General features: G+C 29.3%; 5 protein-coding genes across 7 annotated transcripts; 1 reads left to right on the forward strand and 4 right to left on the reverse strand.

Moving 5' to 3' along the window:
* Positions 1-3,845: 3,845 nt before the first annotated feature.
* Positions 3,846-7,065, forward strand: LOC113873667 (UDP-glycosyltransferase 73D1-like). The gene has a single exon (XM_027511904.1). The coding sequence runs from the start codon at positions 5,487-5,489 to the stop codon at positions 6,945-6,947; it is 1,461 nt and encodes a 486-aa protein (XP_027367705.1). The 5' UTR covers positions 3,846-5,486; the 3' UTR covers positions 6,948-7,065.
* A 5,208-nt stretch (positions 7,066-12,273) lies between these two features.
* LOC113872165 lies at positions 12,274-21,520 on the reverse strand. 3 transcript variants are annotated; one of them, XR_003505846.1, is made up of 20 exons: positions 21,060-21,520; positions 19,921-19,998; positions 19,633-19,837; positions 18,889-18,997; positions 18,013-18,105; positions 17,574-17,672; positions 17,387-17,468; positions 17,252-17,311; positions 17,068-17,120; positions 16,761-16,927; positions 15,502-15,712; positions 15,313-15,370; positions 15,046-15,102; positions 14,703-14,948; positions 14,525-14,561; positions 13,728-13,792; positions 13,575-13,631; positions 13,395-13,488; positions 12,731-12,871; positions 12,274-12,545 (listed from the first exon to the last, which is right to left on the reverse strand). XR_003505846.1 is itself a non-coding variant. In XM_027509492.1 (19 exons), exons 1-19 carry the CDS (start codon positions 21,342-21,344, stop codon positions 12,441-12,443), a joined length of 2,265 nt encoding a protein of 754 aa, XP_027365293.1. In that variant the 5' UTR covers positions 21,345-21,520; the 3' UTR covers positions 12,322-12,440. The 3 variants fall into 3 exon arrangements, 1 of the variants encoding a protein (XP_027365293.1); XM_027509492.1 differs by lacking the exon at positions 14,525-14,561 and having other exon boundaries at positions 12,322-12,545; XR_003505845.1 differs by lacking the exons at positions 12,274-12,545; positions 12,731-12,871 and having other exon boundaries at positions 13,462-13,488; positions 13,728-14,561.
* A 14,981-nt stretch (positions 21,521-36,501) lies between these two features.
* Positions 36,502-41,581, reverse strand: LOC113870860 (nucleoprotein TPR-like). Its single transcript, XM_027507370.1, has 4 exons — positions 38,723-41,581; positions 38,524-38,646; positions 38,226-38,359; positions 36,502-36,874 (listed from the first exon to the last, which is right to left on the reverse strand). Exons 1-4 carry the CDS (start codon positions 41,579-41,581, stop codon positions 36,640-36,642), a joined length of 3,351 nt encoding a protein of 1,116 aa, XP_027363171.1. The 3' UTR covers positions 36,502-36,639.
* Positions 41,582-48,123: 6,542 nt separating this feature from the next.
* Positions 48,124-55,911, reverse strand: LOC113872166 (carotene epsilon-monooxygenase, chloroplastic). The gene is made up of 9 exons (XM_027509493.1): positions 55,304-55,911; positions 53,948-54,244; positions 53,658-53,855; positions 52,810-52,911; positions 52,486-52,626; positions 50,242-50,349; positions 49,229-49,311; positions 48,719-48,881; positions 48,124-48,438 (listed from the first exon to the last, which is right to left on the reverse strand). The coding sequence occupies exons 1-9, from the start codon at positions 55,772-55,774 to the stop codon at positions 48,403-48,405; spliced, it is 1,599 nt and encodes a 532-aa protein (XP_027365294.1). The 5' UTR covers positions 55,775-55,911; the 3' UTR covers positions 48,124-48,402.
* A 3,352-nt stretch (positions 55,912-59,263) lies between these two features.
* Positions 59,264-62,398, reverse strand: LOC113870862 (protein DMR6-LIKE OXYGENASE 1-like). Its single transcript, XM_027507373.1, has 4 exons — positions 62,108-62,398; positions 61,496-61,743; positions 60,087-60,423; positions 59,264-59,536 (listed from the first exon to the last, which is right to left on the reverse strand). The coding sequence occupies exons 1-4, from the start codon at positions 62,396-62,398 to the stop codon at positions 59,264-59,266; spliced, it is 1,149 nt and encodes a 382-aa protein (XP_027363174.1).
* Between the last annotated feature and the right edge of the window lie 849 nt (positions 62,399-63,247).

Here is a 63,247-nt window from a genome sequence, read left to right on the forward strand (position 1 = left end):
ACAAGGAGGTAATGGTCCAAGATCAGCCAAGGACCTTCAAATAGAGTAATCTTATAATCTTCTAAGTTTTCAAATTTTACTAAAAAGAATTCATTATTAAGATCAAGAATCTTTAGAGCTTCATTTTTATCCTAGATAGTATTAAGTTTCGAATTCAGGTAATTAAACTTTATAGTTTTTTCTAATAATTTGACTAGAAGAGTAGATTTTCAAGGGGAGTACCACATCTCATAGTCTTCCAAGGGGGATCTTTATTTCAAGACAAAAGTTAGGAGAGATTTTAGACATATCATTGCACTCATCATTGTCCGAGCCTATATTGAGGTCTTCAAAATTAATATCTCTATATGACTAAGACATAGACAAAGAAGTTTTAGATATCACCTTATTTGACTGAGATTCAGTAGTTCGACCTCTTTGCATGCTTGTATGTTGTTCCTCCAATAGCGATTTCAACCTTATCTTGACCTTTTTCAAGCTTTGAGAGGTCAAATCTAGCTCCTTCGTTAGTCTTTTCTCTCCATCTGACTACTCTATCCCTTCGTTGTCTGTGAGGAAAGTGGACAAAGTTGGAGTTGAAGATTCTCTCACAATACTGATCTTTTTTAGACTTCCTTTAATAGAAAAAATAGATGACGTCAAGATGTAGGAATGGAACCCTCACAGTGCTACCTCATTCCTTTTTGCAAAACCAAGAAAAAAGTTCTTGGGTCTATTTAGAAAACCCTTGCAGTGTTGGATGCCAAGATATAGTATTCATTAAAGTTTTTAATTTTATTATCATTTCTATTTAAAATCTTAATAAATTAAATCTATTAATTTAATTTGTATATTCTTCCACTCAAAACTTATTAATCCAAACATCAAAATTTTCTTTAAATTTTTTTTCTTCAAAGCCTAAATTTACATCCTACAAAATTATTTATTTTATTAAATTTACACTAATTTTTTAACCTTTAAAATCATTTTGGACCCTAAATCCTTAGATATATTTTATATACTTATAATAAGTCATTCTCTTTCTTTTCTTTTTTTTTCCTATTTCACTCCAACTTTAACCTTACCTCTTCTCCAACCCCACACCCTCCCCACTACACATCCCATCTTGTTCCTCATGCATCTTCTTTCTGCTCCTAACTTCATCTTTATCCTACCTTGCACTTTTACTCTGCACATCTTTATTTTTTGTTGTTATTGTGAGTGTGGTTATTAAAAAATTTATATATTTGATGCACATGTAGTTGAGAGAAGAGGTTGAGTTAGAGTTGAGAGTGTGAGGTGAATGACAAGAAAAGGGTGGAGTGGAGAAAGAGGAATGAGAGTTAGAGTTGAAGATGGAGTAGAGAAGGAGAGGGAAGGGAAGGGGAGGAGTGGGTAGCGAGGAAGGAGAAGGAGAAGAAGAGACTTATTTGTAAATATATAAAATTTATTTATGAACTTATTTATAAATATTAATTTTAAATAATAAAAAATTAAATGATGTGTCATATCACGCATCTCGTTTGCTACTCAGAATTAACAATAAAACTAAATTCTAACTTAACTTTTTAGGGATCAAATCTTAGCAAAAAAATTTTTATAAAAATTTATTACAAAATATCTAATATTTATAACAATTGAACAAAAACATAATTAAATCATAAAACATTAAAAAAAATGTAAATATAATCTAAACTTTATGAATAAAAGTTGAATTAAACTTAAATGTATTATTGCATACTTTTATATGCTTAAGAAAACAAGTGCTAACTAATTCTATATTTTTACTATATTAAAAATTTAGATTAAACGTATACTTTTAGTGAATGTTTGGTTTTGACTAATTTTAAGAAAAGAATGCTTTAATTTTTTGAAAGGAAATTGCAAAAATAAACAATTTTTTTTAAGAATATGTTAAACTAAACATGTACCGACTCATTTTATTACAACTAACATACAATTTTGTCCATTACATTTTTTTCAATTTTTTTTTTTTTTTTACGATTACAATCATGTTATTTCATTGGATTTCCTCTACCTAACCATATATATAATTGAAGAGGTGGGTAGGTACTCCAATGATCTATGGGAATGGAATTTGACTTGGAGAAGAAATCTGTTTGCATGGGAACATGAGCTATTGAATAATCCAACGAATGTGATCAATTCAGTACATATTAAAACATTTTAAACGTAGGCGAATGGATGTGGACTTATGATTTAGCTGGCATATAAATTTCAAAATCTTCATAAATTATGTTGCAAAATTGCGCTCCTGATAGTGACAATAATTTCTTCAGAAAATTCTGGTTTAGGAGTGCTCCTTTAGAGGTTCGTGTGCTTGGAGAACTCTCGTATAGATTGCAAACTTGAGAGAAAATCTCAAAAAGAAAGGAAATTTTGTACACAAATCAAGATTATCATTATCCTTTCTGCAGTAACAATGATCAGGAAGCCTCTAAAGGTGTTATTGTTATTTTGCTTATTTAGTATGGTCAAAATGCTACAATTGGTATGAGTGTTGCAAGGTGATGCCTTTTTTTTTATTGAAGAAGGCCCCCTTTTAGCAACTTGCTAGAATCGTCTATATATAGCTAGAAAGAAAAGCAAATGAACTTTGGGTGGTTCTGTAGCTAATTTGGTGTTTTGACTACGTACATAGAAATGAAATTATATTTATAAATTCTATACTAGATTTAAATAAAGTTGTAATTTTATTCAAGATTAGATCTAAAGCATCGAATTAAAGCTATATTCAATGGTTTCTATTACTCCGTTGTTATTACTGGTTCGATAATTTATTTGTGTATTACACATTAATAGAAAATTTTGATATAAGGATTGGATTACCCCTCGTCCTGCTATTACATTTTTTTATTTAAAATTATACATTTATGTACCTATCTAGAACTATAGTTTGAATGCGACATTAAATATCGAATAATTCGAAATAAAATAATTAAAATTATCATGGATGGCACACCAAAACTTGCTTTTAATAGTGCATAAATAAATAATAATAATTTTATATATGACAAACCGCTAATAATAAAAACATAGAGATCTATTATAGCAATATAAAACTTCAATACCAATAGTTCTATATATAATTGCTATGTTGGAGGAATACATGTTAGCCTAACAAAATGGTTTTAACTAGGACCTCTCTCTAATTCTTTTGTTCAAAATTTAAAAATATAAATAAATCCTCGTATGATGCGAATTATAATCTCTAACTGCCTACTTCATTCTAATTCTGGGTTAGTATTGCACAAGAAGACAAGCTTCCCTAACTCAAACACATGCATGCATGGAAACATGTGTTGCTCTCTTTGTTGACACTTTCAGCTACTTATGTCCTAATCATGCCAACATCTTTCAGCTACTCCGTAAAAAAATGGTAAACATTTTCCTCCTTCAATCTCCTTCTCTGTTGTTTTGCTTCTATATGATTTTATTTCTTTTGCATTGATCATTTAATTAATTTGCTGTTGTGTTCACAGAGGACTTCATGGCATGCTGTTAGGTTGACATCATCATATACAAAAGAAGCATTGCTTCAATCAACAAGAAGGGCCAATCGTTGAGACTATATATGGTGTGTGTAGGAAGCACGAAAAGGCTATAGAATTGGTGGTTGGCGATGATAGATTCGGTGGCCTCTGGTTACAAGAAGATCAACGTTTGTTTCTTTCTCATGAATTCAAATATGGCCGTTGGCATGCTTAAAGGGTCTGCTTGTTGATTCCTTTTTCTTTCTTTCTTTCTTTTCCTTATAAAGTGTCATCATTTGTTATAGGTTTTTTTTGTAAGCTAAAGCATATAATTAAAAGAAGTACAAAAGGTACTTTAACCAATTCACTAGATTCAAGGACATAGATATGTCCTACAATATCTCATAAAAAACCAACGACTGTTGTATACTATTACAGCCGACACAGTGAACTCCAGCATGAAATAGCAAAGCCAATATGTTAGATGCATACTTTGTTACATATCTTCATTCATTTGATTGTATAATTTTTAAAATCTTTGGTTTAGTGGTGGATGGTTGAATAATTGTTACTTTGAACCACGGGTTCTATTAACTTGGCTGATACATCAGGAAAGCTCAAAGAAAAAGAAGACATTCTAGGGATCGGTGAAGATTGGAATAGATCTCAATTCTTCTCTTTTAATTTTAAAAATAACAAAAGCAAGGAGAGCGATTAATAACAAATGTTATCTTTGTTTTTTATGTAGTTTGTTTTCACACACACAAATGCTATCTTTAGTTCTCTGCTTTAATAACAAATGTTATCTTTGCTTTAATAACATGGTGGTTAAAATTTTATAATTAATAAATGACATCCTATCACTTATAAAAGCCTAAATTTGACGTAGTGACACTGATATATACGTTTAAAAGCAATTTTTAGTGAATTGGATATCAAGTTACTTAGAAGTTTCTTAACTTTTATATCTTTGGCCTTTTTTATTGTTGAAAATATTAATATAGAGCCCATTTTTTTAATATGAAAAAAGAATAACTTTTAAAAGTTTATTATTGTTAGAATTTAGAAAAAAAAAATAGAATATTAAAGAAAATCAATTTTCTCATTATTTTGAGAAATTATTTCAAATATCTTATGATGACATAGACTAAGATTTTAATTAACTTTTCAAAATAAAATTATTCTTTTAAAAATCTTAAATGAACACATGATACATCTGACAAATAACTTCGCTTTGTGTACTGTTCGATATTATTATTATTATTATTATTATTATTAGGAGAAAAACTTCACTTTTTTGCTTGATATTTGATTACTTATTTTTACTCTTGTATACACAACCGATATCATAATTGCCTTGATGGATCATACAAATTGTTTGAAAGGTTAACAAAGTCAAGTCTTAATTGCCAATCCTAGCCATCGCTCTAAACATTTTATTACCCAATGTATGTTTAGCTTAATTTGTTTTTATCAGATTTTATTTTTATATATTAATATAAAATTCACGTTATAGACATTTTACATGACTCATTAATTATAATTTAACTAAGAAAATTGAGAAAAACTCCCAAACATATATACACCATACATTAAAAAAAAGCTCTAAATAAAAATAAAGTATTCATGAACGATATATGAATTTATTATTCATACATGACTGCTCCATATAGCATAGGACGTTGTCGACATAGTAGTTGCCAATGCATATAGGTGATATAGTAGGAATACAATATTGTTTATTCTCGTTTCTCACGCAACTCTTGACTGAATCCACGCGGAATTAATCCACTGCAAGTCAAGCAATATACAAGTGTTTTGGGTGTGAAAAGATTACCAAGTAAACAAAAATTATGTATGTTTTTATGGGAACGATTGCTGCATGCCCACATTTGAAACATTCAAAGTCAAGGTCATCGATTGAGACTTAACCAACCCAATCTGAGCCGTGTGATCCGTTTATTTACACCATAACCTAAGGGACCAAACTCACATAGCACTTCTCTTTGCAACATGGGCTTTCACTTTGTGTTGGTTCCATTGTTTGCTCAAGGCCACATGATCCCTATGATAGACATGGCAAAGATCTTGGGGCAGCAAGGGGTGATTGTGACTTTGGTTAGCACCCCTCAAAATGCTTCAAGGTTTGAGCAAACAATTTGTAGGGCTGTACAATCTGGCCTTCCAATTCACCTCTTGCAGATCCCATTTCCATGCCAACAAGTGGGTCTTCCATTAGGCTGTGAGAATCTTGACACTTTGCCATCAAGAAACCTTCTCAGAAAGTTCTACAATGCAATTGACATGCTTCAAGAACCATTGGAACAGTACCTCCAAAACCATGCTTCTCCACCAAGTTGCATTATATCTGATAAGTGCATCTCGTGGACTTCCATAACAGCCAAAAGGTTCAATATTCCAAGGCTTGTGTTCCATGGAATGTCTTGTTTCTCATTACTCAGCTCCTACAATATTAAACTCAACAATGCTCATCTTCGTGTCAACTCAGACTCGGAACCTTTTGTCATACCGGGTCTTCCTCAAAGGGTTGAGATAACAAGAGCACAGCTTCCAGGAGCATTTGTTTCTTTACCTGACTTGGATGATTTCAGGGACAAAATGCGTGAGGCTGAAATGTCGGCTTATGGGATTGTGGTAAATAGCTTTGAAGAATTGGAACATGGGTGTGCTAAGGAGTATGAGAAGGTCCTGAACAAGAGGGTTTGGTGCATAGGTCCGGTGTCTTTGTGTAACAAAGAGAGTTTGGACAAGTTTGAGAGAGGAAACAAACCTTCTATTGAAGAGAAACAGTGCTTGGAATGGCTCAACTTAATGGAACCAAGGTCAGTTATTTATGTGTGCCTTGGTAGCTTATGTAGGCTTGTTCCATCACAACTAATTGAACTTGGGTTGGGCTTAGAAGCATCAAATCGACCCTTTATTTGGGTGGTTAAAACTATAGGAGAAAATTTTTCAGAGCTAGAAAAGTGGTTAGAGGATGAAAATTTTGAGGAAAGGATCAAAGGAAGAGGTCTTTTGATCAAGGGATGGGCACCACAAATTCTAATACTCTCTCACCCAGCAATTGGAGGGTTCTTGACTCACTGTGGATGGAATTCAACAATAGAAGGTGTGTGCTTTGGCATGCCAATGATCACGTGGCCTTTATTTGCTGAACAATTTTTAAATGAAAAAATAATTGTTGAAGTCCTCAAGATTGGAGTAAGGATAGGTGTTGAGGTCCCGGTAAGGTTTGGTGATGAAAAGAAAGCTGGAATATCAGTGAAGAAAAATAGAATCATAGAAGCTATTGAGATGTGTATGGAAGGAGGTGAAGATGGGAACAAGAGAAGAACTAGAGCAACAGAACTTAGAAACATTGCTACAAGGGCTTTGGAGGAGAAAGGTTCGTCTCGCTACAACATTTCATCCTTAGTTCAAGATATAATGGAACAACATTCTACTAAAGGTTAGAATTATGAATATGATAGTTTTTCATTTTAGCCTAGGTTGTTGGTGAAGTAAATAGATTTTATGATAGCTAGTGATTATACTTCATGAAATATTTGGTTTCCGTGTTTCCTCACAGACGATTTCTAACCAAAAAAAAAAAAAAAAACCTTGTAATCAAGAAAAAGTAGAGTAGAAAAAGATTGCAAAAACTAGAATAATTAATTAAGCGTGGAAACGAAAATGATCTTCCTGTGTACTTAGTACCCTGTAAATTTTGATTCAATTTGCTGTAGGTACTGGGATACAATATGTACACAGTACAAAAGTGGCGTGTTTAACTTGAAAGCTTTTGTTTTGACAAATGATATTATTTCGAAAGTTATTTTACAATAAAAGCATAAAAAGACAAAATAACTATACACCTTTAACTTGTATTTTTTTAATTAATAGAAAAACAGTAATGAAGTTTTTATCTTTTTGAACTTTTGTATAAATTGTTGTAATTTTTTAATAAGAATATTATATATCTTTTTATATTTAATTTAGAGTGTATTTAGATATGTTTTATAAATATTTATTCAATAAATTATTTTTAAATTATGATTTATATATTATAAATTTAACCATAAAATATAGTAAAATTAGTTGAAAATAACATATTTAAAAACTTGTGCCAGAAAATTTGTAAAATTATCTAAAAAAAATTATTAGTCATAAGTAATTTTTATAAAGTGTTCATAAATTTTTTAAAATAATTCCTTAATAGCTTCGGAGTCCGAATGAAAAAGTTTGCCTTTTTTATGCGTGTGAGTAGATATAAAGGTTAAAACACATCATTATTTACACCAAAACAATTGAACAAAATGGAGCAGACTAAATTGGAATTAAACTAATTTATTATTTTATTTTTTAATTATTTTTATGAAAGAAAAAAAGATTGATTAATACATCTTATACTTTAAATTGAATGCAAAAAAAAGAGTATTAGATAAAATGAAATAGAATAAAATATATTCCATTAGGTGTTGCTCAAACAATTAAGAGAAAAATCAACATTATTTAATTTCATTTTTTTCCTTTGTCAATTCAAATAAATATAACTTAATTGAAATGGTCAAGCTAGTAATTTTTGAAAAAATAGTATTGAGGTGCAACTATTAAAATCATGAGCGAAGACCTATTTGATGAGTATTCATTTAAGTGATACAAAATAATCATTAAGCTATTTTCAATGTGAAAATCTTTAATGTTGAATTAAGTTTGTCAACGTGGAAGTCAAATTCTTACAAAGAAAAGTTTATTGGTCAAATTTCAGCATTAGAAGAATACCATTTTTTATGTGACAACGGAGAATTTAAACACTTTTTTTTATTATATTCTTATAGTTATTTAATTTTAACTAAATTTAATATAAATAATTAAGATACATAACTATAATTTAATAATAAATAAAAGTTTATATTTATATAAATTTATTATTATATAAGAATTATAGGTGTAATTTATATAAGTATAATTTTATCTATTTTTATATGTTTAGGAGAATTATACTTAAATTCATTCTTACATCATTTAATAATTTTTTAAAATAATTTAATAAAAATTAATCATTAAATTAAAAGTTCTAATTATATAAATTGTGTTTATAGAATTTTAAATTATTCAAAAATTTATTGATACCTTATTTTAATTTATTAAAATTAACGTAATACATATTTTTAAAACATACAAAAATAAGGATTATTTAATTTTCACAAAATTTAAAATAAATGATTTAAGTAACGTCTAATACAATTCAACAGTATGATCAATACAAATTACTTTCTATAAAAAAAATTATTAACTTGTATAAAAATAAATTTAAAGTTCCATTAGTATAATTTAATCCTTTCTTGTAAGTGACAATAGATATTTTAAAGTAACAATAAAATTTTCTATTGTTGTTATTCTTGTAATAACCAACTTTTTTTTTATCTATATTAATCAAGTATTTTTACAGGAGAAGGCTTCCTTTTGGTGAGAACATTTAGTTGTGAGAGTGATCAAAATAATAAATACAAAGTATTAGATCTTTAAATAGTCAATAATATAAAAAAGTATACAATTTTCTTAAATAACCATTTAACTATTAATTAACGTCTAATATAAATTTGTTTAGTCACAATTATAGTTTTTAAAATCTTCAAATAAGAGTTGTTTCTTATTAAATATAATATATGAGAATGAGAGAAATAAATTTTAACTATTAAATTTTATCGCGAATAGTTAGGATTAAAACATAAAACTTTATTAAAAAGAAATATATTTTTATTTTTTATAATTTTAATATAATAAATATATTTTTTATAATAATAAAATTAAAAAATATATTTATTATACTTTTATAATATCAATACAATAAATGCATAAATTTTTATAAGAAATTTGCATATACAAGCCCTTGTTAACAAAATCCTATGTTTATATATCATATTGAAATGAACACAACACTTCTCATTGTTGTTGCTATTTCATCGATTACTGCCAATAAGTCCCATCCAATATTGTTCGCTATCAAACTAAACATTTCTCACCATTCGTGTAGCTGTGAATTTGGTCCTACGCACACAAGTTTAACTCACATAATTTATCATATAATTTTTTTACGCTTGATAGGTAGTAGGCTTATTTTGATTCTAAGCTTTAATATATATATAAAAAAAATGTGAAGTAGAGATGAATCACTTTACCTTTTATAATAATAGAGTAATTAATAAATATTATGTTATTTTTAATAAAAGAATACATATATTTATTTATTATTTTATTACTTATTTTATTTAAAATTAATTAAAAATTATATTTGAAATGTAAAAATACATTTTAAAATATCAAAAAATTTATTAATTTAAAATTAATTAAAATTAAAATTTATAAATATTCATTAATTTTTGTTAAGTTCATAAATTACTTTTCTATGTTCATAAATTTTATAATATTAAGTATTATATACTTATTATTTTTATGACGATAGTATTGTATTTATTTTTTAACACATTAAATTTTATTAAAAAAATTATTTTAAATATTATGATAATAAATAATTTAACAAATTTAACAAATTTAACTAATATTATCTTTTATTATTAATTTTATATATTTATTATGAATTTAAAAAATATTTATTAAATATGTAATGTCTTTAAAATAATTTTATAAAAATAAATAAATAAATAAAATAATATAAAAATATTAAAATATCAAAGATTTTATAGTTAATACTTGAATAAAATTATAAAATAATATGTTAAAAAATTATTTATAAAATTATATGAATGAAAAATGTTAGTATAATTTAATAATTATCAATATTACAAATAAAAATTAAATAAACATATAACTTATTTTAATAATAAATTATTATATTTTATTTAATATTCTGTAATAACAATAATTTATTTCAAAAAATATTTAATATTATAAAAAAAATTTATCTATTTTTAAGTAATTTTATTTATTTATAGTAAAAAATATATTATATAAAATAAATATTTTCAATAAATTATAATAATTTTTAAAAATAGTTTATCTATAAATTACTTTTAGCTCACTTGACTATATAAACTTTTTACACGATCAACTTTTTAGTCTTATGAATTTTTAGCACTAAACTACATGAATTAAGACTAAATTAATTAAAGTTAGCTTATTTGACACCCATGATTTAGCTTACTTCACGTTAAGGTCAAGGTAAATCATCATTAAATGAAATCTATCTTTTAAACAAGTTAAATTAAAAAAATATTAAACATGTATTTTAATAAATAAAAAAAGCCATATGTCAGATTATTTTAAAAGTCTTTAAATTTAATAAATTCAATTATTATTATTATTATTATTATTAAAAAAGTATATATCAAATAAACAAACCTAATTCAAACCTCTAAATTTTTTAAAAAAAATGTCAAGTAAAATTATAATGCCTGATATAATTCATCTCATTTCTACCCGGATTTATGGTATAGTGTCAGAAGTTAAAGCCTGGTTGTATAAACTTTTTAATGGAGGTTATGCACTTCTCTTAATAATCTTTTACAGACATTAATTTTATTAATTTAATTATTAAATAATGTAATAAAATTTATGTATATTAAATTTTACTGAATATTCATTGGACATCTAATTCTATAATTATTTTTTATATTTTAAAAGTATATTTTCATTGAAATAAAGTTATTTAATTAATGTATCATTATTTAATTAAGTATCAAATACATTTTAAAATTTATAAAATTTTGTAAGTTTGATTTCTATATTAAAAATTAGATTAATAAAATTTTATATTTATAAAAAATTATTAAACGGAATAAGTTAATCAAGACTTACTTTTTAAAGTACGGGATTAAAGTAAGGGAATCCCTTCCTGTATAAGTGTGAATTTTTGCAACTTTATAAAATGTTTGAAGTGTAATATTAATAATTTTTTTAAAATATATTTTTATCATTAATTAAAAATTATTAAATTCATGAATTGATATAGATTTTTTTTTGTTTAATCCATTTCATTTATAATTTTAAAGAATTATAATTAATATAATAAAAATTGTTATTAATATGCACATAGGAAAAATATTCATTTACTTTGCGGGCAAGTCTTTATAAAATTATTTCACATAATAATTTTTTATAAATATTGAATTAATATTACTATTGAATTAATTTTCATTAAATAATCAATTCAATAAAATCTTATATAATTTAAAAATCCCACCTGATATCAAATTTAACAAAATAAGATTTTACATAATTTATAATAAGCAAATTTTATCAATTCAATCATTAAATTAAATCTTTTACAAAATAAATTGAGTTTAGAAAATTTCACAAAATAAAAAATTTAATACTTCATCACCACAATTCGCTTTAACACGTTATTTAAAAATTATATAAACAGTTAGTATTTGATTATATATCTAAGAATGTCTAAATTGTTATATAGTAATATTATATTCATATCTAATATGATGAGACAAAATAATATATGATAATATTATGTAAACAATATGATATTACAGTTAAAAAAATTATTAAATACGAATATATTATTATTTGTATAAATGTTTTGCCACTGTTTATGTAAAACAATAATGATATTATCTTATTATTTATTTAAAATTAATTTACTATTAATAGTCATTGGCACAGACTATATGAATGATTTTATTTTATTTTACTATTAGCTACACGAATTTAAAAATTAAACCAGATAACAGCATCTCATTCATGTACAACAGCATCTACTATACCGCAAAGCACATGCCAAAGATCAAGAACTAGGGTATGCTTAACAAGGGGCCAAAATCTTTGAATAAGAAAATGACATTATAAATGTTAAACAATGTTATGTATAGGATCAGGAATGGCTTTAACAAGGTCGATACATGTACAGAAGAAGTTGAATAAAAAGATAGAAGGAAATGAGAAAGCTAGGGTTTTCCCCTTTCATGATCGACTTTCTTGTTATATATAGACTTCTCATGATTGAGGGGTGATAACCCGACATTGAGGCACCGTTTTATGAAGCATAATTGTCCCTTTAAATGCCATAATATGATGGCAGTTCATTCTAAAGTTGGTAAGCTGCAACATAAACTATGATCATTTTGAGTTGGGGCATGAGTCTTGTGACAAATAATGCAGCTAAGTAAATTATCAAGCACAGAAATCTAGTAGCAGATCAAGTGTAAAACTTAAGAATGCAAGAATGAGGTGGCAAAATGTTAACCTATCCCTAACTTGTAAGTAGTTGGGCAAAATATATATACCTGGTCGGGTTTCATCTTGCTAAACCCAAATTTATTTGTCCATATAGATTCTGCTTCTTCAGCAGCCGGTAGCACAAGGTTTTTCACATTCAAGAAAGCCAGCAGCCTCTCAATGCACGAGAAAAGTGTTTGGAAGTAGCCCTGTTACGGTAAAACATATAAATATAAATAGTACACTACCAAGACAAAGGCGCAAAAGTGATCATTAACATAACAATAACCAAGGATTATCTAGTTATCCCACTCTATTCAAATCATCGTTACAGATCAATATATCAAAATTCCACACAGAAACAACAATGAGTAAAGATTATGACGCAAGTGTGATAGAAACCGGTGGTTACATAAAAGTGCAGCGCTGTACATCACAGAACCAAAACTATCATTGATAAACACATCAAAAAGGAACTTGTGGGATTTAGCTCACTTAGTGAAGCATTCATTGGAGATTTAGCTAATCGAACATTCTCAGCACTAGTACCTATAGCTTATTAGATATGTTGTACAGGTCACTTGCAACTTCCCCAACCTTAACGTGGCCACTTAAGATCCCAACAAAACAAAAACAAGGCAACTAGTATTTTAAAAGAACATGACATTGCGGGATGTGAGACATAATGGTAGCTCAAGAAATGCCAATCAAGTTAGTAGCACAGTCTCGCACCTGTCCACGGTTCTTATATCTCGTTGCAACTAAAGGGAGTTCTGCAATTTCACTACCGAAAATTCGAAGCATACCCGCAGATACCACAGATGAACTTCAATGTCAAGGAAACAAAATGTGAACAGTACTGTAAGAATGATATGAAACAATAGAAGTTAAATAGAGAAAGCCACTCCTTACTTGACAATCAATAATGCACAATACATTCCTCCAAAATCCTGAGTCTGCAAATTCCTTCTGTAAATGAATAATATGTTAGTTTAGACAAAAAGGAGAAAGAAATTGAAGAGAAAAATGAAAAGCAAACAAATGTTCTAACAGGATTTTTTTTACCCATAAACCATGGCAGGAATAAGGTCACGTCCAGTAACTGCATCAACTATAGGATTAAAGCATTCCTGAAACATGCAACAGATCTCTAAAGACCAAAAAGCCCAATACTTGTATCGAATTTTTTTCTTTTAATAATCTTATGAACTAAAAGGGTTTTCCCGAACAAAAATAGAAAGGCATCATTACCTACAGCAGAGATAGACATTGTAAGTTTGTAACACATCATTACATGCGCAACATACACAAAACAAATGCCCTGAACCCTAAGCAATACTTATATAAAATGTAGACACAAATATACACATACTGATGTATGAGAAAGAGGAGTAAATGTAGACCTATAGATCTTACAATAATGGTCAAAATCAAAGGTCACATATGACTATTTAAAAAAGTCATATGACTTTTATAATTTAATTTTAGCTATTCATGTATAATTAATGGTCTATGTTTACTCACTCTCTCATGTAATAATCCTCTCGCTAATGGATTAGTTTACACTGGTATAAACCAAAGCCACTTTTATATTAAGTTATTGAATGGTGCAAGAGTGGTAAATACACTGGCATAAACCAATCCAACAGAAACTGTGAGGGAATAAATTCCCACAAATCATAAATGCATGAACATGTTTTTATGCTGAAGGCAAAACATTTCAATACTTTCCTAAAAATGGATTCATAAATAAGCTTTCCAGTGACTGTTAAATCACATGCTGAAGGCATGCGATGAAAAAGAATCAATTTAGTGAAAAAAAAAATAGCACCATTAATAATAAAAATGCAAAGCTACTCTACCATTTGTTGGGGAACAAACAGGGATTATCTCCTTCATCTAACCAAAGAAAAGGAAGAAGAAGAAAATTACAAGAATAATGATAATGAAGGAGTTCTTAAGGATAGAATAAATGATGATGACAGAGAAAAAGAAGATCATGATAATGATGAAGCAATTATAAGGGCAGACAGAACTTACATGAAACATTGACACAGCCTCCAAAAGCAATGGCCTGGTTTCAGGAGAAGCAATTTTTCCATTAAGAAGTTTCCATCTTACATCAAACTCATTAGGCGGTTCTACACATCTTTCCACTTGCTTCTTCTTTATAACATCCAAAAGAGATTCAGGGAGTCTCTCAGCCACCCTAACCAGGAGATTCTCCAAAGTAGAATGTATTCTTGTGCAATCATTGCAACAAAGCCAATCCCCTTCTGGCAACTCCTGTCATTGGTTCCAGACATATGTTCAATGGACAAAAGTGAAGTCAGTGTCCAAACTAATGTATCCACATATGAAGACATAGCAACACTGTATGTACCTTTAAATATGCCATCTTATGATCGCTCAAACAGCCAACATGATATTCCTTTTCACACTACAACAAAGAAGGAGGGTAGAAATGGGTTTCAGGAAAAACAACATGAAGTTAGTTCAGTATAATCAAATCGATCTCTTGAGTTAGATACTTGCATCATCAATAACAAAGGACAAATTATTGTTGATCATACCCTTCTTCAAACAAGAGAACTTGACGTTACTGGAGTTTTCTATGTGTTTCAAAATAATATTAGTTTAGAATGCATACCTGATCACAGATTATAATTGTGCGTGGGCCAAAGCCTGATCTGCTGAAGTCAGAAGCCCTACATGCATAATTTTTTTAAATAATATATAAAGATGAAAATCTAGAGTCTATAACATCAATCTGTGATTAAACTTGAATAGAGGTAAAAGCATGGTGACTGTTGCTAATTTTATATAAACTAATTATCACCTGCATAAAATGCATCCACCCATCTCAGCTTCAATGTCTTTTACTATGCGAATGCATCTCTTGGCAATCTGCTCAATAGGATCAACTCCTTCAACCCTTCCAGCAGCCACAGCATCAGCATTGTATAACATAGACCCTTCTCCAAGGTACATGTGTTGACAAATTTGACAGTACCAGTCACCACGTGGAATACTTGATACAGATGCACATTCTGTACATTTCCAAACATTGGAACACATAAATTCACTTAGAAGATGACTATGTTGTAATTTGTCATACAAAGATAATATTCTTCATAAAGAACTGCTGTTTCCAATCAAGTAAATCATGAAACAAATTTTTTGGAAAAGCATACAAACTTCATGTAGTTCTATAATTGAAGATTAATAATTGGCTTATATATATATATATATATATATATATATATATATATATAGTATCTATGTTTATGCAAGTTTTTGGTTTTAATCCCTATATTTTTTTCAGGTCCCTATAGTTTCAGGAACTTTTGGATTTAGTCCCTCTTATTGATGACCCCACAAAAAATTGACACTATATTCTTAGTCACATCATCATTCAATAGATACTAAGGACCAAAAGTACTAAATTTAGAAAAATCAAGAACCAAAATTATAAAAAAAAGTTTGGAAGGACAAGAAACCAAAAACTTGTGAACATATAAGGACTTAAAACATATTTAATCCTTAATAAATTAATACCTTTGGAAAGCAATGTATAATCAGCCAGCCTGAAAGCATGGTCGAAGTACAAATTCTATTGGATAAATAATTCCATCCATCAATTATATTAGACAAATGAAATTTATGCTAACTTCTAAGCATTTCGAAAACATATCTTGCAGCATGTAACAATTCATAAGGCATTTAACAAAGGATTAGGTTAAAGAATATTAAAGTAAGCCAATAATATATAAACAAGCATTTTCCTCTAGCTACTTTCAAGTAACTTAATTTTTTAAATTATATGTGATAATAACCCACTAAAATTCAAGGGTGTATACTTGTGCATTTTATAGACAAGCTCAACTGTAGAGCTGTAAAGGAGCTTTTTCTTATGTTTGCATCCCAGGGAATAGAATTGTATAGAAACTCTTGCATCTCTTATATCTTGACTTCAATACAGATAATATAGTACTTCTTATCAGAGTTAGAGGATTAAAATATTAGGGGGAAAAATGATTCCACATGCAGTAGAAACTAGATGATTTGTCCATCAACTTTTTGGCTATTTAAATCTACCTTTATGAAATGCCCTTTGACATCCATCACAGAGCAACAGGTTACCACCATCCCAACAAACAATGCATACATCATCATTACATTTTGCAGTGCATTTGCGATCTTTTGAGAGAAATATTGCTAACTCTAGGAGAGACACCCCATTTGACGTGTAGATGTATGCATACCTGCCAAATACGTTCAACTGCCATGAAAATTTATGGGTACAAACAAGCAATTCAAAAAGCATCTGAATATTCATCCCACACAACCTTGACCCACATCTCCCTTTCCCCCTCCCAAGCAACATGACAAGAAGAAAACTCACGGTTTCCTGCGAGAAGCCCACCCTGCATGGACCTCAAACTGTGAGGGGCTGATCTGCACAACATTTAACAATTGAAAATTGAAAGCATTATCCATACAACTTAGAAATTCCTGAGGTGTTGCAGCATCGACATTTAAAATGACCCACAGCATTTAACAAACAAGACAAAAGTAAGAAAAAATACCTCAGTGTTGCAACATCGACAAACAATTCCAAATTGCGTTTTGATACCCTCAAGCAATTTCTGTCAAACATAATTTACAGTTAACAGAGTAACAGACATACAATAACTTGTACATGAAATTCACACACAAACAACCTGCCCTCGTGCATAATAAGCTACTTCAGCTCCATTAGGCAATCCATCTTCTTCAAAAATTAATTTATTCAATCTTTGATGCCTTGAGAAGAATATATGGGTAGAACAAATAATTAATTTCATCACCAAAGAGTGATTAAAAAATTACAGCCAGAAATATACACACAAGGGGCAGAAAGGAACTAACTTTTTGGTGATCCTCCACTGACTTTTGTTTTGGGGAGATAAACACTTCGAATTTGAAGCGATTGGAGCAGTCTTCAATTTTACTGACAGTTTTGATGACCTGGTAATAATAACTGATTACAAAAAAATGGGAGGAAAAAATACTTGGTTGTGAATAATTTTATGTACAATTATGTTGTCTTAACTACATCAAGAATACTAAAAATAAATCCAGGTACAGACTTTGTCTCCATCCTACACAAGCTTTCTTGCGGAATAAAATAGGCATAAAAGCACTCTGGATGCTAACCAATTTTGATGATTTTATAACAGGTCAAGAGCATTAAAGTTAACAAAATTTATACACAGCACAGTTTATTAGTCAGTGCAAAATTGTTAAGCAAAAACTTATACAAATTTGCATCATACACAGTACAGATGAATTAGACAGAGACACTAACTTTGTTCTTGTCTTCCAGTGTCTTTTAGTTTGTGAAGAGATACACAGTTCAGAAGTACAACATGCTCTGGAGAATAGCGCTGGCCGAGGGAACCTGGAACATTGTAATACAATGATGAAAGAAAAAGCCAGAGGGCAAAGGGTTCAAAATTTCTTCACTGCATCATCCATATGATTTCAACATTTTGAACCGATTTCATTTTCATCTTAAACTAGAAAAAAGATATTTCTAGTCAGATTTTGTTTTGTTCGCTTAATTTATCTTATTACGTCACCTTTGTTTTACAGTGAAATTTTATAACCTTGGTGGTTCAACCATACACACTGGTAGTAAAGCCAGCGACAATTTTTAAATATAATTATTTTCTTCATTATTTATCTTACAAAATTTTGAAATTTTTTATCCAAATTTTCATAGTTCACTAGTTCCTTTCTTCCTTTTCCTATCTATCTTCATACTCTTCTGATGATCTTAATTTATTTTTAAAATTGAAGATATTAAAAAATATGTTAAAGGTAAAGGAAATTAAAACACCAATATAAGTATTAAACTACTTCAAATTATTAATTATATTCTTTCTAATTAAATTGCTTGTAACATAGTTAATTGCAAATAAAATTTAAGTAGTTTTAATTTCATTTTTTTTTTATATTAACAATCATTTTTGCATTGTCTATTACGATATTAAGAATGAAATTTAAGAATTTCTTATTTATAAAATTATGCGAATGATTTCATGGTTCAAAACATTAAAAAAATAATATGAGAATTAATAATTTATATTGTTTTAAGTCGCTCTAATAATTTTGTGTAAGGCTCCAAAGTTTTTAGTCACAACCCTGAATAAACCCCCCAAAGGGCAGAAGAAATGAATACCTGACTCTTTTGCCAACTACATGAAGACAACTGTCTTCGGATTTCTTTGATTCCATGCAAGAACGGCATATAAGCCCAACTCTTTCCACACTGGAAGAAGGGAAACATCCTATGCGAATAATAATAATAGTAATAGTAATAATAATACAAATAAGCTTCCAAAGGCAATCAACCAAAAAAATAACAAAATAAACACTAATCTTAAGTTTATATTTTGGTTTTAACAAAAAAATTATGATTAGCGTGCCAAGTCAAAAACAAGAACATCATGACTCTTTGACATGACCAAGAGCACGTACCATATCAAAAGTTTAAGTTATAGTAAAGAGGCAACCCTTCACATATAATACCCTGCATCAGCCACAAGTCCTTGTTTATTTAAGCCAGTGGGCATGGGCCACTAGTTTGGACTCGATCAATAAACCCAACATGCACTCCTCTCGACCTATGGGCATATCACTCTCTATCCTATTCTAACATTTATTCAACCAATCAGATATGATAAGACTATCTTATGGACTTATTTTATTCACCTCTCTAATGTAAATTTTATTCAATAGGAAAAACTGAATTCAAAATGTTTAACATAACATATCTAATTTGTTCTCTTTATTTGCATAAAAATTAAACTAAGATAAAGGCTCATATTCTTATCCTATCATGTTCTTATTTAATTATCATATTCTACCATTTCTTCTATCATATCAACCAAACAATCCTAAATAATAAAAGCAAAGATCTTACCTCTGCAACTTCTGCAAGTAAAATATTTTTCCTCAGGCGGAGAACAAACAAAATTTTGAATGGTCGCCTCCAAAGTATGGAGGGGAGCTGCCCTGCAAGCTCCCAATAGTTCAAGCAGGCTCTTCCCATTTTCAAAGCAAATATACTCCGCTGCCCTCTTATATGTGTTGCAAGCATGAATCTCGAATTGAGAAGGTGGAATAACCTACATGGGCAAAAGGAACAATGAAAAACAAATGAAAGAGCAATCTAAACCAAAGAAACCACTGAGTACCCACAATAACTCACTCTGAGTCCATCGCACAGATGGCATGAGCACAATATCCCCCCATCTCTAATTACACCCCGCAATCCCGAAGTTGAAGCCTACAATCACAAAGCACCAATATTAATTACAAAACTGTGGGAGCAGTACATTTCTCCACAAAAACACTTCAAAATTGACAACTAGTCACCACCGGCAAAAAGAATACGGATAATAATTAGGAATAATGTTACATTCAGTCAAGCCTGTTTATAAAAGGTTATAATAAGAGTTTAATAGTCGCAATTCACAGTGTTTTCTTCTATTCTATTTATAAAAAAACATCTATCAATATTTTTCTCCTAATTATAAGAAATAAAAATATATTTTCAACTGAATTAATTACTATTTTTTATACTTTTAATTATAAGATTGATATTAACAACATATTCACTTATTAGCTATATAAATAGATACATTAAAACCAATTTAATCACTTAATATTATGAATATTTTTTTAATAGAGTATAAATTTATAAAGTATAAGTGTTCACACTAAATTTGAACATTTACCTCACTTATTAACTTTTTATAAAACGTAATTTTGACCAATCCAACCATTAATTTAAATATTCTTATCAAATAAGTTAATTTTATAAAATTTTATACAAAAACAAAATTAATTAGTACCTTATTGCATTATTTTATTTTATCAAATATTATATTTTTAAATATAAATAAATATTAAATTTTGGATAACATATGCTTGAATTCATCAAACTTTATTTTATAAAAAGTTATTAATAGATATAAAAAAAATGTAACTTATAAAATATAACTAGTTTTAGTGAATTAAGAATTTATTTCTTAGTGGGATTATTTAAATGTGATAGTATCTCACCAAAGAAAGTTTGGCCCTATTATTATAATTAATTAAGCTGTAAGTACTTAAAATATGATTGGATTAGCCAAATGACCGTTTATTGAAAATATTCACTTTTATTAACGCATTTTCCAACAGGTTGGGCAATTTCTCACTCAACAAGTACAGTCATTAACGAAGTACATTTTCCAAAACAAAATTAAGATATGGTTTGGACACGTAGCACAATCTATTATATTAGAAAAAAAATAAAAATAAAAAATAAAATTGCAGTGTAGATGAGAAAAAATGAAAACGAACCTTCTTGCAACCGACGTAGACAACTGGAACCCCATCAAGCAAACCTGTATGGAAGAGTTCTTTGACGGTCATTGGCTTCTTGTTGACCAAGATGATCTTCTTCGACGTCTTCAATTCCAATTTGCTATCCGCATTTGCAACGGCATCGTTTTCATGAACTTGGCTTTCACACTTGGTTTTGAGCCTCTTTCTTCTAGTGTAGACGATGTAACCGTTCACTCTCTGCGGCTGCGTTTTGCTGCCGTCGTTTTGGGAATCCGGCAAGACGTTGGTGGTGGAGTCCATGGGAATTGGGGTGGAATTGAAGGGAAGGGTTAGGGTTAGGGTTTTGGGGAGAATTACAGAGATGATTCTGATTGAGAAGGGGAATGGGGAACGGAGGGAGTGGAGGTGGATGGAGACGAGGGGTCCACCAGTTTGACTCACTGAGTTGCTTCTAAGGGGGAGGAGGTGCGGATCATTTGTGGGGAGGAGGTGGGATTTTAAATTTTCCTCTTTTTACATTAATTTATTAATAAGTAATAACAATTCATTTTTTCTATTTTATAATTATTTATAAAATTAAATATGATTTCACTTTTTTTTATTTTAGTAAACATGGGAGATTGAGGCTTAAAACTAACACAAAACTAGTTATTTACTTCTCTAACTTCATTTTAAAATTTTAATTTATTTTAAAACTTTTTATTTAAATTATTTTTCAACGTTTACTCATTTCAAGTTATTTATTTTATTATAATAATATTAAAAATTTAATATTCAGATATTTTAGTAATTATCAAAATTGATTAAAAAAAGATTTATAGTATTACTACGGACATAAGAAAAATTGAGAAATTTTTAATTAAAATGAAAGATTATATGAAGATTAATTGTTATTGTTATTAAACTCTAATTTTTTTTAAAATGTTTCTTTTTTTATTTTAATGGTTATTGAAGTTAATCAAATAATTTTTTTTTAAATGTTAAAATTTGATTAACATATTCATTTTACAGTTTCTTTTATCAAAATGAGAAGTTAAAACAAATTGTTCTTGTATGATTTTACTTCAATCATAGAATTTATATATTTTGACAATAATTATCAAACTTTTAAAGGCTTGTGCTTGTCATCAATGTATTAATTTAGTCTTAAAATTTCATTGTATTTTATTGATTATATAAATTAAGATGATTTAATTTAAAAAATATTTTTTGGATATATATTTAATTACTATAGTTAATATTTATTTATAAATTAGTTTTTATATTTTAAATGTATATTTTATTTTTTATTCATATGAACAGGTAATATTAAAAAAAATTAAAATGTAATAAAATACTTATAAAATAATTAAAACATAAATGTATTTAAAATATAAAAACTAATTTAAAAATAAATATTATTTGTAAAAACTAAATATATATATTTTAATTAATTATAATTTAAAAAATATATAAAACACTAAATTTAGTTGAAAAAAGACATGTATTACAGTTCAATATTATTATTACAACACATTTAATTGTTAATTAATAAATAATTTTTATTCTATTTTATATGTTTACCTTTTATCATTATTTTATATGAAGCATAAAAGTATTGACTTTTAATATTTTCATTATATATAATTTTTGGCTATTATATTTAATATATTTTTTATATAACATATTAATTTCCATAAAATATTTGAAAAAAATTATGAATAGAAATACTATATTTAGAATATAAAATTAGACTCATATTTAAAATTTTTAAAAAATTAATTTTATTATATAAGAAAATTCTTAAATTTTTTATCATGATATATATAAACAATTTTTGCTGTATTAATTTAAAATCTCATTTATTAATCTTTCTAATTTTTTTTCTATCAATTATGTTTTTTTTATTTATAAAAAATATCTAAATACATCTAGTCATTTTTTAAAAAAATATGATAAAATAACTTTTACCACATGTGACCTTTTTTAGTATCTGGTTAACTCTATTTTTAGTACTTTTTTTATTGATATATATATTTTTTTAAATCAATAAAAGTTTTATCTATTAATATGTATGACATTTGAGTATAAATAATGATCTTTTGTTTAAATATGTAACTTTAGTCTCTTAAATTTTCCTAATTTTTTTATATTTTATTTAAAAATTTCTCTAAATAAGTCTACCAAAATTTTTAATTTTTTTATTTAAATATATATTTAATCTCTTTAGTTAATTATTGCTTACAATTTAATTTTTATATTTTAAAAAATTATATTTTTTATACAAATATTTTGTTACCTTTTGCTCCATATTATTGTAACACTACTAATAACACAAAGTAAAACATAATAAAACATTAATATGAAAATTAAAATATGAATTTTTAATTGTACAAAATTTTTATGAAATGATTATTAATTATATATATATATACTAGTATGGACCATGTGCAATGCACGGAATAATTTATAATATTAAATTTTAAATTTTTTATTATTAAAAAATTATAAAATAAATTTTAATTATTCAATAATTTAATTTACATATATTTATCATATAAATATATAACAGATTAAATATACATTAGTGATTATATTTTATTTATCATTATTAATATAAATATAATTACTTTTTCACTCTTTATTAAAAAAATTAATTTAATAATATAAATTAATTATTTTTACCATTAAAATAAAATACATTTTAATCATATTATTTTAGAATAGTAAAAATAAAATTAAGATTATTATAATTATTTAAGTAAACGTTATTATTTTGTCATAAAATAAAAAAAATTATTTAATAATAATGTATGATATATAATATAATAATGTATATTTTTTTGATTATTTTTACTTAAAGTATATATTTATATAGTAAAATTTTTTACATAAAAATATAACAGATCAAATATACATGGATTGTTATATGATATTTATTATTATTAATATAAATATAATTATTTTCTTACTATTTAATAAAGAAATTAATTTTAAAAAAATTATATTAATATCACTAATATTTAAAAGATGACATTATTATCATTAATTTTATTGTATTATAAAATTACTATAATTATTAAAATAAGTGTTTTTATTTTATCATAAAACAAAAAGAATATTTGTTAATAATATATAATATATAATATAATAATAAATATTATGTCAATAATTTTGACTTAAAATATATATTTATACAACATATATTTGTCATATAAACATATAACAAATCAAATATACATTAGTGATTATTTATTATTTATTATTATTTATATAATATAATTAATTTTTCATTCTTTGACAAAGAAATTAATTTAATAATATAAATATATCAACTAATTTTTATTGTTTAAATAAAGTACATTTTGATCTTGTTATTTTACAATAATATAAATAAAATAAATTTTGATATTAGACATGTTTGTAGTAAGTGGATTTTCGTTAGCTTTTATTTTTATAATTGACAATTAGTCAATATAGAAATTATTTTCATTATTAAAGTAAACTTTATTGTTTTCTTATTTTTTATGTGAAAGTTAATTAAATAAGGTAAATATATTTACTAATTCTAACTATTTTAATAAATATAAGTTGGATAATACATAAATAACTTCAATATATGATTCTTTAATAAATATATTCTTGTTAATTTATGTGAAAAAATTATATTTTATCTAGTAATTATTTTCACATAATAACAATAAAATATATAAGAAATATAGTAAACAAAATTTAAATAACATTAAGTAATATTTAAATATCTTATATTTTGTCAAAAACTTCTTTAAATATTACATTTAATGTAAATCGGGTTAGCTTCTCATCTTCATCTAAAATCAATATTTTAAATCTATCTTTCTTTCTCACTCTTGAGATAGCAACGTATAATTGATCATGAGAAAACACTTGCCTTGATAAGTAAAGACCAATATTAGAAAATTTTTGTCATTGACTATAATTATATTTCTTTTCAATTGATTAACAATCAGTCTAGTTCCGTTGCATAATCCATTTGCTTGATTTATATTTAACTAATAAAAGAATTAACTTGAGAAAAAAAAATAAACTAAATTTAAAAATAAAATTAAAGGATCAGTTTACTAACTTTGTTTATAAATATTAAGGTTTTTTTTTAAATCATAATATAATAATATATTGAAGTGAAGAATTATAATTACAGAAAAAAAATTAAGCACATTGAAATCAATGTACATCCTCAAAGTAAGAAAACTTTGACTGATCATCAACAACTTAATTTTTAAAATTTTTAAAAAAATTAATATAAAAAATAAACAAAACTTCTTGTATAAATTAAAAACAATTTATACTTTTTTTAAAAAAAATATTATTTAACTTTTCTAAAATTTTAAAAATAAGTTAAAAAAATATTTATTATTTAGGTCATGCTTTTAAGTTTGTGAATAGATTTTATTAAGATTGAAAATAATATAAAAAGTAAATAAATTTTTTTATATAAGTTAAAAATAATTTATTTTTTTAAGTCTTAAAAAAAATAAATGAGAGTATTTTTTAAAATAAAAAAGTATAAATAAATATAACATATAAAATAAACTTTATTTATTTTTTATATTATTTTTTTTACAAGCACTTATCCACAAGTTTATTCAAGCTTTATCTTATACTAATTTTTTTATATATAAAAATTTCTCTAAAAATTCACTTAAATAATAACTTGATAATTTACTCAAGGATAAAAACATGACAATGGAAATGTATTACAAGGTTATTCATAAGATGAAAACACAATTAAATTATTAGCATCTCATACTAAATAGAATTTTCTTTTTATTTGATTTGTATTACATGCACACTTATTTATATGCTACTAATTTAAAACAAAAATTATAAAATGAATTGAAAGTCATAAAAATCATAAAACCAAATTTCCTTTCACATTGTTACTTTTAAGATTATGATTCGATCTAATTTTCTCCTTTAATAGATGATAAGTTTATAACTTATTCAAAATGTATTGAAATTTTTTCTTATTTTAGCATAAATTGAATAGTTCAATCAAGTATAATTTTATACTTTCACTTAAGCAGAAATTATTTGCTTAAGCAAAAGTGTAAAATACACTTACGGGACCATCTAATTACATGAGAGAATCTTAATCCATTCAAAATCCATAAGTACAATTGACAAAATTTAAAAAAAAAGAAAGATTACAGTAACAGGTTCGCTTAATATCTTTTTATATAAAAGTTATAACTATAGAGATATTCACTTAACTTACTCTCCATTATTTTAAAAAATGGCATATAATTTTTTTCCTTAGATTTATATTCTCAGAGTTAATTAAATTAATATTTACACTTCATGTTTCACTGTGAGATTCTTCTTTTTTTTTACCAAGTTTTATCTACTTGATTAATGTTTCTTAAGCATTTTTGTAACACCTTAATTTAATTTTTAAATAAATAAATTTCATAAAGATGAGAATAATAAAAAAATTCTTTTAAATAATCTCCAATGCATAGTTCAACAAAGTATTTTAAAATAAGGATGGATTACAATTTGAATCAAATAATCGCTATATAACTTAATTAACACATTTCCGTTTCAAATAAATATTTTAAGTCCTATAGCAGTATCATCTATCCCTTCATTGAGTCTGATGCTGGTCGTCTTTGTCACCTGAAAAATAAATGTAAGAATAAGTACTTTACATTATCACACACAAGCACAAAGACTCACCTCACATATTTCATCCATTTACTAACATAATTCTAGAACATGCAGCATACAACACGATATAATACTTTCAACATTTTATTCTAATTCACATACAGGTGCGCTCACTGCACCATCATACAATTTACACACATGTGCACTCACTGCACGTAACCACGCTCACTGTGGCACTGTGATCATAGATTTTGGATGCCCTCAACCTTAGGGATGTACTCAGTTTACACCATGGATGGTAGCTGGATAACCCTCGCCTCACGGACACAGTGTGTGCGATTACAACCCCCTTAACAAAGGTATTAGTTAGAGGAGTCAGGAGGAAAGTGTGTGGCCTGTGGTGCACCCACGCTCACTGTTGGTGTCACCACCACTCTCTTTTTTCCAAGATATTTCTACTGCCCCATTTTCCACACTTCAGTATATCGTTGAACCATTCATAACTTTTCATATATTCAGACATAGTCACAATCACAATCACAATCGACATGTCATTTCCACACATATTCAGCCATTTCACATTGTTCATCATCACCAAATAGCATGCAATCACATTCAATCACCCACATTTTCAATCACACTCTAATGCACAATTTTACACACGTCACGTATGTCACAATCAATCAAATTACATTCAAACATCCAATTTTCATTACACACCATAGCCAACACCCACCACACTACATTCTACACAACCTTTCCAGCATAATCTCACTACAATCAAATCAATTCTATTAATACACACATATTTTCAACCATTCACATTACAACACATGGCAAAATAACGGATTCAAACATAATGAAATAAGATAGAGTTCTCCCTTACCTCAAATCGAAGACCTACAACACAAATCAACAATGAAAGCGCCCCCAACACCCATTTCATCCTAAATACATGAAAAAATTCTATGAGAACTCAAAGAGAACAGAGAAGAGGGATGAAAACCGAAACCTTAGTCATTGAAACTCACCTCCAAAAGCCCCAAACGTGACTTTCACCTTCAATCTAGCTCTCAAAAGACTTTAGAGGCAATTTAATCGATGAGAATGACTTAGGAATCAAGATAATAGAGAGAGCTCGAAGGGAGAAGTGGAAAAAATGATTTTTCCAAACCCTCAAATACCCTTTTGATCGTGACATTTTCGCTGCAGCGATATCCTCTTTCACTATAACAAAAATTTCAGAGAAAATTGTACTCTGATTTATGTAGAATTCGCTACAGCGAGACTACACCTAGAAAGTGCACCCCTCTCTGTCGCTCTTTCGATACAGCGGGAGCGCAACAGTTTCACGTCCTTCTCTCAGGACTTTCTTGCTACAGCGAGAACACCCCTACAACACATACTTAGCCTATATATTCAAACAATTTCAGCCCAAACACAATTCAAACATGTTCAATCTCCATCCAAAATCAATATTTCCATCCATACTTTCACACACATAGTCATACACTTTCACGTTATCGCATATATTCAAACCATGCATCCAAACATCACACACACACACACACACACACATATATATATATATATATATATATATATATATATTAATAATCAAACAATTATTACAAAATTTGAGGTGTTACACTTTTTACTTATCAAGTTTCTACAAAATTCTAATTGAGTACCCATCATTTTTTTGTATATTTTTAAAAATGTTAATTTTCTAACTTATACGCATGACTTTTTATTCAAAATAAAAATCTCATACTTTTTTCAGTGCTACTAACTAATTTCTGTTGATTGAAAGTTGAAACGTATTTTCAGAATGAAACGTAGTAGTGATTGGTGCTAAATGTTTTCGTCATATATAAAGGCTACTTTGTAACTTTCTTTATACATCTTTTGTCTATTTCATGTAAGTTTATATCGGATCGCTAACCCCCACACTTCATGTAGATTTAACATCTTTCACATTTTATTTTGAATGAAAATATTATTTCTTTTAAAGAATGACTTAGTCTTGAAGGAATCTTTGTAACTTGTAATTAATAATAACAATAATAATAGTGAAAACTTACTTTTGAGATGCAAAAACTAGTTTTAATAACTTCAAAATTACGCAAATTCAAGCACAAGAGATGCAGAACTAAACATGTCATAGAAAGCACATGGACAATTTTTTTTTTGTCCCTGTTCCATCTAAAATTTTGTATAAATTATCTTTTTGAATATAAACTTGATTATAAATCGATAGTATATGAGACAAGATCGAGTCAATTTGTTTACATAATATATTAATTTTAACATTGTCTATAATTAAACTTAAAAAATATTTTACATTGTTACATATATTTCAAAATAGATAATAACAGTATCAATATAATTTTATGTTATATAAAATATTATTTATTAAATCAAAAAATTATTATTAAAAAGTGTATTTTTAAATGATTATAACCTAAATTCATCTTTAAAATACATTATATCCAATTTTTTAAATAAATAATTTAAAAATAAATTTTTTATACATCATTTAATTATAAATTGTCTTATTAAAAAATTATTATTATTATTTATAATAATTGATATACAAATCATATTCAGATTATATTCTAATTGATTAATAGTATAATAGTATTTACACTCACCGTACTTTAAAATTAAAATCTTTTTTAAAATATAAACCCGTCAAAATTAAATATGTAAACCGAACAAGTCATAAACACTTATAATATGAAGATATCCAAGTACACATTCTTATTTATGTTCATATCTGAAATTGCAGGTGATTGCTGCATGGAACTCGGGTTATGAGATAAGAACCGTATACAAATTAATAATGAACTTATAGTTAACTATACTTAAATTCGCATTAATCACTCACTTTGAAACGCACTCAAACTAGTCGCTTGGACATGCAAATTGCTGAGAAAGCATCACATAATTTTGATCCAAAATTGGACGCAACTGCAAAGACGCTGAAATTACTTGGGACCCGCTTCCCTTGTTATTGACTGATTTATATATAGTTTGTGTTTTGTATCAGCATCAACCAATAGTTAGTGTAGAATTTTTCAACTACACAACCAGAACCTCACCAAAAGTGCCCAATTAATGTTGATTATATCACTGACGTATGAATCGAATATCATCAGCTAGCATGTCGCCTACTAACGAACATTGAAACTTTCACTTGATTATAATTTTTGAAGAGAAAAGAAGGGGGGGGGGGGGGGAATGAAAAGAAAAGAAAAAAAATTTGTCTTAACTATACCCAATATTGTTAAAATGTTGATTAAGAAATGAATCTGTGAAAAGTTATTAAAAACCATACGAATAGTTAGTATCATATTTTTAATAAAAAAATGATTTTCAATTCTTTAACCAACAAAAACATTTACCGAAAAGGAAAAGTAGAAATGGTCCCATCCATGAAAATAAAAGGCAAATGTGGGAGTCATCTTTTGCTGAGAAGGGAAGTGAAGTTAGAAAACATGAAGCACTAAACACTAATCGATCACTCAGTACGGAGGGATAATGCTCTATGATTCCTAAGAAGTGTTGCAGAACACGTTTACAACACTAAATAGTGGAGAGCTTCTTTAATTCATATGCTCCATGTGACTTGCACATGGCATTTGTTTGTGCCAATATGTCAAAAAAAAATAAAATATATATATATATATATATACTAAATATCGGGTATATTCGATCACCAAAAGATGTAAATAAAAAGAATCTTATGCTATAAGGTAAATTAATAAGGAAAGGAATGATGTAAGAAGCAAAAACACTAGCAAAATAATATGACTAAACCTATATAAAAGACAACAATAACACACTTTGGCCAGAGGCCTATACATACGTACATTTATTGGATAATATAGAGTCTATGGTAGGCATAATGATCATACTGGATAAGCATTTGAAATCACATCACAACAAACAAAGTACTAAAAGAAAAGAACAAGAAGAGAGTACGGTACACAAATATAGAGATGTTACTATCTGAAAGCTCCATGGAGAGCCCAAATCACAGTGAAGTGAGATGGAGGAGTTGAAAAATGCCAAAGGATTGAAGTTGCCCTTTCCAAGAGAAATCGCCCTAAAGAAGGACGGTTTTGCTTAGGCTTGAAAGAAAAGGAGCATGGAAAGATAGAAATAGATGTATATGGAGGATACCATTATATATACCCACATCCACATCTCCACCACCCCCTAGTGCAAAATTTGCAAAGGAAGTGGAGCCAAGGGGGTGGCTGAGAAAAGGTTTCAAAAGGGTGTTACTACATGTTAAGGATGGGGTGCAATTGAGAGAGGGTTTGGAGTTGATGCTAGGATTGGTTGTTATAGGATTTGCTTCTTGTTGGTCATAATGGCAATAAAAGAGTGAGATGACTTAAGTAGGTTGTGTGATGTTGGGGGTGACTTTTTGTTAAAGGGAACAAATTAAAGTGATAAAGAGTGAAATGGAGGTTCCTAACATGGCATCTTCCAAAGCATATGCCCTTGCCACCTCCTTTGTTCCACTTATGACAAACACCTTTCCATTTTCCCCTCACGTGTCTTCTTTTTTGCTACTCTCGGGATTTGTTACAGCCTTCATCAAAATTCTCCATCCAACAACAGTTGTATTAAAATGGTGAATTTGAGAAGGTTTAGGATATATGGTATTGTTATTGCTTGGCCTTTGAAGCAGCATCAAATTATGGGCTAACAAAATCGACCCACTATGATATCATGGTTCTGATTGGATTGCCACTCTCTGGATTTGGTTTTCAAAGAGCTTCAATTTCTCACTACAAATACAATTTCCAGAAATCAACTTCATTTTTGGAGAGATATGCGCAGGGCAAGATGGGATTGGCCGACTCATCTTATCTTCAAGTACAAAGTAAAATATCTTAGCTTCAAAAACTTTTTGCTCTATGCAAATATTGTTATTTTTTGAGTTAGGTTTTATAAAAACCTTTGTTTTAAGTAAATAGTCTCTAGCATTTTAAAAGAGTCGAAAATAATTTTCATTTGAAACTAAATTTAACGAAAGAAACTAATTTTTTACTCTTTTAGAATATAATAAAGTACATATTAACATTTTTTATAGGAATTAATTCTAAAAATAATAATATTTATAGGGACAAAAATTTATTTAAATCAATAACTTATTTCATTTCATTACTTTATGTCTTTTTTCTATTGTTTTAGGTTAATTTTAATTTACTTAATGAAAGTGAAAGTTGAAAAGAAAAGTACCTTTCATTCACTATTATTTAATTTTTATAAAATTTTATTATTTATATAATATATTCATAATACTGTTTTTTTTTCTTTATCTTTCTTTATTACGGGTGCGAGCAACTTAATTAAATATTTTTTTGAATAAACTTTTATCACATGATGACTTGTGACGTTGAAACTTATGAAAACAAGTTATATAGTTTATTTTAATAAGTTATACTACAAAAAAATTATTCAAAACATTTTAAAAAAGATTATGAAAATTATAAATTATTTTCACAAAATTTTCCTAATCTCTTGAAAATACTCCCTTTATCAATAATAGCAATTTTTTCCCTCCTTATCATTCATTTAAAAGTATACATAAATATTGTATAAATACAAATTTTTTTTTTTGTATATACTCTCTTGGTTGCTATTTAATAACATATTTAATTTGTAGTAGACAATTGTACGGAGTGAGACTTTTGAAAGGGGGAGTATTTTAACCTTGCACATGAAGGCCAATGTACAAATAGCTCGCAGTACACCACACACTTGCCCTTTTTAAATCATAATATGTTTGCTATATATCCTTCCCACTTTCCCTTTCCCTAACTAAAAAAATTATAGCACCACCTAATGAGACTAATGCTATGTTTGTATTGGTTTTTGAGCTTAATTTAGACACGATTTTTAAAAATGATTTTGTTTAGTTTTTTATAAGCAAACGTGCTTTTGTTTGAAAGTACATGTTAGGCTACATATAAAGAAATCTTAGAGAATATTATCAACTTAGTCCTCTTCAATTATAATTAACGCCACATTAATTTTTTAAAAAGTTGAGCCATCAAATTAGTTCTTTAAAATTTAAATATTAATCATATTATTCTTTTAAATATTTTTTAAAATATCATCAAATTAATCTTTAAAATATTTAGCTTATCACTAAATTAGTTTTTCAAGCATTTTTTATCACTATTTTAATCCTTTTATAAATATTAATTTGATAACAAAAGTTTTAGAGAACTAATGCAATAATAATTTTGATCAGACTAATTTGATAACTCAAAATTTTAATGTAATAACATCTTTCAAAGGTAACTACCAAGTTGGGTGAGAAATTTATTTTGAAACTTATTACCAATTTACTTTTGAAATAATCAATTATAAACATAATTAAATTCATTTCCTCCTTGTCAACACAATTTCTTTTTTTCTTTTTAATTAAGTTTGTATATGTTTTTCAGTGGAAAACACACTGAATTATCATCAAACATGCATGTTGATGAACTGAAATTGTTTAGCTTAATTTGTAGTATAAGTTTAAGTTTCAGTTAATACAACTATGCTAAATATTTTTGTTATTTACAATGGTTTTACGAGTTCCAAAATGATTGTTTCATGTAAAAGATGCATTTAGTCTACGAACAAAAACACACTAATTTAACAACAACAAAAAACAAAAGCAAGCATTGAATTGTTGATCATAGATGCACCAAACAATAAACATCTGCGTGAGAAATTAAGCTGAAAGATGTACAAAGGCGATTGCTTGGGCGCGGCGTCGTTGAATATTTTACCGTCAAATTTGGTAAGATATGATATATTAGGTAACTACGCATTTCGCTTTCACCCGTTCCGAGTCACACTTCTATATACCATTTCATATTCTTAGTGACAACAGCATCATCATCATTATTTGCCTTCCCCTTTTCATCAAAAGTTTGATACTTAGTTTATTTGCTTGCGCAATGCTTGCCTTCACCAGAGGATTTAGTCTTTGAGGATCACTGCGAGACCAACCTTTATGTAATTAATTTGGGGTTATGATAGACTACCTCATCAAAGTCTGAATACATGAAAACCTTCTTTTTTAGTGAGTTTAAAGAGTTTACTGATTCTTAAATATGAGTGATCACAATGTATTTTGCATCAAATTAAGAATTGATGTCTCGGTGAAAAATGCTAACAAGTATCTTTATGATACTAATTTTTAAATCAAAAGTAGAAAACTATTATCAATATATGTTACAGTAATTTCCAATAATTTTTTACTTTGAAAACATATATCATTAAAATATTTTTCATTTTAAGAGTGTGATAATTATAATTTTGAACCATATAATTGATAATAAAAATTTCGTTAATAAGTTATATGATACTTTAAAAAGCTAGATATATTTAAAATTTTGAGTATTTAAATAACTAAATGTTTTTATTTGAGTAATTTTCTAATGGGAGGACATTTGTTGACAAAACTTTTATATATATATATATATATATATATATATATATATATATAAAAGTTCGTAATTAGACCCTTTTCTACAGCTCATATATATATGTTTAGCCTTTATTTTAATTGAATTTTATACTGATTTATATGTTAAATGTGTAGTTTAGTATGAAGATGCCATAAGTGGATTTTAAGCTCAAATTAATGAAAGATTAGAGTTTTACAATAGTCAGCACATTTAGACCCTTTCAGCGAGGTTGTGCTTATTTGCAGGAAGCTCAATTATAAAGAGTTTTTAGGTTTTTAACCCCTATAAAAGATATACCTTAGGTATCTTGTTGGACACACTGTTTACATTTTATCCTTCATTCTTTGATATATCTTTTATTTTATCTCTCTTGTACGGGATTATTGACATACTTTTGGTGAGACTTGGAATTTCGAACGACCGTATTTGAAGACCGAAAAATCATTTCTTTTTAATTTGCTTTTTTCTATAGCTTTGTTTACGATTGTTTTATTTTTTCTCTTTAGCATGAGTAATTAAGTCCATAGTTGGGACTATAAAAACTATTGTTCATGAATTTATTGGATTTTGAAGTTTGAATATATATTTCATTTTCGTTTATGATTAGCTTTTATCCTATTGCGTATAATTATAATCCTAATTAATTATATTGTCAGGCGATCGTACCTCGATTAGTTAATAGATTTATAGAATAAAACAAGATAAAAGATTACTTAGACCAAACTAATCTTTCTCTTCTAATCGTTATTAAATTAACAAATTCATAGGTGCTTTATACTTTCTTTAATTGATGTCTTACATGATCATTGAGGATATTAATTTAAAGAAAAGAATATTAATATTACATGATCATTGGGTATTAATAGTATTTGTATGAATGATTGGTAATCACAAAGAAATCAAATTTAGATTTAAACAAAAAAATAACATAAAGAATTGAATGAGAATACTCATATGTCTTATGTTCCTCTTCAATAAGTTTAATCAAGACATGTGTTGCGTTATTTGCTTTTATTCATAATTAATTTTATAATTAAATTCTTTTTTTTATTTAATTTCACATCTTTTAGGCTCAAATAATTAAATAAAACAATCGTAAACTTCATTTTAAAATCCTTTATTACTTCTTGACAGGTACACTTGTCCTCCAAACATTATATATTTCCTTACAGAGAAAAGAGATGAAGAAAAAGGCAATAAAATTTGAAGACGCCAATTACATAAGCTAAGCATTTGCTTTTATTTCAACAATAAAGGAATTCTTTGTAAAACAAACAGCAATTTAGAAAAAGCACACAGTAGGAATTGGAGAAAGCATATGCGCTGGTTGGCATAAGTGGATGCTTTGAACAATCAAAAGAGAATATCATTTGATGCCAAAGTAAAACAGAATGATACTTCTACCTGGTACCTGTATTGCTGTTCCATTTTTCTTTTTCTAATTTTGGAGTCCGATTGGAAAGGAAAGGTAGTATAAGAGCATAGAATATTTTGGAAATGAGGGCCCAGATAGACAGCAATATCTATGGGGGAAGATATCATGGACGAAATTATAAAGTTTCTATTGTAATTTGTAATGCAGAATAAAATATAACTACGAAAAGAGAATGCCACAGAAAATATTTCTTCGATAGTATTTTGATTGAAAGAATATTAATAAATATTTGATTTTGACGGGTTAGTCAAATAGATTAATCAGGTCCATGGCTAATCAAGTGTTACCAAGGAAACTAATAAGTTCAAATGGTTATAAATAGGCATAAGATTTTACTTGGCCTGTTTTTTTGGTCAAATGATGCTCAAGGACACAGCTCGGAAGGTGTAATTTATGATTTAGTTTGGTTAGGCCTACAACTCATCCCAGATTTGGGATGATTGCATGGTTAGCTCCTATTTTTGTGCTACTTGTTTCTCTTCCAAAGATGCTAATGAAAAATTCTCTTTGGCAACATTTGTGTTTGTCATTTCATACAAAAAGTTTTACAATTGTAATAGGAGCTTTTAAAGTGGGTCAGAAACAACGCAGACCTATACGAGGTAATTCTGTTGCTTGCTCTCCTTTGTTAGTGGGATGGTCAGTTGGTCACCTGACACTATGGAAGAGACATTTTGATTTCTTGTGCTCCTTTTTACTGTTTTCAACAATGGCAGAGCACTTGTAAAACCCCAAATAATGAATGTTGCGTGTTTGAAACTATGTAATGGGTCCACCATAGAGATACAAAAAAGCAGTGTACCCGGACGAGCAAGTATTGACCACCCAAGGCACTCACAATATCACTTGCTAAGTGTAATTCTACCTACAAAATTTCTTATATTTACAAGTAAAACGGCCATTATAGTTTTATTATTTTTCTCCTACTCAATGAATCATTACCAAATTATTCATCATTTTGTAGATTGAAAACTCTGACACTTCAAATTGGTGAAAAGGTGCCTGGCAGCCTCAAAAAAGGGTCAACGGACTGATCATAATTCTATGAGAGCCATCCTTTTTTGTTCTTGGCCACCTTGAGCTTCATCACAAGTTCTTCACGCTCGGCTTCCACCTCAGCATATTTAAGGCTCATGTGGAAGTAGCGCTCCTGGATATCTCTTAACTCTGCCTCTAGCATAGATTTTGTACGTTCAAATTTTTCTTTCGTTACAAGTTCTTCAGCCATTGATTTTGCTGGGCCATTTGCCTTGTTGTTCTGGCCTTGAGATGGAGACCTGCATGATAAATATACAGCGAATTCTATTATAACACAAATTACTTATATGAGCAATAAGGCAAGTGCTAAAACTCAGACAATGGTATTAACATGATATTTCCTTCTAATATTTCAAATTCCTACATTTGATCTCAAGTCTAAACCAAAGGAATAATACGAATATATCTTGCTGCGAAAAAATAAAGGCTTCCAAAATTAGCCGCTGACATCTTTGAAACAATATACCAATCTTCCGGCATCCCTGAAAGCACTACGGCGTGTTCTCATTAACTTTCTTAAACTTGGTTTTACCAAAAGGAACACGGCGTGATCCTCAATAGGCAATCCTGTGAAAACTGGATCCTTTGATTTCAAATGGAGAACACATCAATTATCGAGGAATTTTACATTATTTTGTAGAATCGTCCTAGATATCAGAGAAAGAATGAAACATCGCGGTTCTATTTTATTTTTTCCTTTTCTAATTTGTTCACTTCTTTTATATCTTTTTCTCTGTTTAATTTTCTTTTTAAAAACCATTCTTGGTTATATTGTAAGAGAAGAGAAGGGATAGAATGGCACCTAGTCTTTCATCCCTCCGAAGCAATCACCAAAACTCCATTCTTCAGGCACTAAAAGAAATTCCTTTTGAATAGCTTTTTCTTTTGGGAACAACACGAAACCAAAATAAGTTTGGCATCATCTTTTGTAACTTCAATTTATTTATTTTTATTTCTTGTAAACTTTATATGGTGTTTTTATCTGGTAATAGCTGTTCTGAGCCAAATACCCCAGAGTTTAATCCTAAACGTTTTAACAATTGGATATCTAAGAAGTTTCAATTTGTCATCACCAAAGTTGTCAAAAAGCAATTTCATTCTCAAAAATTGATCCTAATCTGCACAAAAATTAATGTTACTAAGAGAAATGCTAGTGCTAGACTCTCTAACACACTCTATTATTTAAAATTTATTAAAAATTATGAGTTCTATTTTTTTATTTTTAAATTAATATTTCTTTCTCGTACTTTTGTAATTTTTAATAAATTTTAAATAATAGAGTACTTTTGTAATTTTTAATAAATTTTAACTACTAATAATAAAGAATGTGTTAGAGGGAGTGTATTGCAAGCATTTCTCGTGTTATGAATATATTTAAGTTTCAAACATTTTGTCTTTTAGCGCATTGGAATTATCCTGTTCGAATGGTTCAAAATAACCCATCAAGTGGGAAACATATTTTGTTGTTGTTGAATTGTACAAAATGAAGGAAAAAAGCTTCAAACTATTAAAAGAAACAGCATAAGGGGGTCATACACAGATTAAAAGCCTTTTCATTTTAGCTTTGAAGGTAAAATGTGTTCCTCTAACCTGTCAATTTGAACTTCATAAATGTTATTGCCTTCTGCTTTTTCTAGTCCAGTCTCAAGCAATTGAGTCTTCAATTGTGGATCTACTTCAACAGCTTGAACACTTTCATCGAGAAGTCCATGTTCAGTTTCTACCTATTAAGAAAAGGAGACATGAAACAGAAACATTGAAAAGTAAGGTTCCATTTCCAGTGAGACTGCATTTAGTTGATATTATTACTTTGCGCCACGCAATTGTAATTCTAAAACATTTGACACGGAGGTAAATTACAACTCGGTCAATATTCAAAACAAATCACCTCACTCTGATGTTTGATGCTGTAACAAGGGTCCTGTTGATCTTTCATAATTTCTCTGTCATTTTTTAATGATGACTTTTTCCTATTACTGCGATATTGATTAGTATTCTTCACCACAGGATTCTGCTAAATCAAAGAAACAAAATCAATAGTCCTGTTATAACAATGTCATCGTGCCATTAATGAAAAAGAGACTAACTTTTGAGGCCTTTAGATCATCGTTAACTGATAAACTTTTCCTGTTTAACTTCGGAACTTGATTTCGCTTTTGTTCCTTAGTAAGTTTCAATTCTTCTTCAAGGGCTTGGACTTTTGTCTGGAAATCAGCTTTTTCCTGCTCAAGCAGTTGTATGGTCTGTTGATGCTGCCTGTTTATTTTTTTGATGTGACTGAGCTCAGTATCCTGAACACATCTTGTTTCTCTTGCCTTCAAGTCATTCTCCAACTGCATGAGTCTTTCTTCTAGGGATGCTCTAGTTCTCTTGCAGTCACCCAATTCAGACGCTGCCTTCTCCAAGGCTAATATCTTTAGTCCAGATGATTTCTTCTCTGCTGTCAGATCTTCACATAGTTCAGATGTTTGGAGCAATGAGGCTTCCAATCTCTCTTTCTCAGAATTAGAAGAGTTGAGCTCATTCTTTAGAGCTATGATCTCATTTTCAAATTGATGTTTTTGCTGCAACTGAACCTTTAAATTTCCAGATTCATCCATGCATTGTTGTCTTTCATATTCAGTGACCGTAAGTTTTAATTCAAGAGCATTTATAGTGCTTTTGAATTTTAGTTCTCTTGATTTATAGTCCTCCACCAGCGTTAACAACTTTTCATGATCAGCCCTCAGCATTTCCATTTTAACTTTGTGTTCAGCAAGCTCAGTTGTTAGGTCTTTCAGCTTTTGTTCATATCGATTCTGCATCATACCAACCTCCTTCTTGGCCAAAATCACGTTAGATTGAGCTTCTTCTAAATCAGATTTCAGTTTGGCTTTATCAGCACATAATGTGGATACTTCAAACAAAGCATTGGAAGCAATCCTCTCTTTTTCATCAAAGGTTGCCGAAAGTTTCAGACTGAGGTTCTCAATTTCTAGTTCTAAGTTCTGAGTTTCTACCATCTTCTCCATTTGCATCTGATTCAACAAAATTTGGCCCTGCTCCACGTGTTTCCTATTTTCATCAAAAAGATAATCTAAATCTGAAGTTAGATGCTTCTCTTTTGATGCAATATCATCTAGCATTAAAATGAATTTCTTTTCCAGGAGTTCTAATCGTTCAGAGCACTTAGCAAATCTTTCATCTGATTCCTTCAACCTGGCTCCCATAAGGGAGCAATATTCCTCTAGCTTCAACTTTTGCTGCCTCAAATCTCCATTTAGCTTCTTAAAAGAACTACATTCTTCTTTAAGATTCTCAATGGTAACTTGTGACTGCTGATTTTCTCCCCTTAGAAATTCACATTCTTCTTGCGCTTTTTGTGTCACCTTTAATCTTTGTTCCATGTCTTCTGTTGATGAATCTATCTCAGACTGCATCTCCATAATCTTCTCTTGAAGCCTTGCAGCTTGAGATCTAGCGTTCTCTAGTTCTGATAAACAAGATTCTTGTTCATTTGTCAAATCTCTCATTTGATCTTCCAAAACAGAATTGCGAATTGACAATTGTTGTTTTTGCTGTTCTATATCTAATATGTGGAGCTCCAGTTCATGCTTACTTTCTTTTATCACGGCCTCCTTGTGTTTCTCAAGTTGACTTTTTTCTTGTTCAAGATGATAAACCTTGGCTTCCAACTCACTCACTCGCTTCTGCAGAACCCCAACTTCCTCTTCTTTACGTGATAAGTTAGCCTCAAGATTTCCTATCTCAGATGTTTTATTAGTCAGTTCCTTATTCAAATCTGTGATTCGGAATTCAAGAGCTAATTTTAAAGTCTCAAGCTCTTGCATTGAAATATGATCATCTTTACTATTCTTGATGACGTTTTCCCCCTGGAACATGTCTTCTGAATGGAATATTCGAAATAAATTGTTGCTTACTTCAGACTCGAAGCTAGCTAAAGATTGATCTTTGAGCTTATCTGACAAAAGGTCTTCAGATGATCCATCTTTTGAATTGTTCTTTGCTTCTTTTAGCTTGAATAAAAGGTCAAGGTTTTCCTCTGTCAGCTCATTGCAGTCTATCTCAAGTTCCTGAACTTTCTCTTTCAGTACTTCGATTTCTCTCAAAAGATCTGCATCACCTAAATCTGTGGACACAGTTTCTGTATTGCAACTTTCTGGGAGAGATTCAAGCAGCTTTGCTTTCAAACTTAAAATTTCTTCATCTTTGGCAGATAACTTGCTTTCATATCCCATTTCAATATCTGAAAGGGTTTTGTTGTTTTGAATCTTCATAAGTTCAGTGTCTCGAATCTTGTCCTCCAAGGATCCTTCCAGCTCTTTCATCTTGACCAGCATATTTTTCTTGGATTCCTCCAATTGTTCTAGTTGTTGCATTAAGTGCTTGTTTCCTTCTATACTTAGTTGGAAAGATTTCTCCAGATCACTGAATTTTGAGGGTAATGATGAAAGGTTTTCTATCTCAATTTTCTGCTGTTCTATAGTCTCTTCCAGCTCCTGGAGAACAGAAACAAACTCAACGTTTGCTTCTTGGCTTCTCTTCAGTTGCAAAGACAAGTTAGCATTAGATTCTTTTTGAAACCTCAATTCATCTTTTAGAGCATTTTCAATTTCTGGAATACATTCACCTTGAGATACTGAATCTTCCAATGCTTTCTGTCGCGCAGTTGGTTCCTCAAATGACAATTTTAACTCTTCAATTTCTTTTCTCAAATTATCACGCTCCACATGTGCTGCTGAAAGTTCCATTTCAAGACCAGCCAGTTTTTTGGATTGATCTGAGAATTCGGTCCTCAACATGTTCAAATCACCCATTAGCTTTCGGGCGTTCATCTCCCACATCTTCGCTTCTGCCCGTAGCTCTTCACTTGTTTCCTTTGCAGCTTCCAGACGATTATTAGAAGCATTGGTCGTCTTAGTGGATGACGCACCAATGTCTTGCATAGTCTGGGAATTAAATGATGAATTATTTGACGGAGGAGAGTTATTAATGGGGTTATCGTGATGAGATACACTTCTCTGTGAACAAGTTGAGTCTTGTATTCCAGTCGAGCTCTGCCAGTCACTGATACATGGGGAGACATTTCCCCTTACTGTGGAACCCTCTGTTGAGTTATGGCTGCAATTTGATACAGATCCGGAGAAGCTTGTTGCCTTCAGCCAAGGTGAACATGTCGTCAGTATCATGATAAAGACAGGTCAACAGTAAATTACGTCACCACTCAAATATAAGCAAACTGATAGCTGTACATAAAGAATTCTTTTCTTTTTACGTCACCACTCTGTACAATGAATAGCTTTTAAAGCACCCATTAGGATGAAATGCAGTCATCATCACCACGCAAAAATGTCTCAAAAACAGAAATGTTTGCATACTTGCGGGGTAAAAAAATGCCACTTAAATTTGGAAATGAAGCAATGTCTTTTGTGCAAAGTTTTCCATGTAAAAACCTTAATGTATGCTTTCTGATACACAAGGAGACCCTAAATATAAACGAACAGTTAAAACAAAGAATTATTTGAGTCTTGAAAGTTCATCCTGAAAATTGATCAAGGATTTAGACAAACATAGGCACAGAGAATTATTATTTACCAACATGCTTGGGAAAAAATCTTCAACCATTTTTGCAACAAAGCAGATATGATTCTAGTAGGGAAAATGTTGTAATTTTACCCTAGTCTCAATTTCGCCGTTGGATAAGATAGAGTCCGAATCTTCAACAGAGGAAGATTCAACACTCTGTACATTGGAACAATCAGATCCATTTGACTTGACAGCCAAATCATAATTATTTTCATTGACGGCCTTCAAATGTGAATTTGTCTCACTTGATTCTTGATCCCTGGGAAAGTGCAGGAGATCAATACTCACTAGAGCAATAGACAGTATAAAACAAAAGATTACCCTCCAATACAAACCTGAGTTTCGTTCTTGGTGTAAGGCACTGCACAGTTACCTGCAAAATGCATAACCACTGAATTCCCAACTAAGTTCAATGACATTTTGCTGCAATAGCACTATAGGTAATAAGAGCCCATAGTTTGCCTCTATATTGGGAGAGGAAAATCACAGTGAATACTGCTTGAGTTAGCATATTTAAACCAAAGAAAATTTGCTGTCAACGAAGTAGAGTAAGTAACAAACATAATTTTTCATAGTTATAGTTCCAATGAAAGAGTAAGACGTGCTTTGGTAGTATACTTATGGGGTCATGATCTCCATAAATAAGACTTCAGTCCCATGCACCACTAAGCCGATTATGAAAAGTGTAATGAAAATTAAGTTGAAAGAAGGCTAAGACAGTGCCATCATCATGTGTAAAGTTAATGAGAAAGAGATTCGTCACAAAGGAGTAATTCCTATGCAAGGAAAAACCATTTCCCTTGTGACATGTATGGATGGAAAATAATATACGATTACTACTTTACAACTTTCCGGCTGTATTGCTGTTGTCCAAGGCTACTTTATTGAGTGAAATAATCACATCACACTGACAAGAAAAGGATATCTGTGAGAAAGACCATTTTATATATTTTTCAAGACTATTATTTGTTAATTCAATTCCGGTCAACAATATATTCCCTATTTCTAGTGCTATATTTTCCATCAATTTCAGAAAAATAAATAAATTCGCGAATCTTATCCAAAATGACACAACACCCCCAAATCATCATAAGAGCAATCGTTTTCACTTTCTGCACTCAATCATAAATAAGATATAACTTCAGTTATATGACTCACATGCAAAACTGTCCCATGGTTGCACTTATTCAGAGGGATTGAAAGTGGAATAGCAGCAGCTGAACTCATATAACTGATCATACTGACAGTCGCCTCTCCCAGTATGGCAGATCTTGATGATCCCTGTTGATGATATTATTTATTTAGTAACCCAAACAGAGAAGTCTCAAGCTGATTATGATAAAGGAACAGAAGAATAACAAAACGGTGTGCATAATAGTAAAAGGGGCATCAACAGTTATAGTACCGTGGCAACAATAAGCTTGAGGAGACAGTCCGCAACCTCCTTGGAAGAATTATCTCCTGAAACCAATATAGATTCTGAAAAAGTATCGGACCATTGAGAAATTCCATTACGCACTGGCACTTTGCTTGACTTTGCAATTGTTTTACCATTTTCTACGGAGACAACAGAAACAAACAGCTTGTCCCACCCCTTGGGTACCTACTAACATTAGAATCAATAAGCATTTGTTATTGACCCAAGTAGCCTTTTTAGTTTTTTTATATGGCCTCATGCTAACGCATCACTTGACACTTGAAATCATTTGGATATGAAATTCTAGAAAAAAAATTTTGCCACGAATTACTGAAATGTCATAACAGTACCATATCGTCTTGCAACTATTAACAATAGTCATTTTATGATTTAGCTCTTTATCAATCCTTGTCACAAAACAAGCATGAATCATTGTTCTGCAATATGCATTCCATGTGAACATAAACCACAAAGCCAATGCAGCTAGCTATTCATGACAAAGCACCACGATCCCCAGCTTGAACTTCATAAACTCCCAAACATGTTCTTTCCGTTGAAATAAACTTCATAAACGAATTACATTATTTTAAACTCATCAATGCATTTTATTTCCAAATTAGGATCTAAGATTTTTAGTTACACCAATGAATTACCACTTTTTTTTATCGAAGCAAATTAAGCAACACGAAAACACAGACAAACACTACACCAATGACATCACAGTGATCGACGTAAAAAGAAACGAAATAGAAATAGTGAAAAACGAACCTGAAGAGCCTTGAGATGAGATATTTTGAACTCAATTTTTTCCACTGATTTGGAAGCCCTGTTCTTGTGCAGCCTAAACATTCTCTCTCTGTTTCTCTTTCCACTCTCTCTTCTCACTGTGTGTTCTCTGCGTGTTGTGGTTCGTTCTTTCTCAATCACTCTCAACAATTACTCTAAAATCACCACATTCATGATTCCTCCGCAACCACCATCACCAACTGGAGAAAGAGACTAAGAGAGAGAGAGAGAGAGAGAAAGAGCGTTAGCTCAGTGGTCATTGTTGCGAAGGGTGTTATTTTATTTTTCCTTCGAATCATCGCGCATTGTATTTGCGGGAGAGATACACACGAAGAGGCGCAACAACAGAAACCAACAAAAGAGGAAAAATAACAGAAGCAAAGTTATTAAATCATTTACAGTTTTTTCAAATTAAAATTTATGTATAACATTCTAAAGTCATTGCAATGACAAAGCTCTCATACAAATATTTTTAAACTGTGCGATAGTTAATTTATAAATAATATGATTTAATTAAAAATTATATTAAATGTTTTAATTTTTAATAAAAATGTTTGCAGTGTACAGTGAAGTGAAACAGCTATGACCCAGGCACCATTTTTTAATACACTCTTGGCTTTTCTGTTTAATGGGAAAGTCAGCGAACGATTCTATATGCTGACGCGTCACGCGGTGGTTGGGCAAGAACCTAAAAGGTGTTGCTTTCCCGATTGGAGAGGTTGCAACTATGTTACTGCGGCAACCACCAAAAACAATGCTAACAAACAAAATTGAACGACCTTTTTCCGATGGACGATTAAAGAGTAATTTGAGATTCAAGATTCCGCACTTAATTCAAAGAAGAATATTTGTATGAATATATATTTCATATACTATACATAGTTAGAAGAATGGATTGGATACTCATGAAAGAGACTTTGCCTCGATAGCATCGTGATATCCACGAGAATTGAGATTATTTTTATGCAACTTACGATATTTGCTTCTGCTACCGTGATTAGTTTATTTCAAAGTAAACATCCAAATTTGTCTTGATATATTTAGCAATAGATATATCAAATCTTAAAAGTCACAAAATGTCAGCTATATAGGTATCCATACTTAAGGACTAATATAATCAATGTTGTTTTATTAGGGACTAATATGTATTACGATAAAATTATAGAGACGAATTTGAAAATTGAGTCTTCATTTTATTGAACAGAATGTACCTCTTGATTTATGTAATTTTTGTCTTTTTGGGTTGGCTTTGGGGTGGCATCGATTGCATCTAAGGTTAATCACCAACCGGCCCCAAGAGGCATATGCGAAAGTTGCTGATAGTAAGAAAAGAATTTTGCCATTCTCTTTCCATCAATACACGTTATAGAAGACATGGGTCTCTCAAAAGCCAGAGATTTATGTGGTAGGTTTGCATTGGGTCTGATTATTAGTTTGGGTATGTTATGGTACACTTACTAATCACTTATCACCAACCATTCCCAAAAGTCAATAATGGGGAACTTTTGTTTCTCCTAACTAATTTTTAATTATTATCCAAACACAGCTTTAAATTCATTTGTTAAATTCAGTGTACTATTATATGTTCACTTAATTTGTACTAGTCTCGTGGAAGAGGACATGACACTCCAAAATGAAGTGAAATGCAAGGGAATTATGGATGACGATTCATGAGACGCAGGCTTAAGGCAAAACCATACTGCTTAGAAGTGCTAATGAGTGAACAAAAAAGATGATATGATATGGCAACAAAAGATAACAATTATTTAGATCTAACAAATGTCAAGCCATTCGTTCAAGCTAGTTATTCATTTTTAAAATGTCTCAGAAACTGATCTGACGTTAAATAATGATGGGGTTTTGGAAATTGTCTATATATGAAATTCCTTGAATGAAAATCATTTTGTAAAATGTTGGTCAGAAATATTATTTGTTTATTATAATAAATTGAATTTCGTTTAAATTGAAATTTAGATGATGTATCTTTCAATTGATAGAGTTGGGTGTGAATGACAAAAAACTAAAACAAAAAAAAAAAAAAAACGGAAACTGATTAATTTTTAAAAAGAGTTTTTTTAAATAAAAAAATAAGTATTTTTTTTATTATCATTTATGGTTTATGGTATTTTTTTTAGTGGTTATCATTTTTAACTTTGGAAAATAAAGTATTAATAAAACAATATATATTTTAAATTTTTTTTATAAAATATGTAATCAGTACAAATACTTTTAAAAAAGTTATTGAATTAAAACAAATACAAACAATTGGCACATATTGCCTACTATCCTACTTCCCAAACAACCAATTTTGAGTTACATATAATTAACTTGGATAAACGGAATTAAAATATAGTTTTAAAATAATTTTTTGTCCGTCAAATTTAAGTAAAATTTTGATTTGGTCCTTCAACTTTGTTTTTATTCAACTTAGTCTTCTAATTTTAATTTAAGTTTTATTTTAGTTTTTAAATTTTTTGAATTCAATTTAGCCCCCTAAATTATTTTGTGTACTAAAATTTTTCTCTAACTTTATTTCAATATTTACTAATTCAAACAATATTTTGAACTTTTATGTAAATATGGATTCACGGTGAGTTGATAAATGATGATAGGTTGATAGTAATTATTATGTAAGTATTTATAATAATAAAAAAATAGTCTGAAATGATTTATGGACAATTAAAAAAATTAGTAATGATTTAGAACTTATAGAAGGTGATTTAAGAGTAAAATGCGTAAGAAATGGAAAATAAGAAAAAGTTGTTACCCAATATGCTGATATTTTTACAATGTTAGTCAAGTTAAAGGATATAACAAAGTTAAAGAATTATTTTGTCTTAAAAAAAATAACTTTATAAGTTTAAATTGAACACAAAAATAGTTCATGAATTAAAGTAAAGCGTAAATTAACTTTTAATAATTAAATTAAATCAGAAAACCAAATTAATAAAAGCTTTTACTTACACACGGAGGACAAAAAATATAATTTGACCTAAAATTTATATACAGCATAAAATGGTTTTTAAAGGGAAAAATAAATGTTTTTGTAAAAAGAAAAAAATCCAATAAAACAATACTTAATAAATTTCTATTTTTTTTCATTTTTTTGTTCCTTTACTTATACTACTGAATAAGAAAGAAAATTACTATTAGAAGTGAACATTTCTAACATTAAAATTCATGAAGAGCCCAGTGACACTTGCATTAGAGAAACAATAATTACAATCCTCGAGAGCAGTACAACTGTGGTTCACTACATAAGCACTGTATAATATACAACATGTTAACTCAAAATATGTAAATAAAAATAAGAAAATCAAGCAAAACAAGTGTTACATTAGCCTTAATATTCTATATAATGGACTAGTCTTTTGAGTTAAATTTAACTACCACGTAATAGACTAGTCTTCTGAATTGAATTTTCTTCATTTACTTGAGTCATAACATGGACTTTTAAGTTTCAATTAAAATGATGAAAGTATGTTTTAAAAATAAATAAATTACGAAAGTTTGAAATAAAAAAATAAAACAGATTATAAATGGAAATTAAAATTAAAACTATTAAAATGTAAAAATAAAAAAAAATAACACATTACTGTTTTTAAGAATAACATAAGTAATTAAGTCATTTTCAATTTTCAAGTAAATGTAATCTGATCTAATAAATAAAGATTGATAGCAGAACTCGCAATTAAATTGAAAACGTGATTCTGTAACTGGGACTTGACATAGTTCTTCACTTCGTAATTCAATTAAACTTCTTTACAACATTTAGAAAAGATGAATAAACGATTTAATTGTTGAAAAAATATTTTCTATCAAATACATATTTACTAGATAACTTGTGGGACATTAACTACCAAAAATGAGAAAATTATCGAAAGAATTGAATACGCTGATAGATATAGACAACTTTACAGCTTATGCGAAGATGAATTTTTGTTTGTTTGGTCAAAGCGAAGATGAACTAAACGTTAACTATTTCAACCGTCGGCTGAGTTTCATATACAAACCCTGCAAAAACAAAATCCTATTAGAACACTAAAATTTAGTGGTTAAATGTAAGTGAAGCTTTTCTTTTCCATTGAGTACTTGAAAATGAGCAGACAATGAATGTGAAGAAATTAAAGGGATTTGTTCCTCTTTCTAACAAAATTAAAGAAAAAAATGAAGCTTGAGAAGACTTGAAGAATTTAGCATTTCCTTTTGCTCTCGTTACCCTCTTGCAAACATTGAGATTCGCAGACAAAGTTACTTGTAGAAAACACATTTCAAAAACAGTAGATAAGCTTACATTTGTTGTATGTATTGTTGCTCCTGTTGTCATACTAATATTCTGATCAGGAACCAGCTCGAAGTTTATATGCTGTAGAAAGATTGCAAGAGCAACCGTAGCCTCCAATAAAGCAAATTGATCACCAACACACTTGCGAGGCCCTCCACTGAATGGAATGAATCTGTAACATATTTTAACTCATGAAATCTGAGCAAACTGAGATACACAAACAAAAATATTCCACAGGGGACATAACCAGAATGGACCATCCCTTCTCCCCACACTAAGAAAAACCTAAAAACGAAGGGGAGGGCAAATTTTTTATTTTAAAAAAATATATTTAAAATTTAAAATATGCTCTCCCCTGATCCCCTCCATCCAAATCTCTTATTTCCAAACAACCCCTTACTCGGGAAGAGAGAAGGGAAAAAATGAGCCATAAAAAGGTGTAAGTAACTCGCAACCACGGTGGAGGTGTAATTTACACCATTTTTGTGGAGAGTTATTACTGCTGACAATAATGTACACCTGAAATCTGTATTTGTTTCATTTGGCACTGGACCATCCAAATCAAATCTTTCTGGCAAAAACTCTTCAGCTCTATCCCAAACCTGGCAAAGTTAAAAGCCAGCAATAACATTTTAATAGTGTAACACCTTGACAGAGTTAATATAGCAAAACGGCAAGGAAGAAGGAAAAACATTACACATCAACACTGAGATATAAATAATGTCTTTATCACATTATTAAACAACATTATTTATGAATCACCTTTGCAAATGCACAAGATAGGACGCATAATGTATGTGACATATCAAGAATTTAAACAAAACAACTGCTGACTAGAAAAAAGAAAAAGAAAATACACACACACATCATGAACACTAATACCAAAAGCAAATCAGTTTTAATGATACATCTCTGTACTCAAAACTGAAACAAGAAGAGATGAAAAGGTTTTTATGCTCTCCAAAATCAAACTTGTTTCCCCATCCGGAGTATTCTTTTTACCTTTTTTTCTCGGGTCCAACAAAACTAAAAGGAAAAAACAAGAAACAGAATATTCTTTTGAAATGGAATTGAACAGGTTCTAACTATTTTAAACTAATCAATTAAAAAGCACATAGAAAAACATAATATTAAATTCTCTATGCTGTCTTATATGTCTGAAAACCCTGGTTACAGTAGAAATAATCAAAACATGTGGTCACAGTAAGGAGTCATGAAGTTGAGTTGACCATGGCGCAAGTCAGCAACTTCTAGGAGGGTTAATATAAAGAATGAAGGTGACCAAAATCACATTCAGAGGCATCCATTTAAGAGGTTTGTTGCATGAAAGACCATAGTAAATTAAACTTTTACGCAGTACATGAGACAGACATGGATCTCCTCCACCAGAACTGAATACGACCAGTTACTGTCATTTAAAAATTTCATCACCAAATTTTTTAACAAAAATATTCACGTTTGGCTACATTCAATAAGTGGCCATTTGACCCATTAAAGAAAGATTTTTTCACTTAAAAAACATCAAGTAATACCTCAGAAGAACGATGTATGTTGTACACAGAAATCATAATATCTTGACCAGCATTGACTTTGTAAGCACCTGGAAGCTCATCAGGAACTTGAGCTCTTCTTATCAAAACCTTAAGGACAAATAAGGTTATAAAGTACTTTCATAAATAAACTGAAAGATTAGTGAAATATATTGACAATGCGAACTCTGATAAAGCATATTTGAGAAAACTAAAATATACAGATGTTAAAAGTGTTTACTTAATAAATGGTGATAAGTCTATATTTTGATATATTTTATAAATTATATTTATACACTTAAATCTTATTTTATATATATTTACACTAATTATGCTATTAATTATTACAGTTAAGCTGGAAGTTGTGATCAATGCATTATGGAAATATTCTGGATAAAAATTAGATAATTTTTGTCTTTAGCTGTATTATGTGAATCTGAGCTTGAATTTTGAATTTAAAATTTAAACTTAGATAAAGATTTAAATATGAAGATTTAGAGTAATTTTTCAGTTAAGATTCTAAAGTTAAGATTCTGATTGTAGATAAAACTAATTCGAAAAGATAAAACTCAATCGACCGGAAGCTCATGGAACAGCCTATATAAAGAGACCTTATACTCCACACTTAAGATATTTTTTCCACTTCATTCGACACACCATCTTCCCTTTCTTAGTTCTGACTCACTTCACCGTTGAGAGTTATTGGAGATCATTGATAAAGATGACGAACCCATTTAGAGTCGGAACGAGTGATTGAGCACCCCCTTCGAGAACCAGAACTCTTTTCATCTTTTTCTCTTTTGGGTTTCTTTTGTTTGAATTCTCTTTTTTATTTTATGGATTGATTCATTATGTTTTCCGTTGTGTATTTCATTGTAAGTAATTATATCCATAGCTAGGACTATAGGGGATCCTATTGCATACTTTGTATGATTTTTACTTTTAATATCAATATTGATTTTCTTTTATTATTTAACTTTTATTCTATTGAATCATATTGTGTATGTTAAGAACTGATCACCCTTAGCATTTCATAATTAGTTGCATCGTAGACAATTATACCACATGTAATTAATGGAACTATAGAATAAAACGAGATAAAGGATTAGGTTAATCACACTTAATTCCTCTTTTTCAATCGTTATTGAATTAACAAATTCATAAGATCTTTATGCTTTCTCTACATTTTTGCCTTGCATGATTATTAAGGATGATTGTTCAAGGAAAAGAATTTTAACATTACATTACCATTGAGTATTAATAGAACTAGTATGAGTGGTTGACAAATATTCAGATATCAATACTTGGATTAAAATAACTAAAACATAGAAAAGTGTAATAGATAAAATCATAAGTCTTAGGCTCATCTCATTTGATTTCTCTCATACATTGCATTATTGTTCTCTTCAATTAATTGCTAACATTAAGCCTTGTTTTTAATCCATCGCACTCCCTTTGTATTTAAACAATCAAATCAAGGTATCCTTGGTACTTAAAAATAATTTCTATCGGATGATAACTTAATAACTCTTTTTTGAAAATCCTTTTATTACTTTTCGACAAGTACACTTGCTTACGAACAAATGAGAATTAAGTCTTTTCTGATTGATTTGGGATTTTTCTTTGAAATAGTAATTTCAGTCAGGAGATAAACATATATCATCGAATAATACCAGAAAATGATAGTTTCATATATAATATTTCCAAAATTATGCTTTCTTTAGCAGTAAGACTTTTAATAGGTCTCCTTCAATGTGTGACAATTTTGGTGAACGCTCTTCTTTGTTATCTTTTTTCTTCCAGTTTCAACTAAACATTGTCCAACAAGGTGTGGTAGGGGAAGAAACAAAAAGAAAACTTCTCATTAAGTTTCCACTGAAAATCTAACTAAACACAAGGAAAAAGATCTTATACAGGAGTGCTTTACGCTGTGGCAGGAACCTACTAACTTTCATTCTGATTTCCCTTACAGTTTCTCAATTTCTACCCTTAACCGAAGGTCCCACAACCCAATTCACAAATCCCAGAAGCCAATGTCTTTCAGAAATTTCAACAATCAAGATCATTATATCTCCAAATTTTCCTCTCACAACCCACTCATTATATCAGTTTTAACTATCAATTTTCCATGTTACCATGCTAACTTCAATTCAAGCATAAATTACACAAATGATAATACAAAATATTTTGCATCTCAGATAGAAGTTTGTACTAAAAATCTTTGTATGGAGAAACATTTCAACTTACAGGAGGATGTGGATAGAGCCGGAGTGACTCTATAATGCAGCGTGTCAAAAACTTCAGATTTTTTATATCTTCATAGGCAGGACGCCTTCTTTGTAGAACTCTGTCTACCTCTTCTTTTGCTTTTGCCAAAGAGGAAGAATCCTACATAAACAAGCTTATAATTTAGATTTATGGGGGAAGACCATAGTGGAGCTCTTGCATGTTGCTCAATGCTAACATTAGTATGTTTATAACACATAAGTAGAGACATCAGCTGAAAAAAATTAGAAGGAAATGAGATCATTAAACAACCATTTTAGTGTTAATATGTATGAAAAATGATACCTTACTCAGAAGATAAAGTGTCCAGGTCAACACTGAACCAGTTGTCTCATGACCAGCAACTAATAGTGACAAGAGATCATCCCTCAATTGCACACTGGAAACCTGGAATGTAGAAACATAAATTATAAATAAACAACATAAAGAATGGACATCAAAGAAAAAAGCTGTCCATACTAGAGCAGTAGTTTATACAAAGTTGTGATGTCAGATGATCAAGAAAATGAAAAACAAATGGTGTTATCATCAAGTGGTATGACATGTTTAAGGAAGGAAGTGATGGTGGTGGAGATCTCCATATCAGTAGTGTAACTAAATGCTGCAGAGAAACTCAATGATTGAGCAGTAAGCGGAACTACACTAAAAGAGCATGAAAAAAATGCAATTGTCTTCTCATGAAATACTTCATACTTCCACAACCAGAAATTCAGATATCTGAATGTATGGCTGACATTTTTTTCAAAAAGTAACATAACAACCAAGAAAAGATATGGCAAAAAATGAGAGCAATTCATACACCCATAATGACCCAGAGTAATCAATACAGAATCACAGGATGGCATTTACTTGGTTGCACAATGATCAATCTACATTTCAGCCATAATAACTTGAACAGAGTGTTTAATAAAAATAAACAATCATTAATACACCCATAAAACCATTGCACTGTTCATCTTTACCACTGCCACTTAACATTTCTAGAAGAAGTCGAAGGCTCTATAATCTAAGGGGAAAAAGCAACTTAATAGTTTATCATATCAAAACCTCTATTATTATGCATTACTGTACTGCAATTTGCATAAGAACACTGATAAAAGCACAGTATTTGCTGGGAACAAAATACAGCAAACCTCTTCTCTGCTAGCAAGCAAGAACCGGAGGATACTAGGATCAGCATCATTCACATACTCATCAACATCAATTCTTTCACCCTCAGACTCTACAATCTCTTTACATTTTTCAACAAGATCTTCCACAGTTTTCCTGATAACGCCAACAGCTTTTTCAGCCTTTATTTGTCTTGGGATTATCTTACAAAGAAATTGAAACTGCAACAACAAAGAACAGAAAAGAAGAAAATTTTGGCATAATGAACACAAAGAAATTCCATATCATGAATGGGAGATGAGAAAGAATTTGCCTTCCAATATGGCAAAATATCAGTTGACCGAGCCTCTGCCTCTTTCAATGCAGTGTAAACAGCCTCAATAACAGGACTATCTGCATTAAGTGCGTCAAAATTGTAGTTGAATACAGATAAACCAATAACATCAAGAGTCAACTGTGAAAACTTCTCCTCCATGTTAACAGCAGTTCCATTGAGCACATCAGGTTGTAGCTTCTCCACTAATCTCTCAGCACATCTACAAAACACCCTATCCACTATAATAGACAAGTAACGTTTATGAAGAGATGGAACCACAGCCCTGCGCCTTGCCTAATACAAGATCAGAAAACAGCTGTAACTAAAAGCCAGTTGCCCAAAACAATCCATAAAATCATGAAAAGAAGCACTACAAATGAATAAATGATTTATACTGAGAGTGAACAGCTATTAAGGCAACATCTCTGAAGTACGGGTACTTCATTTTGTAAAACATACTCAACCCAGTACGCACTAGATACTGGTACAAGTTCGATATGCTAGAGTACTTATCAATTTTTTTTTTTTTAAAACAACTCCGTAAGCACCTTGTGTAGACCAGGTTGAACTTGGAGTATAACTAGGTATGCCTTAGATACTAGCTAGATCATTTCTCCCTAAACAACCAATGACAGTTTTTCAATTAAATTAAGGAATTTTTTCACCTCTCTCAATTTTCGCATATTTATTTCTCTATTTAATCAAATCCACTCATCCTTACTTGTTACTTGTGAGACACGAGATGCAAATTTGTTAACTGCCTTTATTATAGACATTGTATATACAAATATTTTAGATTCTTCATTAATATTACTTAAATATTACTCCCTCTACTCCTACTTATAAGAAGTAACTACCACCATTTTTTCGTTCCAAAATATAAGAAAGGAAGACGAAGACCAATTTACAAGTGTATTAATTACTAAATACTTTCTATACCCTTATTTGTTGTTTTGAATCAACAAAACACTCACTCATTATCCATAAAAGTAAATAGATTCATTAATTTCATGTATCAGTCACCAATTTGACCATTTATTCCTAAGGGTAAGTTTAGAATACGCTATAAATTTATTTATGACATATAGTTACTTTTTATTGGCCATGATAAATTAGTTATTTATTTCTTAGAAAAAATGATAGGCGGTAGTATTAACATACCCATAATTTTAATTTTTAAACATCATCCTACTTCATACTCATATCCATGCAACAACACATCGAGTAGAAAAGGGCTTCAAGAAAGAAAAATGAAGGCAATGCACGCACCCCATTGCTGAACAGTACTAAACTCCGAAAGAGCAAAACAATCCACATTGTTAAAACTTAGAACAATCTCATAAACAAAATTACCGTCCAGAGTGGACCTTCAGCAATGGCAAAACCAGACCCAAATAGGAACTCAGAGACCTCAGCAACGAGACCCTTAGCATATTTCCCATAATTTTTGAGAACGTGTTTCGCAATGGCGGGGTCACTAACAACGACAAAATTTCTGGGGCCAGCGGCGAGGCGGTAAATGGGGCCATAGTCTTGCATCCACTTGAAGAGAGGGAGAAAAAGAGCACCACCCAGAAGATCGGACACGTCATCAAGCTTGGCACTCGCTACGGGAATGCCTGAATCGTCTTTGGCTATGGTGAGGGACTTAGAGAGAGAAGTGAGCCAATCTGGGCTAACCCAGGAAGTGGATTTGGTTGTGGTGTCAGAGTTTTTGTTGATTGATGATTTGACGAGAAGTGGATAAGGTTTTGGAGTGGGTTTGTGTTTGTGGGGAGGGAAGAGAGAGAAGGGTTTGAGTGTGAGAGAGAGTGAATGATGCATTGTTTCAACTATGAATTGAGGATAAGCTTTAGATGATACTGTGACTGTGAGGGAATTTGGCAGTTAAACGGTGGTGGAATTCAACCACCGGTTTCCCACTCAATCGTCCCTCCACTGAACTCAACCAAAAACCCAACTTACTTTTTTTGTTTTTTAATAAATGTTGTAAGAAAATAATTTAAAATAGTATTTTTACTGATTAAAAGAAAAGAGAGAGACGAAAAAATTGCTCCTTTTCAACTATTCATTGTTGAACAGAAAAAAAAAATCTCCATTAATTTGATTGTTTCAATGCAGGTGGGGGCTCGCTTCCTCTTTCGTAAATGTTTCTTTATTCTTTCTTTTGTTGATTTTTTTATGAGATTTTATATTTATATTTAATTATTTTTTTAAGATTTTTGTATGTCTAAATTACCTCATTCTTTCTTTATTTTTTCCATCGTTTTTCACTTTTATTAATCAAATTCGTTAGAGTTTCACCCTACATCTATCATTTATTCATATTACTCTTTGTAATTAAGATCAACAACCTACTTTGTTTAATTAATTTAGATTCTAATGGGCTCGTTTTAAAATTTGTGCTAATTTAGAAGAGAAAAAAGAAAGTCTCCGCACCATTTAAGAATTCTTTATATGTTAGTTTGGAACTAGTGATCTAATTTATCTTTGAGCTCATGCTAATTCGTTTTCTTTTTTATAGCAAAAAATATTGTAAAATTAGTTTTTTTTTTTTTTTGCAGATTTTAAAGTTTTCCAAATGCTAAATTAATTTAGACAAAATTATGCATGCTTATTATTATTTTTATTTAGTGTATATTGTTGTAATATTTTTTTTATTTATTATCTTGATCGTAAGTGTATTTATTTTATCAATGGACTTCTGAAAAAAATAATAATGTAAAGATGTATGAAGTAAAAAAGATATGTTTATATTAAGTTTTTTTGGTCAATTTATCTTTAATATCTTCGTAATACATTAATAATTAATATTGTAAAAGAATATTTTATTTATTATATTTGATTTCTTTTGTTTATGTTAAGTTTTATTAATATTTTTAAAAATTTTAAAATTAATATTTTCATTATATATATTAATAATATTTTAGCAATGCATAACTTAACTTTTAAAAAAATAATTAATAAAGATAATTTAATAAAAAATTTAATTAAAATATTTATTACTTCCATGTTATTAGTTGTAGTTTTTAGGTTGAATTCACCTACATAATTTTAAACTTGTTTCCAAAATAAGTGAACAAATTATATTCAAGAGACGAAGCTATTACTGTTTTATTCTTCCCCTTTCTTTTTAATGAGACAATTTTTTAAGGGTTTTTCAGTGAGACGTTGTTCTTCCCATTCCTTCTATTGCATGTATTTTTCGTTACATTTATTCTAAAGTGTTTATTTAGTTTATAATTGAATAAATTAATTTTAAATCATTAAATATAATTAAAGTATATTTATAAAATAATTTAAACCATAAATTTTTATTAAAATACGGTTTTTCATTTTTTTTAAATTACATTAATTGATTTTCTAACTTGAACAAATAAGCCAAAGATTGTCTAGCAATAACAGAGGATGGTCTTACAATAACGGGACATACCATTTCTTGTATTGCATGCACAAACATTATACTAAAATTTACCAGTTGAACAGATAAATTTCAACCTTTATAAGAAGTTTATAACTGAAGTAAGATTATTGATACTTACTCTCGGAATAAGAAGATTTTTCTATATTTTTTATATCTAACTTTGCCTTTTGTAAAAACATGAAAGAAATATCATTGATTGTAAATATTACAAGTAATATTTATATTTTAAAATATAATATCTATTAAAATAAGAAAAAGTATTAATTATTTTTCAAAATATGTGAAATGCTATATTTATTTAAGTAATAAACAGTATGTAGAGTATAGCATTCCTACAATGATTAAGTTTCAATCATTAACTCAAAATTATTACTATATTGGTGCTAAATATTTGGAATGACGGATTGTATTTGCTTTAAAAGGAATGAATGAAACATAGTATTCAAAATACAACTCTATGAAATCAACAAATATAAGGTGAAAGTTGAATATAACAATGGTTAATTAGGGTTTAAATCTTCTTAATCCTCCTTCCAAACAATCTAATTCAATTTCAGGTCAATGTTTCAATATTAAATAAAAAATTAAATTCACTGTATCAAGACAGTTTTAATTCATTGTGTTACCCCCTCTAAATGAAAGTATTGATAACATCCCACATTCATCAATTTATATTCCTAGAAAATCCATCAACAAATATGGCATTTAATAAGTTCCAATCCACTAAGTTTTCAATTGTAAGAATGAATAATTTAGAATATATCCATGGTTGTTTAAATCGTAAATATATTAAAAGAGAAAGAAAGGGGAAAAAAGAACTTGAATAAAGATATAAGATCATCCATCAAATTGGGATTTATCAATAGAAAATTAATTACACACTATTTGAGAAATGAACTTGAAAAAAAAATTAAAAAATAGAAGTTGAAAAGTACATGCTTGATTCCTGACATTCCAATTCTTTCAAACCCTAATTGTCGAGGGGAACTAGGTAAAGTTATGTGTTAACTGTCATGTCTAAGCATGGTCATACACTCATCCAGCATGACCATGTTTATCTGATAGGGTGCTACTCCACTATTGTACTCCTTCCCATGTGTCTACACTCAAATTCCAAACTACAACCTTCTAATTATCAAGAAGGGAAGAATGAGTAATCATCATTTACAAGAGATTTCCACTAATATAATTTATAAATTATATTTAATCTTTTTGAGATTTAATAAAAATTAATTTCATATCTTTTTCATCTACACACACTTTAAATTACACTTATATTTATATTTTTAAAAATATATATTTAAATTTAATTTTGTACTGCTTTAGTTTTATGATTTTGTTATATAGTGTTAAAATTTATATCTTATATCAACCTAATTTCATCTCATACATTATCAGTTTTTGTTTTTTTTTTAAGGCATATATATAATTCTATCAAAATTTCAGATCATAGACCAAACTAAAATCCGCTTCAATACATCTTAAAAGGCCTTTATTGGTTTGTACTTGAAAATCGACTCTTCATGAATTGGAAATAAATCAACCGTACAAATGTTTTTTTAACAGTAAAAATAGATATTATTAAGAAAGTATAAGGGGTTACTCCAACCCTAAATGCTATAAAAATCAATTTGTAAACATGTTAGCCATTGATTTTAATTTTTGAAACTCCATTACACACTTTAACACAAAAACTTTATATATATATAGCAGAGCAAGGACAGGCTAGCATCTTCACTCACGAGACTGATGAAGTACAAAACATATAATACTTAATGAAAAAAAATGGAGACAGAAGTCTCTGATGAGTGGCAATGAGAGTGGTCCAACGAAATCAAGATTAATATGTTACATAAATTATATATTTCTCGACACCTCACTTGGATACATTAATTGTAATTGTTTTTAAAATCATGTTTTGTCAATTGCCTAGAGTGGAGGAAATCCTTGACCTTGGGCTCTCGGGTAGTAACGTAAGCTAGAAAAGTATCAAAATCGGTGTCTTCGTAACGTTTGGGATTCCCTTCGTCAATGAGTTTGGGTGACGGTCTTACTGTGCAGTTGAAAGGAAGGCTATGCAGCGATGCCACTGTTGTCCTATTCTTCTCTGCATTCACAAGAACTCTGTGTATCACACTCTTGTATTTCCCGTTGCTGTATATCTGAAAAGTCCTCCCAAAAATCAGTAACTTACACATGTATGACTTACATTTATATGTGCATGTTGTAGACACCATATTCATTTAAGAAGAATTATTTTATATATTAGTAATATAGAGTTAGAAATTGCTAAACAAAAAAACTCTAAGGAAACTTATTGAAGAATTAGAACTTTTTTTTATTATTATTAACGAGTGTTATTAATTAATATACTTTAGTTACAATTTTTAACAAGTGTTAACAAATTTTATAATTTTAAGTCATAAAAAATCACATTATTTTTACGTTAGTATAAAATGCATTTGAAAGTCTAGTTTAGAGAATATATTATTCGTAAATGTTAAGTAAGTACTAGATAAGAAAATAAAAGAAAATAATTATTAAGAAATGTTAATGCACTTTCACCTTTTAATATAATTTAGATAAAAACATTTTTTATTATTTAATTAGTATTCTTTAAATACTGATTATAATATTTTTGGTTTGGTAACGACGAATATTTTCATTTGTTCTATAAAAAATAAAAGTAAATAGATGCATGAATTTGTTTACCTCTAGATGATCACCAACATTGACAACAAAGGCATTTTTGAGAGGTTTAACAGTGAACCATTGTTCTTGGAATTGGATCTGCAAGCCCTCAACCTCATCTTGGAGGAGGAGTGTGAGGAATCCATAATCAGAGTGAGGTGGCATCCCCAGTGTTAAATCGGGTTCAGGGCATGTTGGGTAGAAATTGAGCATCATCATTTGGCTCCCATCTTCCAACTCTTTCAGAATATTGTCCTTTTCTTCGTCACCTTTTCTTATTCCTAAGCTCTCTTCGATGGCTTCCATCAACGTCAGGAATAAGTGTTTGGTTTCTTCCGCGTAGGTACCCGCCTCTTTCCTTCATTTAATTTAAATAAATAGTAAAAACACATGCATTACAATTAATGAAAATTAAATAAAATACAAAAAGGTTGAATATACTTTTTATCTTTATACTTTTGTAAAATTTCATTTTAATCTTTCAAAAAACATTAATTTTGGCCCTTCTTATTGAATTGGTTCAACAAGAAATTAATATGTAACTCAAACTTGACATGCATGCTTTGACTTTTCAGTTAATTACATCATCATTTACTAGTAATTGGAAACAAAAAATAAATAGTATTTAAAAATATATACGTATTATAATAAAAGAAATTTTCAAATTAAATTTAAAGAGTTTCCCATAACCGTATTAGCTCACTTAAAATATAATTCTGAAACTAAAATCTCCAAAAACAATAAAGAAAACAAATATTTAAGCAAAAGATAAATTTGTCCTTATGTCACCGTGTTCCTGTTGCAAGTTTACAAATATATTAGTAATTTATATTCTAACAAGAAATGAATGGATTAATATTTTATGAGTTTTGTTAATCTTAGACTGAGTTTAAATATTAACAAATAAAAAAAAATTTATTAAAAAAAACATAATTATTGTATTGAAGTTATAAAAATATAATAAATATTTTTTTAATAAAATTTTATTATTATTAACTATTTATTCTCACCTTAATAAAATATATATTTTATTTAATTGAAGAAGAAGAGAAGAGAGATTATTTCATTTAAGGTAAGATCATGTCGCAAGCCATTTTTACAACCCAAGACCTTTTAATCATGTTGTTTAATAATCCAACCAGTTGCATTAATCTCGTTGGCATAAAGTTATTAATCTGTTTATGGAGAAATCTGCCACTAATCAAATCAACAAGCAACACTAGGACTTAATTTTAAAATAATTTATCTACCTATACAAACTTGTTTATTTTAAGCCTTAATTACGCATTTTTTTTCTTTATTTTCAAGTGAGCGTAAATAAATTAATTAATCGATTTTAAAATGCTGTCCACGCATGCAGAAAGAGGGAGAAAGTGAGCGTAAATAAATTAATCATTAATTAAATATTTAATTAAGCTGAGAGTACAGACCTAAAGTCCATGGGGGAACTAGGCCAATGGGGTAGGAAATCAGGCAAGGGATGGCAAAGGAGTTTCAAGAAGTCTCTCCAGCAGAATACAGTGTCTTTGGTTTGGCTGAAGCTTGTTCCATATCGAACCGGTGCACGCATATCAGTTGTCATGTACTTAACTCTTTCCTCAAAAGGAAGATCGAAGAACCTGCCAACCACATCTCTCATGCTGTTGATAACATCATCTGAGATGCCATGGTTTACAAGCTGCATCAAACAAACAAAGAAATTTTCAATCTCAGATCATTAATTAAATAATTCTAATGATAACTAATCAATATTCTCATGCTATTTCTAAGTAATTTGCTAATTCTATCAAAGAGTCAACTCTATAAGGTCAATTGTTTATAGATAAAAGGTCCCAGTGATTTTACATATGCTGCCTCAATTATGGCTTTAGGCACTACTTTTTCTGATAAATTGTTTATATCTCTAATATGCTATGTGATGCAAGTTTTCATGTTTGATGTAACTGTTTTTTATATTTATATAGTTCAACATGTATATATTATAAGGTTGCACTGTATACTTCAAAAAGTCATGAATATTCTGTGTCCAGTTGCTAGCGCACCTGAAAAAATCCGTACTGTTCACAAGCATTGGCTAGGGATTGAAGAACTTGGGGCCTACTTGGACCAAGCAAATCAGAAAAATCAATGATGGGTAGCTGAAGGTTTTGCTTGAGAACATTTGAATCTTCTGAATTCGTATAAGCAGGTCGATCAGAAGGAGGAAGTATGTATTTTTTAGGTACAGTGTGAAGGCCATTCTCAACCAGCTGCTTCACTCCTTTCTGATATTGACTTCCCGGTGTGTGGTCATCCTCACCCTTCGGATCACTTACTGCCATTGTTGGAGACATGTGTGCTGCTCAATATAAAGTGTCACCAAATGTAAGTAAACTAATTCATTAAGTGCATAATAGCAATAATAATAAAAAAAGTGTACTGTGCTTAAATTTATGTACATACCAAGTAAATGCAGTTAGTACATCATACACTTAATTTCTTTTATATGATTTATCTCTGTGTGTGTGTGTTGTGACTCCCTGATTATTGGGGTACATATCAAAATGCGCTTTTTCATTGATGAAATTAGAAGGTGAAGCTTAACTAGAGCTATTCATTGCCCATTACCTTGGTTGAGAAATATATAGATATAATGAATGTTGGGGAATATATATGGGATATAGGTATAGGAGGCGGCGAGAAATGAAAATGAAAATGAAAAGGTTGGATGGATGATAATGTTGTGTTCATTTTGATGTATATATAGTGAAGAGAAGAGAAATGTGGGGTAGAGAACAGTAGCAAGTTTTGAAGAAACCAGCTTCAGGTTTGTGAACCCGGAGGACTAATTCTAACATTAACAATTTCGTTGACAAAAGTTGAGTCACATAGAGGGAGAGAGTGAGTAGGGTCGCCACAAGCACAAGACCCCATCGACTTGCTCTCAAAACTTCTATGATTTCAACTGTTAATTCATTATTTGTGCCTTTCCTTGGACCTACCTCTCTCTATATATATTTCCAATTGTACTATTTTGATCGCTGACTTGTGTGTTACAAATAAAAAATATCTTTTAGGCTTTGAAATACGATTATCTCAACCTACTCTTAAGCTCTTTATTTCAAGGATTTCAACCCTGGGATTAATTCAAAGCATCTCTAAAAAGCCTTTAGACAGTGACTTTGAAGGATGAAACAATTTCG

This window comes from Abrus precatorius, unplaced genomic scaffold (genome assembly GCF_003935025.1).
Source record: "Abrus precatorius isolate BTA unplaced genomic scaffold, Abrus_2018 Scaffold7, whole genome shotgun sequence".
NCBI classification, from domain to species: domain Eukaryota; kingdom Viridiplantae; phylum Streptophyta; class Magnoliopsida; order Fabales; family Fabaceae; genus Abrus; species Abrus precatorius.

Excerpts from the sequence above, each read along its gene's own strand:
- LOC113872165 (XM_027509492.1), bottom strand. The coding sequence starts at position 21,344 with ATGGACTCCACCACCAACGTCTTGCCGGATTCCCAAAACGACGGCAGC. Across the intron at positions 18,998-19,632 it reads TACTTGCAGAAGTTGCAGAG|GATGTTTCCCTTCTTCCAGT; the intron begins GTAAGATCTTTG and ends TTATTCGCATAG. Across the intron at positions 16,928-17,067 it reads TGGGCTTCTCGCAGGAAACC|GTATGCATACATCTACACGT; the intron begins GTGAGTTTTCTT and ends CGTATTTGGCAG.
- LOC113870862 (XM_027507373.1), bottom strand. The coding sequence starts at position 62,398 with ATGTCTCCAACAATGGCAGTAAGTGATCCGAAGGGTGAGGATGACCAC. Across the intron at positions 61,744-62,107 it reads AACAGTACGGATTTTTTCAG|CTTGTAAACCATGGCATCTC; the intron begins GTGCGCTAGCAA and ends TGTTTGATGCAG. Across the intron at positions 59,537-60,086 it reads ATGTTGGTGATCATCTAGAG|ATATACAGCAACGGGAAATA; the intron begins GTAAACAAATTC and ends AGGACTTTTCAG.
- LOC113872166 (XM_027509493.1), bottom strand. The coding sequence starts at position 55,774 with ATGCATCATTCACTCTCTCTCACACTCAAACCCTTCTCTCTCTTCCCT. Across the intron at positions 52,627-52,809 it reads CACTTTATCTTCTGAGTAAG|GATTCTTCCTCTTTGGCAAA; the intron begins GTATCATTTTTC and ends TTGTTTATGTAG. Across the intron at positions 50,350-52,485 it reads GGCTCTATCCACATCCTCCT|GTTTTGATAAGAAGAGCTCA; the intron begins GTAAGTTGAAAT and ends TTTGTCCTTAAG.
- LOC113873667 (XM_027511904.1), top strand. The coding sequence starts at position 5,487 with ATGGGCTTTCACTTTGTGTTGGTTCCATTGTTTGCTCAAGGCCACATG.
- LOC113870860 (XM_027507370.1), bottom strand. The coding sequence starts at position 41,581 with ATGCAAGACATTGGTGCGTCATCCACTAAGACGACCAATGCTTCTAAT. Across the intron at positions 38,647-38,722 it reads ATGATCTAAAGGCCTCAAAA|AATCCTGTGGTGAAGAATAC; the intron begins GTTAGTCTCTTT and ends TTGATTTAGCAG. Across the intron at positions 36,875-38,225 it reads TATGAAGTTCAAATTGACAG|GTCTCCATCTCAAGGCCAGA; the intron begins GTTAGAGGAACA and ends TTTATCATGCAG.